The sequence below is a fragment of the Antechinus flavipes genome, chromosome 5, assembly GCF_016432865.1.
Source record: "Antechinus flavipes isolate AdamAnt ecotype Samford, QLD, Australia chromosome 5, AdamAnt_v2, whole genome shotgun sequence".
Lineage (NCBI taxonomy): Eukaryota > Metazoa > Chordata > Mammalia > Dasyuromorphia > Dasyuridae > Antechinus > Antechinus flavipes.
The window spans coordinates 186,127,102-186,199,190 of record NC_067402.1 but is presented as its reverse complement, the minus strand read 5'-3'; positions in this window follow the sequence as shown (position 1 = coordinate 186,199,190).

The following is a 72,089-nucleotide window of genomic DNA, read 5'->3' as shown; positions in this document are numbered from 1 at the left end:
GAATAGTTGGTAACAAAAATGGTATCTGAGAATAAGATTTAGATTCTAGACCATAGCTAAAAATACAGGAAGGATAGACTCTTAGCCAGGGATAGAGTATACCTAATATGGTAAGAAAGTATTTGCCTTGAGTCTTACAACTCAAATCAAAAAGGCTTTAAAAATGAAAGAGAAATAGCATGAAGAAATCTGGAAACAAAACCAAGAAAGGGACTTGAAAAGAATTTGTATCCTCAGATAGTTAAAGAAATGCAAAGTATGATTAGCAAGCAACATAAACTAAAAATCCTAATGTAGAGAAACAAATTTGGTCATGTAGATTGATTTCTGATTAAAGATAATACTTGAACAAGGGCATGTCCTATTGAAAACAAGAGGAGATCTTGCAACACAATATGCCAAATATATATATAACTTATTCTACAAAGCTAAACACAGTCAATCCTCTACTTTTGCTGGGTAATATTCCTGAAAAATGGTGTGAAAGTAAAAAAATGTGAATGTTAATACTTTGAACCTATTGGAGACAGGGGTCTCCAATCCAGGTGATTCTCACAATCACCCAAAACTGTAATCCTTCTGTAGTGGTTGCTGAAAATATACTGTTCCTGTAATCAGTTCTTACACTGAACATAAGATAACATGGTATGAACATAACACTGAACATAAGATAACCCATAAAATGCAGGGGAGAGGTGAGACAATGCAGGAATGGGACTGGGACAAACAGGAATGACAAAGTCAGACAAATCCTAGGTAAAAAGACAAACTTACCATTTCTTTTTTTTTTAAGCTTTTTATTTTCAAATATATTCACAGTTTTCAACATTCACCTTTGCAAAACCTTGTGTTCCAATTTTTTTCTCCCTCCCTTCTCCTTATCCCCTCCATTAGACAGCAAGTAATCTAATATATGTTAAATATGCAATTATACTATACATATTCCTGCAATTATCATGCTGCAAAAGAAAAATCAGGCCAAAAAGAAAAAAAAAATGAGAAAGAAAACAAAAAGTAATTCAACAACAAAAAAGTGAAAATACTATATTGTGATCCACCCTCAGTCCCTATAGTTTCTCTCTGGGTGCAGTGGGTTATCTCCATTACAAGTCCATTGGAACTGGCCTGAATTAGCTCACTAGTGAAAAGAGCCACATCTACCAGAATTAATCATTATGTAATCTTGTTGGTGTTGTGTACAATGTTTTCTTGGTTCTACTTACTTCACTTAGCATCAGTTAATGTAAGTCTCTCCAGGTCTTTCTGAAATCATCTTGCTGATTGTTTCTTTTATTTATTTATTTATTATAGCTTTTTATTTACAAGTTATATGCATGGGTGATTTTACAGCATTGACAATTGCCAAACCTTTTGTTCCAATTTTTCCCCTCCTTCCCCCTATCCTTTCCCTCAGATGGCAGGTTGACCAATACATGTTAAATATGTTAAAGTATAAGTTAAATACAATATTAGTATACATGTCCAAATAGTTATTTTGCTGTACAGAAGGAATCGGACTTTGAAATAGTGTACCATTACCCTGTGAAGGAAATCAAAAATGCAGGCAGACAAAGGTAGAGGGATTGGGAATTCTATATAGTGGTTCATAGTCATCTCCTAGAGTTCTTTCGCTGGGTGTAGCTGGTTCAATTCATTACTGCTCTATTGGAACTGATTTGATTCATCTCACTGTTGAAGAGGACCACTTTTATCAGAATTGATCATCATATAGTATTGCTGTTGAAGTATATAATGATCTCCTGGTCCTGTTCATTTCACTCAGCATCAGTTCATGCAAGTCTCTCCAGGCCTTTCTGAAATCATCCTGTTGGTCATTTCTTACAGAACAATAATATTCCATAATATTCATATATCACGATTTATTCAGCCATTCTCCAATTGATGGGCATCCACTCAGTTTCCAGTTTCTGGCCACTACAAAGGGGGCTGCCACAAACATTCTTGCACATACACATCCCTTTCCCTTCTTTAAGATCTCTTTGGGATATAAGCCCAGTAGTAACACTATTGGATCAAAGGGTATGCACAGTTTGATAACTTTTTTGAGCATAGTTCCAAATTGCTCTCCAGAATGGCTGGATATATTCACAATTCCACCAACAATGTACCATTGTTCCAGTTTTCCCACATCTCCTCCAACATTGCCCATTATCTTTCCCTGTCATTCTAGCCAATCTGACAGGTGTGTAGTGGTATCTCAGAGTTGTCTTAATTTGCAGTTCTCTGATTAATGACTTGGAGCATCTTTTCATATGGCTAGAAATAGTTTCAATTTCTTCATCTGAGAATTGTCTTTCATATCCTTTGACCATTTATTTGACCAATTGGAGAATGGCTTAATTTCTTATAAATTAGAGTTAATTCTTCATATATTTTGGAAATGAGGCCTTTATCAAACCTTTGATTGTAAAAAATGTTTTCCCAGTTTATTGCTTCCCTTCTAATTTTGTTTGCATTAATTTTGTGTGTACAAAAACTTTTCAATTTGATATAATCAAAATTTTCCATTTTGTGATCAATAATGATCTCTAGTTCTTCTTTAGTCATAAATTCCTTCCTCTTCCACAGGTCTGAGAGGTAAACTATCCTATGTTCCTCTAATTTGTTTATAATCTCATTCTTTATGCCTAGGTCATGAACCCATTTTGACCTTATCTTGTTATACAGTGTTAAGAGTGAGTCAATGCCTAGTTTCTGCCATACTAATTTCCAGTTTTCCCAGCGAATTTTGTCAAACAATGAGTCATTATCCCAAAAGCTGGGGTCTTTGGATTTGTCAAACACTAGATTATTAAAGTTGTTGATTGTTTTGTCCTTTGAACCTAATCTATTCCAATGATCAACTAGTCTATTTCTTAGCTAATACCAAATCATTTTGGTAACCGCTGCTTTATAATATAATTTTAGATCTGGTACAGTTAGGCCACCTTCATTTGATTTTTTAAAATAAATTCCCTTGAAATTCTTGACCTTTTGTTTTTCCATATGAACTTTATTGTTATTTTTTCTAGGTCATTAAAATAGTTTTTTGGGAGTCTGGTATAGTGCTAAATAAATAGATTAGTTTAGGTAATATCGCCATCTTTATTATATTTGCTCACCCTCTCCAAGAGCATTTAATATTTTTCCAATTGGTTAGATTATACTTAATTTGTGTGGAAAGTGTTTTGTAGTTTTGCTCATTATAGTTCCTGATTTTCCCTTGGCAGATAGATTCCTAAATATTTTATACTATTGGTAATTACTTTAAATGGAATTTCTCTTTGTAACTAACTGTTGGATTTTGTTAGTGAAATATTAGAATGCTGATGACTTATGTGGGTTTATTTTGTATCCTGCAACTTTGCTAAAGGTGTGGATTATTTCTAGTAGCTTTTTAGTAGAATCTCTAGGGTTCTCTAAGTATACCATCATATCATCTGCAAAGAGTGATAATTTGGTTTCTTCATTACCTACTTTAATTCCTTTAATCTCTTTCTCAACTCTTATTGTCAAAGCTCTGCTGATTATTTCTTAAAGAAAAACAATATTTCATAACATTCATATACCATAACTTATTCAGTCATTCTCCTACTCAGTTTCCAGTTCTTTGCCACTACAAAAAGAGCTGCTACAAACATTTTTGCACATATGGGTCCTTTTCCATTTTTTAAGTGATCTCTTTGGAATACAAGACCAGTAGAGATACTACTGGATTAAGAATATACAGAGTTTGATAGCCCTTTGGGCATAGTTCCATATTGTTCTCCAGAATGACCCTATTATTTCTTGTAAAGGGCTAAAACTTTGAATAGGTGCACTTGAATCAGACAACTGAGCACTTATGGCTAATTACCTATTTGACAATGACTCTACTAGCATATGTTTGGAATTGCTCTTCTCACAGTTAATCCTGGCTTAATGTTTGGGGTTAAGAGAATTGTAGGTGAGGATTAGTGTGTAGGATGAGAGAGGCCACAGAACTTCACTTTGCAGCAGGACCAAGAGAAGAGAGGTTGGTGGTAAGCTTGTGGCAGTTTGTCTGTCTCTTTCACTTCTCCGGCTAAAGACCAAGAACTTTTACTTATCTTGACTCCAGCTGTTCCTAAGGCCTCCAAGGAGCTAGTCTGGACTTTACAATTTCTAATGTCCCTTTAGATACTATTGTCCTATTGTCTGTTCCCTGATGAAAAGCACAGGTATTGGAGTGAGTCCTTGACTCCCATACATTGGAACTTTAGCTTAGAACTGTTTGGAACAAACTATGGTGCACAATTCTAATAATGATGTGGATACATAGGTACTTCCAGAAGAGAGAGGGCAAGATGTTATCTCTGAAGTGTTCTGAAGTGAGGGTAGGGGTAATCACCATCTCATTTACTCACAAAATTGACCACTTTTCTGTTTGTTTGTTTGTTTGTTTGTTTTTTCATTTCTTCAATAGGTTCTTTCCTTTTTATTTATTTATTTATTCTTAGGTTATATATGTACATTCATTTTTTACGTATTTCCATATGAGTCAGGTGGAGAGAGAAAAAAAAAGAACCAAAGGGAAAAACGATGAGAAAAAAAACGGTAAACATAGTATGCTTTCATCTGCAGTTTCCATAATTCTCTCTCTGGATATTGATGGAATTTTCTATTCAACGTTTATTGAAATTGCCTTGTATCATTGAATTGCTGAAAAGAGCCAAGTCTATCATAGTTGATCATTATACAATCTTGCTGGTGCTGTGTATGTTTTCCTAATTTTGCTTGCTTTACTCAGTTTCCCTTTATGCAAATCATTCTAAGCTTTTATAAAATCAACATGTTCATCATTTTTATAGAAAAAATAATATTCCATAACTTGCATTTACCATAACTTAACTATTCCCCAAATGATGGGTGTGTTATTTTTGTTCTTTAAAATATAATAGTTCTCTCTGGGAGAAAGCATGTTTCTCGGGAGGTTTTCTGGAGGCAGCTTTAGGTGCAGTTGAAAGTAATAATCACCCAAAATGCAGCCAGGTGATAAAATGCAAACGTTTATTTTCTCCTTCCAAAATAGCCCGGTTAGTTGAGAGGCTTATCTCTCTACTTGGTTCCAAGAGCTCCCTCCAAATGTCTCCAAATCCAAAGGTTTGTCCTTCAGTCCTCCAGCCAGCCAAGTGGAAAATGGAATAGATCTCTCTTGCCTCAGAGAGAGGGCTTCAGGCTCTCAATCTCCAATATATCCTGGTTAGCTTTTCTCTGAGGCCTCTCTCTCTCCTTGGTTCTAAGAGCTCTTGCAGCTTTGTCCTTTGCTTCTGCCTCTGCTTTCTTCAGCTTCCAGAGCCAGCCCCAAATTGAATCTATCTTGCCTCTGAGAGAGGGCTTCTGGCTCACAATCTCCCAGAGTGCTCCTCTCCGACCCCAGTCAATGTTCTGAAGTAAAACTCCTCACTCAGAGAGGGCTTCTGGCTGAACTCACTTGAAGCTCCCTTCTCAATCTAAATTCAGCTCCACTCTCCATGTAATTCAGCTGAATTCTGTCTGAGAGCCTCTGTCTGTTTCTTATACATGAGAGAGAGTTTCTTCATTGGTGGTAAACTCACCCTTTTCATTTTTAATGTTGGCACTTTGCTTTTCTTCTTTTCTTTTCCCAATCAAATTAACCAAAGGTTTATCTATTTTGGTTTTTTTTTCATAAAACCAACTCTTAGTTTTATTTATTAGTTCAATAATTTTCTTAGTTTAAATTTTATTAATCTCTCCTTTGATTTTCAGAATTTCTAATTTAGTATTTCATGGGGGTAATTTGTTTTTTTTTCCTAGCTTTTTTTTAGTTGCATGTCCAATTTATTGATCTCCTTTCCCTATTTAATTTATTCTTCAATACTTTCTAAGAAAAATTTGCAAACACTTTTATGAATATGTTCTTACTTTTTGTTGATAGAAACTCATGCATTTGCCTCTCACTTTTTCTTTTGTGCATAGTTGTGAATGTGTGAGGTTGCTAACATGAACATGAAAATGAGATCATTAATAAAATCATGTGAATGCTTGAAGTCACAAAAATTAGATATAATAATATAGAGTATTGGCTTGATCTTATAAGGGAAAAAAGATGGATCTTTAATATAATACTTTCATTTATTTTTGACAAAAGACTAGAACTAAATAGAAACTTTGAAATGCAAGAGTCAAGATTAATTTTAATTTTTAAATATTGTGAAATGGAACCTTTATCAGAAAGTTTTGCTGCAGATTTCCTCCTCATCCCCTCATCCTCTTATTTATGAGCTTCTCTTCTCATTTCAGCTGCATTGGTTTCATCTATGCAAAAATATGTAAATTTTATATGAGCAATTTATTTTCTCTTGCCCTTGTCTCTTTTCCTCACCCAGACCCCAATCACAAGTTTGGTTTTTTTTAAATTTTTAAATCATTTCTTTTTTTCTCCTCCAATATGGTATCTTTTATTAATTCAAGCAGAAAAGAAATTGGAACTTGTGTTATCTTGGGTGTCATAGAAACATTGACAATATATTTTCTTCCCATTTCAGAGTTCTCCATTAATAACTCACTATTCATTTGTTCACTGTCCCATAATTTTTGCATCTATAATATTATTTTATATTGGCAAGCTGACTAGAAAGAGGTAGCAGGAATGATCATTTACTATTCTCTGATGGGGAAACTGAGGACTAGAGAGGTAAATGACATTCCTAATGTTGCATAATTATGAACTAGAGAATTTTGATCTTTGAAGCACTGTGATTATATAAGATTTGAAATCAGGAAACCTGAGTTTAAATACAACTTGTCATTCACTATCCATACAATCTAGGCAAGTCAATAAACTTTCCTGGCCCTTATTTATTTTTATCTGTAAAATTAGGGAGTTGTACTTGAACCTAATAGAATCACAGAATTAGACTGTTGTGGGGGATCTTAGGGGCATTTGAGACTCATACTTGAAGGAGTCCTCACAATACTGACAAGTTATAGCTCAACCTGGTCAACTAATTGGCCTAATGGATAGAGTGCCAACTCTGAGTCCTACTTCTTGAGTTCAAATCGGGTGCTTATTCTTATTAGCCTGTGTGACCATGGGCAAATCGATTAACCTTGTTTGTCTCCATTTCTTCATCTATAAAATGAGCTGGAGAAGGAAATTGGCAAACCACTCCAGTATCTCTGCCAAGAAGATCCCAAAGTTGTAAAAAAGTGGACATAAGTGAGATGATTGAACAATGAGAACACAAAAAGTTGTCTAGTCTTACCTTGAAGGTGAGAGTGCTCTTTTCAAGTTGAGACAACACATTCTATTGAATTAGCTCCAATTGTTAGGGTTGTTTTTGTCATTATTGCTGTTGTTATCAAGCCAAAATTTGCCTTTTCCCAACTTAACCCAATGTTCCTGGTTCTGTCCTCAATGGCCAAACAAAATAAATTAAATCTTCCTCCATATGAAATACTTTATATTTCTAAATCTGTGATTCTGTGTCTGCATATCTCCTAAAGTTTCTTCCAAATCTTTATGATTTCATGATTGATCTAACCAAGCCAATCTCTCCACTTCCCCTACCACAATCCTAAATAAATTTTACTTTCTGAAAAGTGAAGTAGTAACAAATTTCTCTACCATTCATTATCCTCACATTTCTTATCCCTCCATTCCTTCTATCTCCCCCTTCCCTTATTTCAATCCTTACAAGAGACCAAGAGATGCCTGCTGTCATATGTCTGCATGTGACTGAATGAGCTTAAAAAACAACTGCAGAGCAGGACTTTAGTTACTGATTTTAAGAGAGCTAAGTGTGCACTCACAGGTGTTCCTAGCAGCTGGTAAAATGACTTTGTATGTTCTGCATTATTTAAGTCTCAGCTGGCTTTGTTCAGGGCTTCCCACCTCTTTAGGAGGGTAACTGAAGAGGAAGTTCTCTTGTGCCTGTAATTGAACCTTCCCCATTGTACTACATCTCTGCCTCCCATCCTTCTATCCTAGTATAGCCAAGGGCATGGCATAAAGCTTGGATAGACAGTTTGATTGGATGGAGCATGGAATGACCCAGGAATAAAGTGAAATGCTGTAACATGAATATAGTTTATGGGTTAGGGGAGTGATAAGGGAAGCATTTCAGAGGCCCTGCTGACTTAGAGCGAGGTGTTGAGCCAGCCTCTCCCCTAATAATTCCTTGGAATTGTTTCTCAACTGGGGACCATATGTCTGGCATGTGCTTGCTAGGAGGAGGATGAGTGCAAAGTTGTTAGTTGCAGTTAAATGAGAGTTAGATGAGAGAAAGAAAAGACTTAGCAGGAACATAATAGTTGTCTTCAGGTATTTGAAAGGCTGTCATATGAAAGAGGGATTAGCCTTGTTCTGCTTGATTCCAGAGGGCAAAACTAGGAACAGTTGGTGCAAGTTACAAAAAAATAGATTTAGGCTTTATGTAACAGGGTAAATGCTAAAAATCAGAACTACCAAAAAGTAGAAAAAATTATTTCAGGTGGCAGTGGTTCCCTCTTTTTGGAGAATTTCAAGGAAAGAATGGATGACTATTTGGGAAGCTTATGATCCAGGGGAGCACTATTCAAATATATGATAGAATGGAGGACCTTTAGGTACCCATCAATTGTGATATATGTGGTTTCTAAGTGCAAAGGAATTGCGACGTTCTTTTTTCATTAACTCAAGCAGCCATTTTGGATTTATTTCTTAGAATATGAGAGGAAGCACATTGTAGTGGAGAAAGAGACAACATAGGAGCCAGCAAGACCCAGATTCCTAAACTATTTTTGACACACAAAGGCTGTGTGATCCAGAACAAGTCATTTGAACCTTTCCATGCTTTAGGAATCTCTCAATCAATTAATTAGCAAGTATATTAAGTGCCAACTATCTGCCAAGCATTGGGTTAGGAACAGGGAATACAAACACAATGAATGAAACAATCCCTACTCTAACAGAATAAATTTCAGAGAAGATGTCACTTTGCATTGGAAAAGAGAAGTTCTTCATCTAAGAGTTTTTTATTTAAATAAAATCCCAGGTTCAGTTCCCTGAAGGGCTTCAAAAATCGTGCCATATGAGGATAGGATGAAGGATTTAAAAGTGTTTAACTTGGAGAAGAGCTCTCTTAGAGGACAAATGGTTGTTTTTCAAGTATTTGAAGGTCTGTCATGTGGTTGTGAAAATATATGGTTGCTTCTTCTGAGGACTGAGTTAAAAAAATAGGTGGAAGGTGCAAAGGGGTAAACTTAGGTTAGATATGAGAAAAATACTCTCCCCTCAATCATTAGATATTTCCCAAAGTGGATTGGGCTGCTTTGGGAAATTTTCAGTGAAGGCCTTCAAGCAAAAGCCAAAGGGACTACAGCAGAATCCTCCAACAGAATTTTTGTGCTTATATTCATTTGAAGGTTGGTGGGGGGACTCCCAAATAATGAACTGATTATCTTTCAAAAGTTCATTTTTGTCAGATTGTTTGGAATTTATACCATCTTTTCCTTCAGAAACAATATTATAAATTAATTATTAGATTCCCAGGGTAGCACCCCTCCTCCAAAACAAACAAACAACACACTTATTTTACATACATAGAATCATGGATTTAGGGTCAGAAGAAAACTTAGAAGTTTCTTTATTTAGCCTACTCTTTTTAAAAATGAGGAAATAGGGCCAGAAAGTTAAAGGTTCTTCCCTAAAGTCATACAGATTAGGGGCAGCTAGGTGATTCAGTCAAGAAAGTCCAGGCCCTGGAGTCAGGAGGTCCTATGTTCAAATATGACCTTGGATATTGATTAGCTGTGTGATCTTATTAGCCATGTGACCCAAGGCAAGTCACTTAACCCTGATTACCTTTAAAAGAAAGTTAACACAGGTTGTTCCTAGGATGGGATTTTTAAAGTTTGTAAGGAACTTGAGGTCATGTTTATTGGCTTCATTCTGCAGGGAAGAAACCAAAGCTTCTTGAGTGTAATAGCTGGTCCAAGATTGCAAGGTTGTAAACAGAACAGGAGTTTGTATCTGGAGTCAATAACACTCAAATCTAGTGCTTTTTACTTTACTAATTTCTCTAATGGCTCTTTATCGCCATTATCTTTTAACCATCATGGACTCAACTATCACATTTTCTGAGACTAAGGGAAGTGGTTTATCTGGGCTGGGTAGCTCAAACTAATTAAGAACCATTGCCTAGGGAACTGAATTACAACCAGACTACTTAGATTTGAATTCAAGGCCTGTAATGCTCTAGACTAAAATTCCCTTTTCTACCTTAACAATTGCTATACCCCTATAACCAAGGCCACATGCAATCCAGCACTTGTGTGTGGCCTGAACCAGATTAAAATAAATTGAGAAATGTTTAACACAATAAATAAAAATATAATAAGACATAAATAATATTATGTTTTAAAGCTAAGCCAACAGAAAGATTCTTGTGAACCAATACGTGGCCTGCAAGAATCCTTATGTACTATTTAACATATAGGACTGCTTGCCATCTAGGGGAGGAAGTGGAGGGGGTGGGAAATCGGAACAGAAGCGAGTGCAAGGGATAATGTTGTAAAAAAAATTACCCTGGCATGGGTTCTGTCAATAAAAAGTTATTATATATTAAAAAAAAAAAAGAATCCTTATACGATTTAGTGGCCCCATTTCTTTTTGTATGATTAGAACACACTTAGAGATCTACTACCTCCATGCCTTTGCTTGCATCAACCTTCTAGCCCAAAGTATTCTCCCTCTATTATCCTTTCAGTCTCTGTCAAAAATTCCAGTGATCCCTCAAAGTTTCTCTCAAAGGTAGCCTTTTTCACAACCTACCAATCTTCCTAAATGTCTAATTTAAGAAGAAAGAGGGCAAGAGGAATGGGAAGAAACTGTTTTTTTAGAAAACTGAGTTCCTTCTCTTTCAGTGAACTGAAGTGTAGCCTCAGAGCAGGACTTTTAGTGTATATAGTTTGATTAAAAAAAAAAGTAAAAAATACTTTATATTTATATATCACAGTTATAAAACATTTATATGACTTACAGTAACAACATAATTGTTTTGAGAAAGACTTTGAGGGAATAATTTATCTATAATAAATACCAGATCAACTATAAAAGACATGAAAGAAAGACACTATCTGCATCTAGAGAAAAAAACTAATAAATAGAACTATCTAAAGAATAATAATAACACACACACACACACACACACACACACACAATGTTAGTCATCTTCCCAGGGAAGGGAGGGCTAGGGAAGAGATTTTTTTTTTTTTAATTTACAAGATGATTTTGTTGTATATTTGAAAGGAATGGCAAATTATACATAATACATTTACAGTTTAATGTACAATCATCTTTTTATTGTACTGTTTTGAAAATGCTTGTTTTATCCCATAAATTAAAAATAAAATAAAATAAAAAACAAAGAAGGTTAATATTTAATATTTCAGTTACTCCTTCCAACATTTTTATGACTTAGTTCATAGGCAAATGTGCTCTTTTGACTCTTTTTTATCCTCCTAACACTACAGTAGACTGTAAACTCTCCATGGGTCCAAACCTTGTTTCTTCCTTCTTTGATACTTCTCCAGAACTCTGGAATTGTATGTAAGAATATTTGGGTTTAAATTTCAGATCTGTTGCAAGTACTTTTGTGAATATTGGTAAGTCACAGAACTTTTTTAGATCTCAATTTTTTTATCTTCAGTTTAATCTAATTTAAAATTTCAACACACGTTTATTAAGGACTTACTATGTGCAAACCACAGTGATTGGCTCTGGAAGTACCAAGCCAAATGTAACAGGCTCCACTCTTAGGGAGCTTATGATTTAACGCAGGGAGGTGGGGCAGTAGGAAGGGAAGGGAAAAGTAGTTCTATAAATAACCATGATGCTAAGGAAAGTGAGATAAGTGCAAAGTGGAAATATCCAGGCAAAGTGCTATGAGAAATTTCAATCATGTATTAAGGTAGCCTTAAATTACCTGCTGACAGAATGTTGCAAGGCAATGAATTCCCCCATATTCACTGCCTTGACCCCTGTGTCCTAGTGTAAATATGCCTTATGAGCCACACTCTGAGGTAAGTACCTCTATCAGCTCTTTCTGCTGCCCTATTGGGCTTGCTTATGAAGTTAGACATAGACTAGGCATTTATTGGCCCCTGGCTAATTCCCTGCCTGTGATTCTTCTAGCAAGGAGGAAATTAGAAATGGTTTTTCATCTAAGTATAAACCCATGACCTTCCCCTGTATCATTCGAACTGCACTAATATAGACATGACTAAGGGTACAAGTGATTCTACTAATCAACTGGGAGAAATAATGAGAACTTGACAAAATAGATATATCCAGCCTGAATACAGCTTCATGTCAGACCATTTTGATCCTCTTCCTCCTACTTTAGGAGTTATTTTCTTTTTATGTTTGTGTCAAGGATCCTTTTGGTAGTCTGGTGAAACTTGTAAATCTCTTATATGATTAATGGTTTTAAATGCACAAAACAAAATATCTAATTAATGGAACCAATCATATTGAAATATAGTTATCAAATTATTTTGAAAAAAAATTAACTGACCTCAAGTTAAGAATCCCTATCCTAAGCTATGATTTGAAAATTATAGGCCTATAGGCCTGGTGACCCCTTTCCAATGAATGGACTCTAGTTGTGTCCTTTGCCCCGAATTCTCCTATTCATCCAAGTCACATTCTTTAGTTAAGTTAAGCCTTAATGAATCTTCTCTCATGTGAGCTAAATGTGCCAATAATAAAGGATCTATGCTTTGTGCATTACTGGTGTTTGTGTGCATGCATTTATGTGTGTATGTGTGTAATCACCTTAATAACTGGGACTTTTGAAACTCATTGGGATAGAACCAAAGTGCAAAGTGTGAGGGTGGGTATCATTCAGGTTTTATATGATCTGAAAAATAAATAGGTTAGTTATAAAAGTGAGGAATTAAAAAAAAAAAAGATTTAGTAGCATTAGTCCATTTTGGAGGATCCACAGGAGAACATGGACAAGAATTACAGAAAACAAAAAGTATAGGTACCAGGGTATTTCTCAAAGGAGACATTGCCCACAAAGCTGAAATTATAGAACTAATGATGTGTAAAAGCTCTGGATGAATACAGAGCACTCTATGAAATCACAGAATTATAGAACTTTGTAACTATACAGTTATAGTGCAACTATTAAAAAGTTAACTATTTTTAATATTTTTACTGACAGAGAGTAAGAGGGTAGCTAAATCAGAATTTTGTTGAAGTAGAAGACTCAAAAATGGAAGACATTGTAATATCTAGTGGTACCAATGAAAATTTACCTATCTTGTGATTTTATTTAGAATCACTTGTGTTAATAGCCCTAGTGGTGCCAAACAGATTGAGTTTTGGGAGACAAGTTAAAACTTCTGTCTTGACATTTCTATTTTAGCATTGACTAATGCTAAAAAAAAATAAAATAAATTAAAAAAGCAATAAATAAAAAATAATACTAAAAAAGAAAGCTAAAGAAGTTGGATGTGGGGGAACATGACTGAAATGCCTGATATTTAGGGACCCAAAGGTGAAAGATTACTTTAACATGGAAGTTCTGAGCTACAACAGAGTAAAAGCTAATCAAGTGCCCCTATTAAGTCTGGCAATATGGTGAGCATCCAGGGCAGCTAGGTAGTACAGTGGATAGAGTGCTGAGCCTGGAGTCAGGAAGAGTCATCTTCCTGAGTTTAAATCTGGTCTCATATACTTACTAGATTTGTGACTCAGGACATATCACTTAATGTTGTTTGCTTTGATTTCCTCTTCTGTAAAATGAACTGGTGAAGAAATGGCAAATTATTCCAGTATTTTTGCCAAGAAAACCTCAAATGGGATCAGAAAGAGTCAGATACAACTGCAGAATGACTGAACAACAACAGAGCCTTCAAGTTATCAAGCTGCTTAAGTAGTGGTAAAGTGGTCCAAGTTGGAAGATAACAAGTATCAAGATCAGGACAATGAGTAGGAGACAGCTAGAAGCTTCAGTATTAGAAAAAAGAAAAGAAAAAAAAAGAAAAGAAAAGCTAAGAAAAGAAAAAAGCAAAGAAAAAAAACTTTAAAAGATACATTAAGGAGTTGATCGAGATAGAAATTCTCTGAGTAAGGTCCTTTCCTTCTCTGTTTTAAGATCCTCTGATTTCCTGCAGAATTATTGTTTTAATGATGATTTTGTCAACAGATGCAATTTTCCACATTCTCTTCAAATGTTGATCTTCTGGTCCCATTTCCTTCATTCAAACTATCTAGGAGTATTTATCTAGGAGTATCAGACAGCAAAAGTGAAGAGGTGTTTTCATGCTGATAATGAGCTGATAATATCTAGAGCTATTATATGGGAGATGGGTACACCTTCTCTTGCCTAAAATGCTAGGGAAGGAAAAACACATGCATCGTTCCTTTGTCTTTAGGATGGTACCTTGGTACAATGGAAAGAGAATGACTTTAGATTAAGTGAATATGGGCATTTTATGCTTGTTACCTGTGTAAACATATAGGTAGTGCACAAGTGTGCTCTCAGACACTTACTATCTGACGTTTAATCTCTGTGTACCTCAATTTCCTCATCTGTAAAATGAGTGTAATAATAGTATCAACTTCCCAGAGTATTAAGGATTGAAAGAAATCATATTTGTGAAATGCTTAGTGGCACAAAGTAAGTGTTTCATAAGTATTTCCTTCATGATTTTGGGCAAATTATTTAACTACTCAGGGTTGTTTCCTCATCTGTAAAAATTATGTGATTGGACTAGATAGGCTGAGAAGCTCCAACTCTGTTATCTTATATTCCTTCTTTTATTTTTCCTATTGACTCCTGGTGCAACCTCTGCCTCCTAACATCCCCTATCCCCATCCCATACCCCCCATAAAAATGTAGAAGAGAGCAAATTGTTGTCCATCCCCATGTGGATATTGCCACTTTATTGCAGGTTTCATCCTATTGGCTAGCTGGGGAGAAAACTGACCTTTCTTAGACTTTGTAGTCTTCAGAACTGGGAATTTATTGCTGTATTGTAAGAGATATTAGAGGATACACTTGTAACATGGTGTTTCCATTAACTTGGAACCCTTTGCCCTGGAAGTACTATCAATCAATCAACTATTAAATGCCAGACTCTGAGTTTCAAGCTGGGGATACAATTACAATTAATTCATAGGACTTTACATTGTATCAGGGAAACAACATATATATGTATATACATATATATATAATAAACAAAATAAATGTAAATCAGTTAAATTTAAGGCCATAAAAAGGGAAAACATTAGCAACTGGGGAGATCAAAAAATATATTATGTAGAAAGAGGTGTTCTCTATCTGAATCCTGAGTAAAGAGAGTCTAGGAGGTAGAGATGGGGGGTGGCTGGGACTAGCAGGTCACTGATGATGGGACTGAGAGGAAGAAAGAGTTTGCAAAGGAATAAAATACCTCAAACTTCTTTTGCTATCTTGGGAAGCTTCCTCTTCCCCTTCCTTCTTTCCACCCCTATCACCACTGGACAGAGAGAAATGGAGGCTTATCAGATATATGATAGAAGGGATTCCTTTTTGGACAGGTTGCCCTTGGGTCTCTCTAAAACCTGAGAGTCTGTGATTTTTTTCAAGGGTGTTCAAAAGGAAGAAATGTGGGTTATTCCAATAGGCTTTTACTTGGGTTCTTCATCTCTAGTCATCTATTTCTGTCCAACCTAACATATTGTCCCAAATCAAGTATAAGCTGAATAGGATCAAAGGGGTCAACTAACTTGTCTGAATATAATGTAAGATATTTTTGGTGTTGTTCAATTTTTACATCTGTGTCTGATTCTTCATGATCATATTTGGGATTTTCTTGGCAGAGATACTGGCATGGTTTGCCATTTCCTCCTTCAACTTATTTTACAGATGAGCAGATGGAGGCAAATGCAATTAAGTGACTTGCCCAGAATCACACAGCTAGTAAATGCTGAGACCAGATTTGCACCCAGGTCTTCCTGACTCCAAGCTTAATATTCTATACATTGTGCCACCTAGCTGTCCAATTGCAAGATATTATCAAACAAATAAAAGCATTCATTGTCTAATATATATATAAGATGGTTTGTGAGGAAGATACAAAGTGATAATCCTTGCTCTTAAGAAATCAACACACACACACATGCATACATACACACAGAACAAATCTGGGTGTGTATTGTATATAATTAATTCAAGAATGTTAAACACAAGGGAGGAAGGGAAGATATTAACAGATGGGGATCAGGAAAGGCTTCCTGAAATACATATGATAAATGAATAAGAAAGCAACAAAACAAGTCCTACTTCAGGGAATATTTGATCAATTAAAGGAGATTAATGAATCAAAAGCAATTACAAAGCTCTTACTATGTGCAAACCATCATGCTAAAGCAGTAGGAAAGTAAGACTGTTAAGTGACAGACCCAAGGTCACATTGATGACTGTTTGGGGACTAAATCCAATTTTTATATATTTCCACATCTGAAACTCATGATATTCTTAGATCAACCACACAGAAGAAATAAAAAATGGAGAAAATAAATGTAATTGACCAAAGGTGATGAACAGTCATTTTTGTAAGAGGCAGCAACAGGTGTAAGAGCACAGTACTTACATCACAGGCTGGGGACAATTTCTTATGGAATATCTGGATTTAATAACAATGGTGTGTTCCAGGATGATGGGGAAGGAAGTTAGGTTTCTTTTTCCTTGCTTAATGTTCTCCAGATGTTGTTTCAAAAAAAAGAAGAAGAAGAAGAAGAAGGAATGAGTTGTTTTAATCAAAGCAGTGATTAGCGTTCAGAGCTAGCCACTAGATACTGAATGTACTGAATATATTGTATGGGACTATAGAATCAGCAATTAGATTGTCCTGCAATTATGCAACTACGCAAATATCCTGTACCTATGTGACCCAGAGCAGGAGTTTGCTTAGTCATTTTTAGTCACATCTGATTATTTGTTACTCTTTTAGGAGTTTTCTTGGCAACGATACTAGAGTAGTTTGCTATTTCCTTCTCCAGTCATTTTACAGATAAGGAAACTGTGGCAGAGTTAAGTGACTTGCTCAGCTTCATCAGCTAGTAGACATCTGCATTCAGATTTGGACTCATGTATTCATGATTCTAGGCCTGGCACTCTATCAGTTGCACCACTTAGCTATCCCAGAGAGCAGGTGTACTCAGACCATAGATATCTCTGGGTACAGCAAAGACAGCAACTGAAGCAACCAACCATGTGACCCTAAACAAATAACTTTACCTCTGAGTGGCCTAGGCATTTCTACAGGAATAGCAATAGCAGAAATTGCACATCTGTATTGCCAAAGAGAAAGCACTATAATAATAAAGTCGAATGACCAAACTATAATAAAAATTTGTGCTTTCATTTTTCATAGCTTTATCATTTTTATTGTTTTCTCAGTGTTCAACTCTTTGGGACCCTATTTGAGATTTTCTTGGCAAAGATATTGAAATGATTTGCAATCTTTTTCCCAAACTCATTTTACAGATAAGGAAACTGAGGTAAATCAGATTAATTGACTTGCCCAAGGTCATACAATTTGTATGCCTCTGAGGCCAGATTTGATTTCAAGATCAGTCTTCTTGATTCCAAACCTAGTGCTCTGTTCATTATGTTAGATAGTTTTTCATCATTTGCTATTATGCAATTTCATGTCTAATGAGTATTGAACTCCTCCTTAAGCAAAACTGACAAAACAACCATATCTGGAAAGCTAGGCAACATGCTGCACAATTAGTTCTCCCTTTTTTGAGAGGATGACAGTGTGTTATACCATCTTTATTCTGGGACCAAAATTATCTAATTCAATTAATCTGAGTTATACTGCCTCATTTTTTAAAATTTACACTTTTCAGGTATTATATATACTGTTCTCCTATTTTTTCTTTGCTTCACATCAATTTATGAAAGTTTCCTTTTGTCTAAATAATTGTATCTTAAAATGCAATAATATTCCATTATGCTTATGTTTCACAGTTTTTTCCCTCCAATCCCCAGTAGATAGCAACTCAATTTGTTTTCTGTTTTTTTCTTCCTAACACGAATAAGAAAATACTTAGTCTGATGTATAAATTCTGGTATAATTATTTAATGGTGCTTCCTTTAATAGTACAAATTGGAATGCATCTGTTGCTGACATGTATATTAGCTTTTGTATCATGGAGTTTGAGATAGGGATCTTGCCCAATGTGCTTTTTTATTGGATATAATGGGGATACCAGTGGATTATATGTGTTATCCCTTGGTTAGCTCAGACTCGTGGCATGTGGCCAGTCTTTCCTTTGGTTGCTATCAATGTTCACTTATTTCTCTGATGATTCTTTGACAGAGCCTTTTTCATAATCCTTTTTTTTATTAAGGCTTTTTATTTATAAAACATATGCATGGATAATTTTTCAACATTGACCCTTGCAAAACCTTACAAATTTTATCCTCCTTTCCCTCACTCCTTCCCCTAGATGGCAGGTAATCCAATACATGTTAAATATGTTAAAATACATGTTAAATCCAATATATGGATACATATTTATACAGTTATCTTTCTGCACAAGAAAAATTGGATCAAGAAGGAAAAAAACTAAGAAAAAAAACAAAATGCAAGCAAACAACAACAGAAAGTGAAAATTTCATAATTCTTTAAAAAATTTCGGTATTGTATTTTAGTTTGCTTATATCCATCATATGCCTCTTGATTGCCTTTTGTGTGGTCCTTTACTTTAATTTTTTGGTGACTGGAGTCTTCCATGACTCACAGATCTATCTATCCATCCATCCATCTACCTATCTATCTATCTATCTATCTAATTGAGAGGGAACACAATAGGAGAAAATTTGATCTTGTAAATATAAGCCTTTGTATCAGGTAGAATCTTGAGGACAATAAATAAACATTGCAATTGCCTAAAGATAATTCAATCTATTTGCCTCTTCCTGTGAAATCCTGGACCCAATTCATTGTCCATTTACTGTATTTTACTAAATCCCCTACACTGATAAATGAGGTCTTTTAGTATGTCTATTCCACTGTATACCATAGCCTGAACAGTATTAATTCTTCATTCCCTTAGTTTTTTCTGTGTAACTAATCAAGTCAAACTCAAGAGTATTAATGACAAACTCAGAAAGAAATGAAGGCCACCAAAGGATCCTTATGGGCCACACATTGATTATCTTAAAAAAAAAAAACCATGCAAACATTATCTATATTTCACTGTATTTTCATTTATTTTGTTATTTTTTCCCAATTATATTTTGCTCCTCTACAGGCTACACTCTTGTGTATGTGGGCATCATGAAACCCACTCATAGGCCATATGTTTGGTACTTTTGCTCTAGAATAATTATAAATCTCATTTAGGAGGTTCTTCAATGTTCTAGGACTGATTATAATCAGCCCAGTGTCATCTGCAAACAGAAGCTACCTCCCACAGTTGTGAATTTTAAATGAGAGAATGTTTCTAAAAACCTCACCTAATTAATTGTTTGCCAAATGCATTAATGAATCCATGCAATTACAAGAATGATCTAGTTAAATTATCACATGTCTATGGTGGTGCTTTGATGCTAATTGTTCTACTGATAATTTTTATGAATTAAGCAAATGGACAGAAATGAAGTTTCTTGTTTACTCCTAAGAGTTGAAATCCATCCACATTCCTCAAATGAGAAAAATCTGATGTACTTCCAAGTGGACATAAGTGAAGAAGTGAGCAAAATTTTCCCCAATCCTCACTTAGCACTTTGTGCTGAACATTTTTAATGAACTTAAAAGGTTAGTTGGGTTTGTACATTATCCTTCCACATAGCTAATATGTATTTGAAGCAGGATTGAAACAGGTCTTCCTCACTCCAAGTATCGTGCTACATCACTAGCTGTTTATATCCTCCAATCTCTACCATGGTTTTCTTCGTATAATAGCCTTGTAAGATTTTTATTATGTAGGGTGGGTCACACTGAAAGCTATTATTCCAATTGGATCAGGCAGTTATGAGTACATATACCCTTTATAATGACAGCTGATGCTTATTTGATATTAAAGTTTATAAAGTGCTTCTCTACTAACCACTCTATAAGGTGAATACTCCAAGTGTTATTTCAATGCTATGTAATTTCTTTAGCATGGGGCCTCCTCTGCCCATGCAAACTACAAGCCAAATGGAAGGAAGAGGGAAGAAAATGCACATTTATCAAGTGTCTACTATATGCTAGATATGATCTTATTTGATTCTCATAACAACTCTGAAAAGTAGATACTGTTATTATCCCCATTATTACAGTTTAAAAAGTGAATCAAACAGAAGTTTTGTGACTCAGAGTTGTAGAGCTACTTTCTGAGTCCATATTTGAACTCACATCTATTCTGATTACATATCCAATGCCCTATCCACTGAGCAACCAACCATTCAGTAACCTGGTCTTTCAGAACTGCTGTGGTTAAAGAATTAATCACCTTTTGCCAAAATTGATGGGAAGTGTCTGAGCCTAGTTGACTGACCCTCAGAAGACAAAGAAACAATCACTAAACTCATGCTTAAAGTCTTTTCATGTGTCAGGACTTGCTAGAGCTTATGTTCCATTAATACATACTTTAAGAATGCAAGGTCACTGGCATGAGGCACTGGGAAGAACTTTAGGGGAGGAGGGCCAATAATACCACCTCATTTTTTTTAATAACTGAAGAAATGGACTCAGAGATTAAATGAATTCTCAGAGTAATACCATCTAGTAAGTATCACAGCCAGGAGTCCAATCTAGATCTCCTGATACTGAACCCACCACTCTTTCCATTGTTCTATACTGTCTTACAGGGCTTCTCTTCTTAGAAATCTTCATCTCCAAATAGTTCACCTATTAGACATACTGACCACAGAGTAAAAGCAATCACCAACAGTTCTGAATTTGGGATGTAAAATATAGATTTGATGGTTAGCCCTCTTGTTAATTGGACTGATTAGATTATCTCTCTGGGATTTATTCTCTTCAGACATAAGTAAAAAAAAATGACAAATAATCTTTAAGGTGCCTTTAAATTTTAAATCACATGATCTTTTTATTCCACTGGAGCCAGGAGAAGATCTGCTCTTTCACTTCCCACTTGCTATAGCTCAGAAATCATTACTGCCATTTCTCTACCAGGGAAGCATCTTCAATGGAACACTTTTCTTACATATGAGATAACCAGGACCTTTTCCACTTATAGGAAAAGTAAAAAGAGTAGAAATTGTCTTTTGTCCTTGGAATCTCTACTTTGGGATCTGAAAATTTGAGCATGACCTACTACAAAATAAAATAAGCTCTTATCATCTGGAAAGACTTACATAAACAGATGCTAAATCAAGTGAGCAGAATCAGGAGAATATTGTACACAGCAATAGCAAAATTATATGATGATCAGTTGTGATGGACTTGGCTCTTCAAGGCATTGCAATAGAGTTGGGATGGAAAATGCCATCTGCATCCACAGAGAGAACTATGAAGACTGAATGTGGATTGAACCACAGTATTTTCACCTTTGTTTGTTTGCTTGCTTTTTCTTTGTTGTGGTTCTTCCTTTTTGATCTTAATATTCTTGGATAACATGACAGATATGAAAATACATTTTATCAAAATAAGCTCTTTTTATTTTGACCTTATAGATCAAATCTAACTTGATCTTTCCTTACTTTTGTCCCACAATTTCCCTTTATTCTCCCTAATACTTTAACTATAATAGGTTACTTATCATTATTCATCCTATATTGACCAACCTAGATGTCTCAACTTTTATTGTCCTCAAAAACTAGAATGTACTCTCCAGATAACTTCATTGATTAAACACCCATCACTCTTCAAAACCTAGATCAAATGCCATATTCTCCATAAACTTTACATCAAGTTGTTCCAGATAAAAGTTATTTCTCATCTTTTGAATGGAGCTTTCAAGCACTTCTGCTGTTCAACTTTCAATTGTAGTTATTTATTTCCATGTCTTATCTTTCCCCCACTCCCCAATCCCGTCTCTGGACTATAAGCTCTCTATTCATTTTTGCATCCTCTTCAGGGCCTTGTATGTAGTCACTATTCAAAGCACATTTGCTGAGTGAATGAATGAGTGGTGGATATTATTCAACATCAGCCAAATCAGTCTTCTAATGTCAACACCATCCTTCTGTGGAAGATGAAGGCAGAGAAATGATTTTTGCTGGTATCCGCTATCCAATTCAGATGAATTGTGAGATCCTTAGTCATGCTTTTGCTGCAACTAAGAATAATGCCTGTCCCAGTTTTAGAACAGTGGATGCCACTAGGGAAGGCAGGCATGGCAATGACAGTCACAAGGGACTCCAGCCCAACATGTTGCAATGACCTTTGCTCTGTCCCAGAGAGATTTGAGCTGAGAAGATGAAGGTCATTTCTGGGAATAGAAAGTAGGAGGGTTGTGACCTTGGTGATACATGTTATGGAAGATGAGAATTGGGAATAACCCCATGACAAATCTAATTCCCTATGCCCAACTGAGGTGAAATATCTATAAGATACCCTGCCAACTTCATTTCAGAATGATAAGACCCAGTTTCAAATAATGTGGCTTTCCCTGACCTGCTATTCCCTTTATCACCTTTACTGTATTCCCTGCTTGTCCTATTCTTTCCTTTCCTTAGGATCTAGTTTTTTTTAATTCCTTAGCATTGATTTTGGTTTGTAGTCCTATGTCTTGGTTGATTGGAAGAGTAGGAAGCAAGGAATGGAAAAGATATGGAAAGATGGTGGGAGGAGAGTTTGGAGTAGGAGAATGAGCAATGGATTTGGAATTAAGAGTATGTAGATCCAGAGCCTGCCCTTGTAATTAGCTACCATACCTTAAACAAATCATTTCATCTTTCTCAACTTCTGTTTTCTTTTTTAAAGAAAACAGTTGGACCAAATGACTTTTAATGTTTTTTCTAACTCACTATTTCTCAAATTCCAAGGACTAGGAAGATCTCTCTTTGCTACTTTTTCCTCTGCCCCCAATTAATGTTATGATTCAGCATGAGTTCATTTGTATCTAATTTTCTAGAAGAAAAGGCCTCGACTTAATTATCCTTTAGCATAATCTTAGTTTAGCACCGTTTCCCTGGAAAATGTCAAATTTTTGAGGTGAATATAGGATGCTACAAAGGATAGGACTTGATACTTTTCTTCCATGTCATGAGCTGAGATCTTTACTCTCAAAGGTATCTCTAGTCATTGGGTGACCTATTAAGATGATCTTGCTTCCTGATATTTTCTATGGTCTTACATCATGTTGTCCCTAAAGCTCAAACAGCTTTCAGCATAGACTAAAAATGAATCAATAAATAATAAGCAAAATATGGCCCATTATGTCCATGGGTAGTAGATCCCAATGATAGGTAGAATAACTGTGGCTTGGAGGAAGGGATGGCAGCTGTGGTGTTGATAGTTGATGTGATTATTGATAGTTGGCAGAATGACATTCTTGCCTCATTACATGAGGAATATTTTCAAGGCATCAGGCCAAAACCTACAATAAACCTGTCAGGGGAAACTATATCCATGAAATACCTCAAGCTTATAAACAGATGGAAGCAGAGATGGAGAGGCTTACCTGATTCAATCATTGGGGGACAATTCTACTAGTTAAGAAAAGTTGGAGGTATATAGTCTTCCCAATATCTACATGACCAGAAATTTAGAGGAGGAGCAGGGGAATCATGAGAAGCAGCAGGCAAAGCATTTTGTTAAGGAGGACATAATGTGCTTGAGGCAGTAGATAAAAAGTTAGACCAGGAGCCCCAAATCCTGACTCCATGTCCAAATCTTGCTCTTATTTTTCTGGGAGACTTTGGGCAAGGAATCTAAACTCTTTTGGGCTTTCATTTTCCTTTTCTATTAAATGGGAATAATTATTTAAGGTTCCTCCCAATTTTGTCTATGATCTTATGGCCTCTGCCCATCTAATCTTATAAGGCTATTGTGAGAACTACAGAGAGGATAGGACGGAAAATATTTGAATTCTTAAGGAACAGAAAGGGAAAAAAAAACTGGAGTTTTTTAATCTGGAGAAGAGTCGACTTGGAGGGAAATGATAGCTGTCTCTACATATTTGAAGGGCTGTCATGTGGAAGAAAGATTAGCTTTGTTCTATGTAGTTCCAGAGGGAAAATGAGGATCAGTGGACGGAATTTACAGGAGGCAGATTTCTGGCTCAACATAAGAAAGAATTTTCTAGCCATTAGAGCTGTCAATTAAATGGGCTGACTCACGAAGTAGTGAATTTCCTGTCACTGGATGTGATCAAGTAGAGGGTAGATGACTGTTTATTGTGGATATTGTAGAAGGGGTTCATATAGCAGTCAAAGGATTGGGTTAGTTGACCTCTAATGTCCAAAGCTTTTAGTTTGGAGATTTTAGAATTCTGAGTAGTGTTGGTGTAGTTGATATACACTACAGCAATATAGTTAGAGGATTCATATTTCAGTCAATTTTTATGTCTTAAACCTCTTAATTTTTTAAAGCCTCTGCTTTTTCATCTGTAAAATGGGAATAATAATGTTTTTTCACTGATATCACTTTCCCTTCAGTGATACCTTAAATTAATAATGGATCCATTCCTTTCATGGTTACTATTCAAACATTTGGCCCGGAAAGTAGTAGTTCCCATAGCCTTCTGTAACTATAACTTTTGAAGACCATGAATCTTGAAGGAGGGAAAAAAATGTTTTTAGTTTCTGAAAGGTAATGGACACAATTCATAAAGTTTCCCTTGAAGATTTAATTCTCTTCCATTAGATAGGTATTTTCTGCACTGGACGTTGTAGACACTATTGGTTATAAGATGAGATCATCTATGTCAAGGAGCTCACAGTATAATTGGGAAGACAAAACTCAAAAATCTGAAATATTTGAGAAGCAATACCAAACATTGTATATTACACTGTTCAAACAATTCCTGATTCAGGTACATTTTTTCTAAATGAATTCTGATGGCTCTTTCAACTCTGATTTTAGGATTCCCTCCTTGCCACCATGGTAGTTTCCTTCTGTCAGACATTTACTTTACTGGATCTTGAGCTGTTCTCTACTCCCCCGGTTTTGATAACTGATTAGGCTTGTCTAGGAAAGAACTATAGAAGATCAGTGGGAGCCTCATTGACTCACTTCTTAGGTGAAGGTGAATAATGATCAAGCCAAGTAAGTATATGTAGTACAATAATGAATATGGGCTTACTTTGCTTTTCTCCTTACCTACTGGTTTGGGCAACTCCTGGTTGTGCCACACACAGTTTTGTGATCCTCCCATAATCCTATTATCCTATAAATCACTTAACTTCCCCATGCCTCCCTTTTTTTATCTTAGAGTAGGGGTGGGGACCTGGGTTAGAGAAGCATTGTGAACCCCCTTCAACAGTAATATTTCATGATTTTTAACTAAAAACAATTTGTGCCAATCTTTTAGCCCTCAGGACCTCTGGAGATAGGATCATAGATTTAGAGCTGAAAGGGTTTAGGGGAATTAACAAATGCAGTGACTCCTAGTAGTCACTTAATCATTAGTCAATTACAAAATACTACAAATAGCTTATTGAATTTACCTGGAAATTCCTAGCACATTAAATGGATTTTGAGAAATAATAATATAAAAACTTTTAGGAACTATTGATCTAGCCCAATCTCTTTATTTTACAATTGAGAAAAGCAAGGGCTAAAGAGGTTATTGGGCTTGCCCCAAAATCATACAAATAATAAATATTACAGCTGGGATTCAAACCCAGGAATTCCAGCTCCAAGTCCAGTACTCTTCCCATTATTCCATAGTAGAATTTTTTCTTTAGTCAAAATTCCTGTGCTAGAGTTTTTTCCTAGTCAAGATATATATTCTTTTTTGTGAGGCAGTTGGGGTTAAGTGACTTGCCTAAGATCATATTAGCTAGGAAGTACTAAGTGTTTGCCAGGGCCAGTGTTCTATCCATTGCACCATCTAGCTGCCCCTCAAGATATGTATTCTAAGGGAGGTTCAATGTTTATTGGAGAAAAATGTTCTTCCTCAGGACCATGTTTATTATCTCAGGAAGTGCATGAATACTCTAAGCATTTCTTCACTCTCATAGGGAAATATAGGAGTCAATTCTCTTCTAACCAATTTCTTTCCTGAATTGTTAGTATATTTGCTTATTGACTGATTTTTTTTTATACACATAATATGTTGTCCTGCAATAATGCAACAAACTTAGGAAGCCAATATTGCCCCCATTCAAGTACAGATCTCTATCACCTGCTTGGACTGTTGCACTAGCCTTCTGCCTGCCTCATCTACAATTCATCCTCCCTTTCGCTGTCTAAGTGATTTTTCAAAAGAGCAGATCAGACCATGTCACTCCCCTATTCAATAAACTCCAGAGGCTTCCTATTGTAGTCATGATCAAATAAAAATGCTTTCTTTGGCATTCAAAGCCCTTTATAACCTAGTATTCTCCTATCTTTCCAGTTTTCCCAAATGTACTCTAATCCAATGGCACTCAGTGTTCTGTGAAAAAAATACCCCATCTTTAGGCTCTGGGTATTTTCTCTGGCTATCTTCCTTCTCTGGAATACTTCCCCTCCTCAAATTCTCTTTACTGGTATCCTTTAAATCACAACTAAAACCCCATTTTCTACAGGAAGCCTTTTTCAACCTCTATCAATTCTAGTGCCTTGCTTCTTTTAATTATTTACATGGTAGTCCCCTGAGAATGGGTTTCTCCAACTTTATTTCTTATGTGATTCATCATCAAGCCAATACTCAAAACCAAAATCATCTTTAGGCTTGGTAGAGTATAAGCTCAGCTGACAGCTTTTAAGAGTCCTGGGTCTATTTATCCAATATATGTCTTTGGTCTATATTCTGTCATCTCTATTGACCTCAGTTTTTCTATTAGAAAATGAGAGAACTTTTTAAAAATTAAAATTGAAAAGATCCTTTCTAGCTTTGAATCTTATAATGTTATATAACAAATTTTCAGAGAGCACAGAATCATTGAGTAACAAAACTCAAAAATGATATCCTAAATTCTCCCTATTCTAACATAAAATAATCATTACAAACTAAATATAAGAAAACATAGAAAATTATAGAAAAGGATATTAAATCTGGAGAAAGGACTATGGAGACTGAATGTGGACCAGTGCATGACATTTTCATCTTTTTAGGTGGTTTGTTTATTTGCTTGTTTTTTTCCTCTCATTTTTTCCTTTTTGATCTGATTTTTTTTTTTTTTGGTGCAGCATGATAGATGTAGAAATATGTTTAGAGAGGGAAAGGAAAAGTAAAAGATATGGAACACAAGGTTCTGCAGGCCTGAATGTTGAAAACTATCTTTGCATGTATTTTGAAAAATAAAAAAACTATTATTAAAAAAAAAAAAAGAAAATGACATTAAGAGGACTGTATCCAACATGAAAAAAAAAAAAGAAAACTTAAGCTTTAACCAAATTCATTAACAATTGTCAAGGGAAAAAATTAAATTAAATTAAAAAAAATTTTTTTTTCAGTTCCTTTTTTCAGTTCAATCAGGCTTCTTCTACAGAGGATGTGAGTAACTGTTCTTTTTCCTCTTAGAATCTCACAAAAGGGAAATGGATTTAGTCTTTGCTTTAGTTTAAACATATGGAATATCCTTTTCAAGGACACTGTTTAAGGATGAGGAATGAAAAATTGTATCATTTCTTTAGGTAATAATTTTTTTAGGTAACTTCCAGCCTTAGGATTCAACAGATTTAGTTTTGTTCTATAGTACTAAGAAATTTAAGATTTTTTTTTGGGGGGGGGAATAAGAGGTAAGAGAATTTGTGAAAAACAATGAAAATAATCAATAACAAACATTATAGATCACTCAAGAAAACAAACACAAAAAAGCCCCATCCCCAAACTAAAGCATCTAATCCAAACCCATTCTTCAATTTTATTCTGTCCATGTGGGTGGTTACAGAAATTCTTCTTGGCCCTGTTTACTCAGCTTGTCCATATTAGTCATAGTGGAGGTGAAATTGTAATCTGATGAGTTGCCTTTGAGATGGGAGCCTAGGGCAGTTTTCATTCATTTGATTGTGGAAAACCAATAGAAACTGTTCATCCATTTGAAATGGAGTTGAAGTTGAAGTGAAGTAGGGATGGAAGACTGGAAGGAAGTGAACAGGGAGGGAAAGGAAGGCAATAGAAAATTGAGAAAAAATTAAAAATTCAGGAAATACTGTGCTTTTTAGGAGTAACTTCTATGGAGCAGGATTTTTAAAGGGATTTAAAGGGAACACTTAGCATAGTGTCTGGTACATAGTAGATACATACTATTATTTCATGCATACCAATGAAAAGATTGTCCTTCGATATTCAGGGGGTATGAGATTATTGAAGAAATAAATTGTATTTGTCTCTGTCTCTCTTTCTGTCTGTTTCTCTCGGTGTCTCTCTCTTTCTCTCTCTCTGTCTCCCTCCCCTTTATTGTTTGTATATGGGTCTGCCTCTCTCTATCTGCATCTGTCTGTCTGTCTGTCTCTGTCTCTGTCTTTCCATCTCTGTATTCACACAGAGTCTAGATTCATCCTGGAGTTGACTAGGTCCTACAGGGGTTTCTCACTCTTTCTTTCTGGTTATACCTCCACCCCAAAGGAGAACTCCTGATAAAATTAGTTTTAGCTTTACTGATTCTAGGATCACTGCAAAAAAAGACAAACAGTACCTTTAAAGAAAAGGTGTTCAATTCTGTTTTTTCTTCCCATTGTATAACTGAAATACTTAATTATTCATGCTTTTGTCTTATGTTGAATAAATTTAATAATCATTAAATTTGTCTTATTTAATAGGTATTTTCTATTTTAAAATGAAAAGAAAAAGGAAAGATATTTAATATGTAGGCAGTTAGGTGGCTCAGGGGATAGAGTGCTGGAACTAGAGTCAGAAAGAACTATCTTCCTGAGTTTAAATCTTATTTTAGGTTTTTACTAGTTGAGTGATTCTGAGCAAGTCACTTAATACTGTTTGTCTCAGTTTCCTCATCTAGAAAACAAACTGCAGTAGAAAATGGCAAACTACTCCAGTATTTTTGCAAGAAAATCTTAAATGGAGTCATGAAAAATCAAACACAATTGAATAACAACATTTAATATCTAAATAGAGGTAAGGACCAGCTTTTATATTCACCATGAAAGAAAAATTTAAAACCCCAAAGACTAGTGAGTACATTAAAATATTTTCTACAAAACTAAATTTTGTTTTTCAATTAACAAGAAGTCATTTCCCCTTCTCTTGTTACTAGGGGTTGGAGAGTAGGGGAGAAAGCAATATTTTTTTGGTGACAAATATGCATTGTGAAGCAAACTATTGATTATGTCTAAGAATGTTTCCTATCTTGCATATTGAATACAGTCCTTCTCTGTCAGTAGATGGGTAACATTTTCCATCTTCAATCATGTCTGATATGCCTTAATATGATACAAAAATCATATTCTATTATTTTGTGAATCAAAAATGTTAAGTCTTCTAAAGTTGTTCTTTTTTTTTTTACAATGTTTTGTTATTGTATAACTTGTTCACCTGGTTCTGCTCACTTTACTCTTAAAACATATTATCATAACATGTTGTACCTATTGAGCTCTCCTGGGAAGTAAAGACAACTTTCTGGGACTGCTGAACAGATATTTCACATTCACCTTGTATCTATATTATCTACCCAGAGATGTCAGCCTTATGGCCTATACAACTCCCAAGTGTGGCATGAACCAGATGAAAATGTAATTGGGAGTCTGTTTTTATCTGAGTTTGACAACAGTGGAATACACAATTCACAAAGTCCAAATAATTTGGACAATAAGGCCTAACTCAGTCTTTGCAGACTCACAATGATTCTGTTGGTGGTAATTTCCTCTGATAATCAGTGTCATTACATCATATTTCTCATTAGACAGGCAATACCAACAGCTTATATGACATTATCATGCCCACAAAATCCTTTTCTTTGGAAATTAATGGGAGGATCTAAGAGAAGCTTAGATTTTATGACAAAAAGACCTGGAAGTTGAATTCTGGATAGATTTAAAAACATATTTATATCTTTGTCTTTTGAGGCAATATCAACAGGAGGGGCTAGTTTCATATATTTAGTTTGTAATGATTATTTTATGTTAGAATAGGGAGAATTTAGGATATCATTTTTGAGTTTTGTTACTCAATGACTCTGTGCTCTCTGAAAATTTGTTATATAACATTATAAGATTCAAAGCTAGAAAGGATCTTTTCAATTTTAATTTTTAAAAAGTTCTCTCATTTTCTAATAGAAAAACTGAGGTCAATAGAGATGACAGAATATAGACCAAAGGCATATATTGGATAAATAACAAAAATCAGGATTTAAACCCAAGCCTTTTGATTTTAAATCCAGTGGTTCTTGTAATGCATTTTCCTAAAGAGTGATTCAAATAAGTTCACATTACAGATCTGATGAAAAATTTGGTGCATTATATCCCTTCTTTCTAGGTAAAGTAAGATATACCCGAATTTCAGTTTCTGCATTGGTAAAATTAAGGAGTTGGGCTAGAAGGAATAAAAGTTCCCATGAAGGATTAAGTTTGGTCAACTTTGTTCTTCTCTAAGAAACCCATTATCTAACCTGGAACTTAGATTAATGATACAAGAAAAACAATTCAGTGAAGTCATTCATTTGCCATGGCACACACCTTGGATTTCTGTCCCCAGAGTATGGGAATCTTTGACCCAGCCCTAGCCATGGGAAGGCTCTTCCAAAGGCATCCATGCACCTGGACATTGCCTAACAATTTGTGTGGGCAACCTGCATTTTTTCAAAGGGATGTGAAGGGTGTGGTAATCGTAGCTGGAGCCAGATCTTTTATCCCCATTTTGAGTCCTGCCTTTCTAGTGGCATCACATGGAATTGTCATTAATCCAAGAGATCCTGACTCCTGAACCTTTAAACCATGGCTTGCCATTATGGGAATGTACCAATACTGGCTATCATTTGTAATCACCATAGGCAGTGCATTGCCAAGGGTAAAGAGCTTTCTAGAATGTGGAACACAGCCTTCAGAGCCACCAGTATGACAGACCTAAGTTGTCTTTCATTGACTCTGAGGCCCTTTGCCCCTGGCTCAGCCTTCACAGTATAAAGCAATGATATAGTGATGTCCTTTCTCACAGTTTAAATTTTACTTCCACTTTTTTCTCAAAAAAATTATCATTCATCTTCTGCCTTTTCTTTTAAAATATCCTTTCCACAGTCAAGCCAGGGAGGGTGCTACTGTGTAAGATGATGATAAAAACTCAAACAGAATCATGAGTCTTGGATGCACACACATGCACACACACACACACACACACACACACACACACTTTCATTTGGTCATTTAATCATTTATTGAACATATTTTTATTGAGTGTTAATTATGTGAACAAAACTGTGCTATATGCCATGGAAAATACAAAGAACAATAGTTATAGTTCTTTAAGTAGCCATACTCTTGTTGGAGAAATGACATACATAGTATGAAAACTTAGATACCAGTGTAAGATTTAAATAACAACATGGGGGGAAAGCAAAGTGAAGTATTTATAATTGAAAGCCAAGTGGAGAGTATAGATAGCAATTCTTACGGGAATTTAAGGGAAGATGCTGAGAATTCTCTCATATGCATATTTTGTGTATTATTGTGTATTAAAGCTTTCTTTATATGGAACATATCTTCTTATTGTAAGATTTATGAAAATAAGGATTATGTTTTTGGTGAATTCTGTAATTCACAATCTACTATAAGGATATACCTAAGAAAAGAAAAATGGGTTTTTGTTGAAATCTATAGAACAGTTAGAGAAAGCTCTGGCATCTGGTTGATAACTAGATGGATCCTCCCCAGTAATGGATCCAATTTCTAGTATTAATTATGTATCCTTTTAGGTCTCATAGGAAATGTGATTCCAGAAGGGTGAACCAACCTATATTGAATGTGCTGAATAATCCTTATATTGACAACCTGTAAAGAAAATGTCCAAGGTCAAAAGACCAGTGCTGTGGTTTCTGTGCCTACTGGAAAAGAATAAAAAGTACAGATATTCTGAAATGATTTTGAAAGGATGAAAAGTAGATATTGTTCTCAATTTCATTTTGGAACAATTATACTTCAAGCATGAGGAAAAAACAACTAATACTAATGTCTATTCATTCCTTATTTTCCTTCAGATAGAAGGCAGCATCTTGTAGTCAAAATTCTTCAACTTGGTGAGATTTAAAAGTTCTTTCAAGAGTATTAAAGTCTAGAGTTGGCAAGAAAAATCAAAGATAGCTATGAACAAAATTAAAATGATAGGGTGGGAAGAGGTTTAGTTCAATATAGTAGAATAAAGAAGAGAGCCAAAGAAAGAGTTTACCCAGGGTGAATGAACTATTGCCACCCCAGAGAAATTACTCAATTCTAATTCTGCTTCTCTTTTATTGGCTAAGAAGAAAAACTGGAATGAATAGAGCCAAACTATTTTACAAGGAACTAATACTTAAGAGTAAATGGATAGTAAGAGAACATTCAGTTGCCTTTGATGAATTCAGATAACTTGGTCCAGATCAATTGTGTCCTGGCATACTGAAAGATTTGATTGCTGAGCTCTATCAGGGATATTTGAAAGATGACAGAAATATGAGAGGAACTACAAGAGTAGGAGAGAAAATGTCCCAATTTTCAAAAAAGAGAAAGAATGGAACCTGCAAACAATAGTAAGCTTCAGTTTGATACTTGGCCATATTATATTGTTGCTCTTGTTGTTAGGATGATTAATGAACATCTGGAAAAGGAAGTGATGATCACAAAGAACCAACACAGTTCATCAAGAATAGGACAAGCAGACCAATTTTTTTTTGACAGAAAGATCAGGGGAACGTTATAGATATATTTTATCTAGATTTTAACAACCATCTCATGCTATTATCTTCTATAAAAAGATGGAAAGATGAGAACTAAATAAAAGGATATTCAGATAAATTTGTAGCTGGTTCAATGGTCAGATAAAGAATAATCACAAATAGGCTCTAGTCAGCTGGTAAGGAAGTTTGCAATGGAATACACCAGGGATTTGTTTTTTTTCCTTTATGACATTACACACAACACACACACACACACACACACACACACACACACACATCCCTCAATGGCATATTTACAACATTTGAGAATATCACATTGAGAATAAAACTAACATAATGAATGACAGTTAGGATTCCAAAGGGATCTTGAAAGTACTGGTGTGGAACTCAAAAACAAATAAGGGCTACTAATTCATGCATAAGCTTTCTCATGGATCATATATTGTCTTAGTTTTAAAATGTAATATTATCTATGTTTTATTATATTTTTATTTATTTTTACTAAATATTTCCAATTCTCTTTTAATTTGGCTTGGGCAACACTTGGGTGGCTAAATGATACATGTTACCTCTGGTATAGAAGATTGAGTCGAAATTAATTAATTGAAATTCTGTTATTGGTGCCACCTGCTAGTAGCTGCTGGGGATCTAATTCTGACTAGCAGAATAGATACCTTCATGTGAGTGGATGATAACATTACAAGGAGACTGAGAGGCAGTTGCATTCTCTGACTTCTCTCCTCTTCCCTCTTGCTTCCAATTTATTTTATTCCAAATTCATAAGCAACATCTGCATCAATAAAGGCTGATTTGCAATTCATTTAAGTGTGTTATAATTCACAGCTGTGGGGACTTTCAGAGAACCAACTTACCCCTTAATTGTATAGTCCCCTTTAACATTTACAGGCTTTCTGGGTTTCACACTTATGCATGGAACTCAACAAAATTCAACAGGAGTAAATGGAAAATTTTACATTTGTGCTCAGGATGTTGACTTCATAAGTCCAAGATGATGGAAAAATGGTTTTAAAAATTTGTCCAAATAAGATTTTAGAATTTTAGTGTATTTCACTATCTGAATAAATTAATAATGCAATATGTCAGTCAAAACAAAAACAAATTCAATCCAACTAATTTGATCCTCAACAGCATTAAGTGAGATACAGTTTTTAATAGTAAGGACGTTATGACAATTCTGTACCCTACCCTGATTATATTATTAATTTTATGTACTGTTTTACTTTATTACAAGAGATCTCCCATGAAATTTATTGTTGGGTCATTTCATTTATGTCTAGCTCTTCGTCATTTCATTTTGGGGGTTTTCTTGCCAAAGAAACTGTAAGTGCTTTACCATTTCCTTTTCCAGCTCTTTCTCTTTTAAAAACATATGAAAAACTGAGTCAAACAAATTTAAGTATCTTTCTGAGAGGCAGCCAGTAAATTTCTGAAACTGGATTTGAACTCATGAAGGTGAGTCTTCTTCATTCTAAGAACAGTGCTCTATCCACTACATCACATAACTGCTCATAAAATGGGAGTAATCTGTAAATGCTTGTAATGTAAGAAAACAAAACAAAACAAAAAACCCATTCAGATAGTACAGTTGATAAATTAGAGAGTTTTTAGGGAAGGGCAACCAAAATGGTATCAAGAGCTTTGAATTCATATCTTATAAGTGGAAATGGTTAACCTAAAGCAAAGAAAACTTAAGGTGGGAAACATGATAGCTGGCTTAAGTATCTGAAGGATTGTCACACAGAAGAGGATAAAGTTTATTGTGTTAGAAACCTGAGGAAAGAGCTAAGAGAAATAAATGTAAGTTGTAAAGTGACAAATTGAGACAGGAAAAATATTCTAATAATTAAAAGTATCCAAATGTGCAAAGAACTGCCTTATGAAGTACAAGGTACAAGACTCATTGGAAATCTTCAAGCACTGACTGGATGATTACTTGGTGCATGTATTGTATTGGGAGAATGGTATGATCCAGATAGCTGAAGAATCTTCAAAATCTAAAATTGTTATTCTCTCTTCCTTTGACCTGCTTTGAATTACAAATGATAGATTGTCTTAAAGACAAACAACAAAAAAGTGAAAATACTATGTTGTGATCCACGTCTCCTCTTGAGGTGCAGATAACTGTCTTCATCACAAGATCATTGGAACAGGCCTGTATCACTTCTTGAAAAGAGCCATGTCCATCAGAAATGATCATCATAATAATCTTGCTGTTGCTATTTAGTGTTCTCCTGGTTCTATTCATTTCACTTAGCATCAGTTCATGTTAGTCTCTCTAGGTCTCTTTGAAATCACCCTGATGATTATTTCTCATAGAACATTAGTATTTCATAGCATTCATATATTATAACTTATTGAGTCATTCTCTAATAGACAGGCATCCACTCAGATTCTAGTTTCTTATCACCACAAAAAGGGTTGCTACAAACATTTTTGCACATGTGGGTCCTTTTCCCTTTTTTATAATCTCCTTGGTACATAACCATCAGAGACATTACTAGATCAAAAAATATGTACAGTTTGATTACCCCTTTGAGCATAGTTCCATATTGCTCTCCAGTATGGTTGAATCAGTTCACAACTCCACCAATAATATATTAATGTCCCAGTTTTCCCACATCGCCGCCAACATTCATCATGATCTTTTCCTGTCATCTTAGCCAATCTGAAAGGTGTCTAGTGGTATCTCAGAGTTGTTATAATTTGTATTTCTCTGATCAATAGCAATTTAGAGCATTTTTTCATATGACTATAACTGGTTTTAATTACTTCATATGAAAATTGTCTGTTTATATCCTTTGACCATTTATCCATTGGAGAATGGCTTAAAGTCTTATGAATGTGAATCCTTTCTCTATATATTTTAGAAATGAGGCCTTTATGAGAACCTTTGGATGTAAAATTTTCCCCAAGGTTATTGTTTCCTTTCTAATCTTATCTGCATTTGTTTTGTTTGCATAAAAACTTTTAAACTAAATATAATCAAAATGATCCATTTTGCATTCTATAATGTATTCTAATTCTTCTTTGACCACAAGTTTCTTCATTTTCCAAAGATCTGAGAAGCAAATTATTTTTTGTTCTTCTAATTTGCTTATAGTAGCACTCTATGTCTAAATCATGAAGCCATTTCTACCATATCTTGATATGGAGTGTTAGGTGTGGAGCCATGTCTCGTTTCTGCCATACTGATTTCCAATTTTCTCAGCAATTTTTGTCAAATAGTGAGATTTTATCCCAGAAGCTGGGGTTTGAGGGTTTATCAAACACTAAATTACTGTAGTTATTGACTATTATGTCTTGTGAACCCAATCTAATCCACCGGTCAAGTCACTTAACCCCAATCACCTTGTAAAAAGCTCACATAGTACATTTCCTGAAAATATTTATTATACTATCACCTTTCACTGCTGCACCTTACTGATTATTGAAATTAGGAAAAACTCTGGGCTTTAGCTTTAGTGATTTTTATATTGGTATTGTCCATTTAATTTTACCTAAGACTTTTAATGTCTTAATTTATATTTTTGTACTCATTGCTTATGTTATTCTTTTGGCTCTGCAGTACTACATATGAGTCTTACCATATTTTTTTTCCTTTCTTCAAATTTATCATTACTTATCGTGCATAGATATTTCAACACATTCACAATAACACTTTTTTTTCCTGATTACTCTTTTTTAGGGATAGGCCTGTTGTCAGTACTCTCTTAATTCAAGTTCAATTTAAGATGAAATGAAGCAAACAAAAAAAGAAATTGTTTTGCCCCAAGAGAACAAACATACGTAACAAATATATAGTGGCACTTTTCTTCAGCTCTAGTATCCATAGTTTCATTTACCTCCTTAGGGAAATGAGTCTAGTTAGCAGGTCATCAAGGCAATTATGGTGTCTCAGGAATCCACCAAATCTGAGAAGCCTAGACTTCATGTGACTTATTTAAGGTTTTAGGTAATGAAGAAACTGGGGCCAATCAGATCCTGCATTCTTTAGTGTTTTCTAAGTAAACTATCTGATTGTCTTAAAACACAGAACGTTTTTTCTCTCTTAACCTAAACATATTCCCTTAATTTTGACTCTTTGCTATAGAAAGCATTTATAGTACTCAATCAGATAATAATGGGGACAAAAAGGATCTTTGTTTTATCTCCCATCATATTGTGAAAGCTTTCACTTTTTTTTTCCATTATAACCTTTGGTTTTAGATTTTAAAAAGTTATATTATTAAGAAAAAGTCCTTTCATTTCAGTACTTTATAGTGTATATGTGTATGTGTTTTAACATAAATTTTGTCAAGGACTTTCTACATCTGTTAGTATTATTGTATTTTCCTCTTTGGTACAGAAATCTTAATTATACAAATCACTCTTAATAATATTGAGCTATAATTGCATTCCTGATAGATATACACCTTAAGGACTTTTTTTTCCTGAGGCAATTGGGGTTAAGTGACTTGCCCATGGCCACAAAGGTAGGACCAGATTTGAACTCAAGTGTTCCTGACTCCAGGACTGGTGCTTGAAAACAAAACAAAACAAAACAAAAAAACAACAAAACAAATAAACAAACCAAAAAAAATGTACCTTAATGACTTCCCAAACAGATGGAACTGATATTATTTCCATTGCTGCATATCACAAACCATCTCTGTTTTCTTATCTTGGATAACTGTTGCCAATGTTTTTCTATAATTTCCATATGACATACTAAATGCTCTCTTTTATATCTCTTGACATTTTGTGGATAGTAGTGGAGCACACAGAATGTCTATCAGCTACCCCTCACTCTCATATTGAGTAAACTGCTTCCTTTCTAAATAATCTGATACTGAATAAGAAATAAGAATCATTGATCAATGGGATAGAATAAGTACATAATAAATAGAAATAAATGATCAAAGTAATCTAATGTTTGATAAACCCAAAGGTCTGGGGAAAATGTCTGGGAAAACTGGAAAATAGTTTGTCAAAAAATAGCATAGACAAATATTTCATACTGTATATCAATACAAGCTCATAATGGGTATATGATTTAGATATAATGGATGATATCATAAACAAATTATGGGAGTATGGAGAAAATTACCTCTCGCCTCTATGTATAAGGGAAGAATGAGAGATTGAGAGGATCATGGGAGATAAAATAAATAATTTTGATTCCATGAAGTTAAAAAGAATTACACTGATAATGCCAAATGGAACTGACATTGGAAGGAAAGGAGAAAAGTTAAAAAATTTTACAGCAAGTTTCTTTGTTAAAGGTCTCATTTCTCAAATATATAGGGAACTGAGACACATTTATAAGAATAAGAGCCATTCCCCAATTAATAAATCATCAAAAGATATGAAAAAAAATCAATTTTCAAGAAAAGAAATTAAAGCTATCAAGTCATGTGGAAAAGATGATCTAAATTACTAATACATAATTAGGGAAATACACATGAAAACAATTCTGAGATATTACTTTCCATTTACCAATTAACTAATATGATTGAAGAGAAAAATGACAAAGAGTGGAAGGGATGTGGAAAATTAGGTATACTGATGCATATGTACAAAAATATTTATAACTCTTTTTGTGTAGGCAAAGAATTAAGAATTGAGGGGATGCCCACCAATTTGGGAACATGAAGAAGTTGTGTTATATGATTGTCATGGGATATTATTGTGCCTTAAAAATGACTTAAAGGGATAGCTTCTGAAAAGTCTTGGAAAATTTATATAAGCTTAGGCAAAATTAAGTATGCAGAACCAGGAAAACATTTTACAAAGTAAAAACTTTATTATAATGTTAATGAACTATGAAAGACTTAAATTTTCTGTTCAATAAAATGAATCGTGACATTCCAAAGGACTTTAGATGAAAAATGCTATCAATTTGAGGACATATTGAAGCATATTTTTTTCACTTTTTTTGGCAACATGGCTAAAATGAAATTATTTTTTTGCACAACTTTATGTGTGCTCATTCGGTGGGAGAGCAATATAGGAAAAGAGAATTTGTAACTGAAAAAAAATTAACAAAATTTATTTTACATTTATCTGATAATATCTTTCCCCCACTTCTCCTGCAGGCATTCATTGATACTATACCACATATAAACTCAGCCAGGTCCTCATTACTATTTGTACTCTTATTTTTTGAATCTATATACCATTTTCTGTGGTTCTGCTTTAATATTTTTTAACCTTCCTTCAGGATTCTGATGCATGTCATCCCTACATTTATAGGAATTGATCATCTCTTCATTCATGAAGGAATCCAGAGGAAACTCCCTCAATTCTTTTTCTCTAATACTCAAAATTTCTCATCACCCACTTATATCTTCATTCATTTTATCTATAGGAAAATAGATGCATTTCCATTCCTTTCTAAAGTTAACTCTATTTGCATCCTTAACCAACCCCCTTTTGCTTTATCCCATACATTACTCTTCAGTTATTCATCTTTAACCACTTCCTTCTTTATCAATTCCTTGAGAAAAAAAGGGGGGGAAATCTAGTGATGACTGGCACAATGAGTTATACTTTACTCATATCCAGATTTTCATAAGAGGAGGCAAATACCTCCAGATAATTCTAAACATGCTCTAGTCTTCTAGATCTGAAAACAAAACAAAACAATACCTTGACCCTGTCATTCCATCTTGGTAACATCTCATCCATGTTCTGTTTCTTTCTTAAGAACTTTACATGCAGTGTCTTTCCTTTCTCATAGTTTCCCTACTGAAACTCTCATAGGCTGTCTTCCTTCTACAGCATTCTATTCAAATCTGTCTCTCACACAAATTTAGTTATTTTTTATTTGTAAATAGTCCTTATGTTAACTGACCCCTTTGTAGAATTTGACATAACAAACATATTTCTAGATATTCTCTGGGTTTTTAATTTCTGGGACATCACATCCTCCTGCTCTTCCCTCTACTACTCAAAGAACCAAAAGAAATGGTGGAGGTCCTATTTGGGTATGCAGGGTCTTGTGATAAGGTATGTCAAGCCTAACTAAATCCTAGGTGAATTTTGTTATATTGATCCATTCTGGGCTGGATTTAGGGACAAGTGACCTTCTTTCTCCTCTTTCCATTTCATTTCTCTAGAAAGTGTCAAATGTAAGTGAGTAATTACTTAGTTAAATCCCACTGTCTCCCTGGGACTTGGGAGGTAGTTAGCTTTTGTTACAAATATTAACTTTGTTTCTGAAACTGGAAAATGTGATAAATTGTGACTTACAGAAATTCTGAGTTATGTGTTATATGTTTTAATGAACATTTACAGATAATTTAACTCAAATCTCCCTCTCTACTTTTGTGTCTTGCCTAAGTATTCCTCACCTCTAGAAGTCAGGCTGACAGTCTGCTACTACTCCAACTAGTTACCTTTCAATTTATCTTTGATAAATGATAATTAGACATCAGCAACAGCACAGAATTATTATTGATAAATCCAATAAGTTTATCTAGGGATTGATACAACTTACCCATGTTGCTTATAAGGAAATCTAAAAAGTAAAGACTCATGGAAGGAAAAAAAAACCAGTCTAGAGCAAAATTCACTTTACATCAAATGAATACTAAAAAGACAATTTGATCATGCTATCAAAACAATATATATATGTAGAGATAAATAAGAAAATTATGAGATAATGCAGATAGTGATACAATAAAAGTAAGAGATTCCAATGGTTCCTCTCTTAGATAAATGTAATAAAAAGTTCAACAAAAAGAAAAATGAACAAATTGTTGGAAAAGCCAAAATTGAAAGAATGAATTGAATTTTCTAGTGAGACTGCTAAAAACATACATATTTCTCAGCACTATGTAAAACTTTTTATAAAAACTGGCCATGTATTAAAGCACAGAGATATTTTAAATAAGGCAGAAATAGAGAACATATCTCTTTTAGATAATAAATAAAAGAAAATATTAGCCAGTTCAGAAAATATAAATAAATCAAAGACAAAGACTTAAGTGGACACAATAATAAAAATTTTAGTTATCAAGTGAGAAAAAGAATGAATTATAGAATGAAATAGCATACCAAAATTTCTGGGATACTGCTAAAGCAGTTCTCAGAACTGGAATTACAAAAAAAAATTACCTAACTTTTAAAGAAAAAATGAATACTAATACCATTCAAATTGTTCTCCAAAGTTGAAAAAGAAAGGATACTATCTATCATTCTTTTATAAAACAAATATAGTCTTAATACCTAAACCAGCAAGGATAAGGAAAAGAATGAAAACTATAAACCAATAACAGTAAAGAATACCAAATAATTTTTAGATAAAATTCTGTCATATTAAAGCAATTTATCCAATAAATCATTAGCTATTACTGAGTTGAATTTGTTCCAGAGATGCTAGGATGATCCAGCATTAAAAAATCAATCAATGTAATTAATCAAATTGAAAACAGAAGCATCCAATGCCACATAATTATCTCAACACATATAAAAGGTCACTGATAATATATAATATAGTTTTATGCAAAAAAATGCAAAATAAAACAACAAAAATCCCAACAACTAAAATAAAAGCCAAGAAGGATAATTTTTTAAATATAAAAAAGTTTCTATCTAAAAATCATACTCATATACTATATGCAATGGATCATTTTAGAAGTTTCCCCAATAAATATAGAAATAAAGCAAGAATGTCTCTTGTCCTTTTAATATTATTGTAAACCTGTTGACAATAGCAATAAAATAAAAGATTAAAAGTATGTAAAGAGGAGATAAAACTACCACTATTTGTTGATCATGTGATGGCTTACTTGTAATATCCAAAGAAATCAGTAAAGATGTTAATTGAAAATAAAAAGATATCAATTAATAACCTTATTAAGTTGTAGGTTACAAATTAAATGCACAAAAATGAGCTACATTTTTTATTATTATAGCTTTTTATTTACAAGATATATGCATGGGTAATTTTTCAGCATTGACAGTTGCAAAACCTTTTGTTCCAATTTTTCCCCTCCTTCTCCCTATCCCCTCCCCTAGATGGCAGATTGACCAATACATGTTAAATATATTAAAATATAAGTTAAATACAATATATGCCCATACAGTTATTTGCTGTACAAAAAGAAGTGGACTTTGAAATAGTGTATAATTAACCTGTGAAGGAAATCAAAAATGCAGTAGGACAAAAATAGAGGGATTGGGAATTCTATGTAGTGGTTCATAGTCATCTCCCAGAGTTCTTTCACTGGGTCTAGCTGGTTCAGTTCATTACTACTCTATTGGAACTGATTTGGTTCATCTCATTGTTGAAGAGGTCCATGTCCATCAGAATTGATCATCATATAGTATTGTTGTTGAAGTATATAATGATCTCCTGGTCTTGATGAGCTACATTTTTAATATAATAAGAGTAAAATCTAAGAAATAATAAAAGAAAATCTTATTGAAGATAATTTCAAAATGCATAAAATAGAGGATCCAAGCTGTCAAATGATAATACTTGCTTAGATTTAGTTGGAAAATGTTCCTTAAAGAAATAAAAACAATTTAAGTAATTGAAGAATATTTATTGCTCATGGTTGGACCATTCCATAATTTTTTTAAAAATGACAATATTACCAAAGTAACTTTATAGTTTTAATGCCATATCAATTCACACTAAAAAAAAGGATACTTTAAAGAACTTAATAAAATAACAAAATTCAGTTGAAGAAAAAAAGTTAAGAATATGAAGAGAAATAATGAAAAACAAAGGGGAAATAAAAGGCAATAGCCCTTGGATCTTATACTACACTGTAAAATAGCAATTATCAAAAACACTTATTATTAGTTATAAATAAATGCCTCATGAAATACACTAGACAAAGAGATTTTAAAAATATATATAATGCAATTGAATGGTTTAGCCTTTGACAAATTACAATACATAAATTACTTAGAACTCCTTATTTGATTAGAACTTCTGGGAAAACTGGAAATCTGTCTGACAGAAACTTGGATTAGGCTAAAAGTTATACCATATTTCATAACATATTTTAATTGGATATATGACCTGTCTATTGAAGATCATATCATAAAAAAATTAGAAATAGCTCATATGCCTTTCATAGATATATGTAGGAATTGTGTTCTTAACCAATAGAGGGATAAAAGCAATTATAAAAGACAAAATAGATAACACAAAAGTGAACTTTTATAAAAACAAAATTGGTGCATCTAATTTAAGAAGGAAAAATGGGAGAAAATATGCCCATAATTTCTCAGATAAAGGTTTGATATCTAAGATACATAGACAACTGGTAAGCACATAATATATAATCAAAAGCAATTCCCTAAAAGATACATAATCAAGAGACTTCAGTAATTCTGAAAAGAAATAAAAACTCTTAAAAATATGAAAAAAGTGCTTCAGTAAAAATTAATATGACCTTGAAGTTAGTTAAAATAACAGTAATTTCATTGCTGGGCATATACCCTAATGAAGTCATTTGTTTAAAAAAAAAACAGATACACTAAAACATTTACAGCAACATTTTTTGTATTGGCAAAGAAATGGAAACAAAGTGGATGTCCATTGACAGAGGAATAGCTAAGCAAATTGTGTTGTCTATATAATAATATTGTACCTAAGAAACAATAAATACAATAATTGCAAAGATGTGTGGGAAGATTTAATGAACTATTTCAAAGGGAAGCAAGCAAAGTTAAGAAAAATTATATTACAATTATTACAATACTGTAAATAGAAAGAACAACCATTATAAAACTATTGAAAGGGAATGTACTAGAACTTAAAAATAAAACTTGATCCCAAATAAGAATTGTGAGAAGAAATGAGAATTGGACTATCAGGAAAGCTGATTGCTGCAGAATCAAGACTTTCTAATTGTAATGCTAGAAAAGATTTTTGAGAATTCTTTCAACAAGAAGAAGCTTTTGGTCAAATCAGTCATTACTTAAGTGAATTGATTCAGGCTATCAAATCCTAAAACTGAAAATTAAATACTTTGGCCACATAATGAGAAGATGGGACTTACTGGAAAAGACCCTGATGTTGGAAAAGATTGAAGATAAAAGGAAAAGGGGATGACAGAGGATGAGAAAGGTAATGTAATGGAAACAATGAACATGAAGTTGGACAGACTTTGAAAGGCAGTGGAAGATAGAAGTATCTAGCTTGCTTTGGTCCATGGGATCGCAAAGAATCAGACATTTCTGAACAAGTGAATAACAACAACAACAACAACAAAAAAAAAAAAAAAACCTCCTTTGAAGAAGTGGACCAGAGTAGGAAGGTTCTGTGGATTTATACATATTTTCCAGTTTTTTCCAATGTATTCACAATTTTTTGGTGATATATTTTTTTCTTTTTTTGCAGGGGCAGGTAGGAGAAACATTTCTTTGCTGCAAAGGATGAGTATCTTGTAAGGAACAGGGAGAAGGTTAAGGAGAATCATACATTAGACCAAGGTAGGTAGGTGGTACAGTAGATGGAGTACTGGGGCTAGACTCAGGAAAATTAAATTCAACCTCAGACACTTAATAGCTGTGTGACCTTAGGGAAAGCACTTGCCTCAAATTCCTTATCTGTAAAATGAGTTGCAAAAGGAAATAGCAAACCACTCCCATATGTTTGAAAGACAATTTTAAAAGTCATCACAAAAATGTTAGACACAACTGAACAACAACAACAAAAAAAAACAGGCAATATAAAATTTTATCAATAATTATTTTTAAAAGAATAAAACCACAACAGAGCAGTGTGTTCCTTCAAAAAATGGAGAAAACATTCAAGTTATCTAAGAAGAGATATTGGAGCTAATAAAAAAAGTCAAATTGAAAGAATATGCATGGTAGCTACAATAAAAAACAATTGACCTGAAATGGAGCTCAGCAAAATAATCTAAAATTTATTGATTTCTCAGAAAAATTTGATGAAGCAAAAATTCTTTCTTTTAAATAATAGTGTTTTATTTTTGAAAATACATGCAAAGATAATTTTCAACATTCACCCTTGTAAAACCTTGTGTGCCAAATTTTTCTACTCCCTCTCTCCCTCCCCTCCCCTTACATAGCAATTAATCCAATATAGGTCAAACATATGCAATTCTTCTAAACATGTTTCCACATTTATCATGCTGCACAAGAAAAATCAGATCAAAAGGGGAAAAAGTGGGAGAAAAAACAAGTAAACGACAACAACAAGGTGAAAATACTATGTTGTAATCCACATTCAGTCCCCACAGATGGCTCTCTCTATCTCAAATTTGTTGGAATTGGCCTGAATACCTTCATTGTTGAAAAGAACTAAGTCCATCATGTTTGAACATCACATAATCTTGTTGTTACTATGTACAATGTTCTTTTGGTTCTACTCACCTCACTTAGCATCAGTTCATGTAACTCTCTCCAGGCCTTTCTGAAATTATCCTGTTAATCACTTCTCATAGAACAATACTATTCTCTTACATTCATATACCATAACTTATTCAGCATTCCCCAACTGATGGGTATCCCCTCAATTTCCAGTTCCTTACCACTACAAAAAGAGCTACTATAAACATTTTTGCATATGTGGGCATAGTTTCAAATGAAGCAAAAATTCTGAATACTTTATTTCAAGAAATTGTGAATAATAATTGTCCTTCAGTGTATGGTTTCACTTTGGAAATCAAAGTGAAAGTCCCAAAGTGATTTTTCTGAAGCCTAAATTTACTGAGTCATAGCATTATACAATAAACTGCTTTGATCCTCTATTAAATCTATAATTATATATAAATTCTTCTCTTTGACATTTAAAACTCTCTACAACTGTGCTTCTTCCTATTTTTACTATCTTCTTAACGCATTATTTTCCTCCATAGAATTTATAGTCTAACCATTCTGTCCTACTTGCTGCTTCTCATATATGACACTTTATTTCCCATTTCTGGACCTTTGCATTGAGATTCACTATTTCCAGCTCTATTTTTTCATGTCTGCCTCTTGGAACACAGTAGAGTTTTTACAAAGAAGAATTTTACTTGAAAAGATAATCACAACTATATCAACATATTCCTCCTATTTGGAAGACATAATACCCTTTGCTCCCTGCACTACCTCAATTTCTGGGATGAGGATCAGATTCATAATTTAGATTGATTCCCAAACATCATAGTCCTAGGTCCAAGTCTAAAAGCCCCATGGGGCTCAAGATCTATGTATTCTGGCTCCTCAGGGCTAGAGTGGCTGTACTAGCCTCACTTGCAATTCCAGGGTGAGTGAAGATTATTTCTGACATCTGAAACTTAAGACAAATAGTACAAAGTAGAAACAAACATCCCTAGAACCATTTTTTAGAGCAGTGTAAAAGAGGGAAAGCAGGAGAAGTTTCACTGATTTTGTTCAAGATATCTTCTTGGGGCAGCAACTTGAGCACAGAAAGAGCATGGTGGAAAGAAAAACTAGAAAATCTTTACCAGTTTTAAAGATGTAAGTAACCAATCAAAGGAAGGCACCTTATTCACAAGATTGGGGAGGCTCCATTTTAGGCAAACTGAGCCTGTTCAAAGTGATATTATACTTTAATACTTATCTTTAATGGCAAATATTCTTCAGAAGGCCTTTCCTAGTCCCACCCTTTCCTCCAGAAGAACGCCTTCTTCTGTAATACGTTATATCAACTTTCTGTGTATCTTGTATATACCTAAATATGTACCTGTTGCTTCCCGCAGTAGAATGTAGTCTTCTTGAGGATAAGGACTGATTTTTCTTTTTTCTTTGCACCCAATGCTTAAAACAGTGCTTGACAATAGTAATAAATAAATGATTAACTGATTCATTGAGTACTAAAATCAGACTAATTACAGATCAATAGAATCTATAAGGTATCCCTAAAGAAGAAATAGAATTTTAATTCAGACACATTATATTCAAGCTCCAGACTTCTGTGCTCTAAGAAAGATTATAATAAGTAACCAGAAAGATTTATGTAACTTACAAAAAATACATGTATAGTCATGCAGGATGCCATCAATCACAAAGGAAAGATTAAAATATAATTTCTTGAAAATCAAATGAAATTGACTTTGCTTTTAAGAATAATGTCTTATTATGCTGAGCATTATTGTAGAGGGAAAAGAAAAACATTTTAAGGAATAGCTTCCAATTCCAGAATTTTTAATTTTCAAGTGTTCTTACTGAGAAAAAGACCTAGGTAAGGTCTTTGAAAGGCAAATGCAAGAGACAAAAAACTTTTTAAAAATAAACAATAGAGCTAGAAAAAAATAATAAAATTTATCTGAAAGAACAAAAAGTTAAGAATTTCAAGGTAATTAATGGAGAAAAATCCGAAGGAAAGTGACCTATCTATACTAGATCTCAAGCTATGTTATAAAGCAGTGGTCATCAAAAGCCTTTGATACTGACCAAGAAATAGAGTAAAAGATCAGTGAAATAGGTTGGATTCACAAGTCACACAATAATCAATGACTATGTTCTAGTCATTCTAGTGTTTGATAAACCCAAAGACTCCAGCTTCTGAGATAAGAATTCACTATTTGACAAAAATTGCTAGGGAAACTGGAAAAGAGTATGGCAGAGACTAGGCATTGACCAACATCTCACACTCTATACCAAGAAAAGGTCTATGTGAATAATCTGTGGTAAGTCATTTCCTCTCTCTTAGTATTAATGCTTAATCTATAAAGTACAAGCTTGTTCTAGATATCTTCTAAAGTCCCTTCCAGAACTAGTATTCTAGGACCCTATGATATTATGAATAGTTCCTAATTCCTTAATGATGTTCAATTTTTTTAGACCTTTGAGGTTATTTAATCCAGATGCCTCATTTTGCTTTTGAATAAACTGGGGTAATTTACCCAGTGTTATACAGACAGCAAGTAGCAGAGTCAAGATGGACCCAGCATCCTCCCACTCCAAATTCAATGTACTTCCCATTCCATCATGCTATTTCTCCACCTTTTCAAGGATAAGAAAAAGAAAACTATACTTTATATGTCATTCCTTCAAAAGTATAAATTTTCATTTTCCCACCTATGATACTTAGTCATTTACTAACATTCATTGAGCCCATGCTGTATGTGGTAGGAATATATGGAGAAAAGAAAGGCTCAGAACTATGACCCAATTGTAGTATTTGGGGGAATTATTGCTTATATGGATTACCTACATGGGGGATTACGCCTTATGTTTTAATCTTCAACTGGAAATCACTCTTCTCCCTTCGGTTACTTAAGTGTTCTTCTGAGGTCTTATTAGCAGAAAAATTCCTGAAAATGGCCCAGAAGAGTATATAATTCCTTCCATTGGGGCCATTATACTCTATTGAGAATTGTTTCTCACTAAATTTGTTGAAATCTTATTAAATACTTCTCCCCAAGAACTGTAACACTCTTGACTTTTATGCATCTCTGAGTAAGTACAAGTCCTGCCCATCCTACTTTATATTGGGAGAAACCCAAGATAAAGGAAAAACATTTTGATAATAGCCACACAAATAAGGGATAGAGTATGAAAAAAGATCTTAGATAGGATGTCAGGATTCTCTACATAAGTCACTGCAAAATAAGATCTATGATATCAATCACATTCCTGTTTCAAAAGGCTGATTAGCCTCAGATAAATTCCCCAATTGTGCCATAGAGGAATAGAAGATAAATTCAAATGTAAAGTAGCACACGGTCAGTTTGTAATGTAAAGCCAGTTTAGACTCAAAAGTTGACAAAATATCTTAAAATAAAAATTTTAAATCATGTTAGAAGATCTCTGAAAGTAAAAACATTGCGATCCACAATTGTAAAGGGTGAAAGATTGAAATAAATTGTTTTTGCTTTGTTTATATTTATGCATTTAATGATCATGAAGGCTTGGTTTCACAACATATGGAAGACATTTTTCATCAAAAGGAGAAATTTTCCTTGCGTCTCAAATTTCTAGATATTACCTGTCACTTAATATAAAATATCTGATTTTCAAGATTATTATAAGCCAACCAGAAAAGTTACCCTGATTTCCCTTCTCTAACAGACTGGAGGAAAGCTTCTTACAGCATAGCAGCGACATACTTTCAAGAGTGTTCACTCAAATATCTTAGCCTATATCATTTAGGTGGAGAGGTTACTAGACAGTTGGACAAGACAGATTTTCTAAGAACCCGAGATAAATATCTTTATTTTTTAAATTAGTTATTTCTTATATTTAAAACCTTCAGTAAGCATCATATGCAATGGAGAAAAACTGGAACCTTTCCCAGTAAGATCTGGAGTGAAGCAAGGTTGCCCACTATCACCATTATTATTCAATATTGTATTAGAAACACTAGCCTCTGCAATAAGAGTAGAGAGAGAGATTAAAGGAATTAGAGTAGGCAATGAGGAAACCAAACTATCACTCTTTGCAGATGATATGATGGTATACCTAGAAAACCCCAGAGATTCTACTAAAAAGCTATTAGAAATAATTCATAATTTTAGCAAAGTAGCAGGATACAAAATAAATCCCCACAAATCCTAAGCATTCTTATACACCACCAACAAAATCCAAGAGCAAGAGATACAAAGAGAAATTCCATTCAAAATAACTGTTGATAGCATAAAATATTTGGGAATCTACCTACCAAAGGAAAGTCAGGAATTATTTGAGCAAAATTACAAAAAAGTTTTCACACAAATAAAGTCAGACTTAAATAATTGGAAAAATATTAAGTGCTCTTGGATAGGCCGAGCGAATATAATAAAGATGACAATACTCCCTAAACTAATCTATTTATTTAGTGCTATACCAATCAGACTTCCAAGAAAATATTTTAATGATTTAGAAAAATAACAACAAAATTCATATGGAACAATAAAAAGTCGAGAATCTCAAGGGAATTAATGAAAAAAAAATCAAATGAAGGTGGTCTAGCTGTACCTGATCTAAAATTATATTATAAAGCAGCGGTCACCAAAACCATTTGGTATTGGCTAAGAAATAGATTAGTTGATCAGTGGAAAAGGTTAGGTTCACAAGACAGAATAGTCAAATATAGCAATCTAGTGTTTGACAAACCCAAAGATTCTAAATTTTGGGATAAGATTTCATTATTTGATAAAAACTGCTGGGATAACTGGAAATTAGTATGGCAGAAATTAGGCAAGGACTCACACTTAACACCACATACCAAGATAAGATCAAAATGGGTCCATGATCTAGGCATAAAGAACGAGATTATAAATAAATTAGAGGAACATAGAATAGTTTATCTCTCAGACTTGTGGAGGAGAAAGAAATTTGTGACCAAAGATGAACTAGAGACCATTACCGATCACAAAATAGAAAATTTTGATTATATCAAATTAAAAAGCCTTTGTACAAACAGAACGAATGCAAACAAGATTAGTAGGGAAGCAACAAACTGGGAAAACATCTTTACAATTAAAGGTTCTGATAAAGGCCTCATTTCCAAAATATATAGAGAACTGACTCAAATTTATAAGAAATCAAGCCATTCTCCAATTGATAAATGGTCAAAGGATATGAACAGACAATTTTCAGATGAAGAAATTGAAACTATTACCACTCACATGAAAGAGTGTTCCAAATCACTATTGATCAGAGAAATGCAAATTAAGACAACTCTGAGATATCACTACACACCTGTCAGATTGGCTAAGATGACAGGAAAAAATAATGATGAATGTTGGAGGGGATGAGGGAAAACGGGGACACTGATGCATTGTTGGTGGAGTTGTGAACGAATCCAGCCATTCTGGAGAGCAATCTGGAATTATGCCCAAAAAGTTATCAAACTGTGCATACCCTTTGATCCAGCAGTGTTTCTATTGGGCTTATACTCCAAAGAGATACTAAAAAAGGGAAAGGGACCTGTATGTGCCAAAATGTTTGTAGCAGCCCTGTTTGTAGTGTCTAGAAACTGGAAAATGAATGGATGCCCATCAATTGGAGAATGGCTGGGTAAATTGTGGTATATGAATGTTATGGAATATTATTGCTCTGTAAGGAATGACCAGTAGGATGAATACAGAGAGGCTTGGAGAGACCTACATGGACTGATGCTAAGTGAGATGAGCAGAACCAGGAGATCATTATACACTTCGACAATGATATTATATGAGGATGTATTCTGATGGAAGTGGATTTCTATGACAAAGAGACTTAACTGAGTTTCAATGGATAAATGATGGACAGAAACAGCTACACCCAAAGAAGGAATACTGGGAAATGAATGTGAACTATTTGCATTTTTGATTTTCTTCCCGAGTTATTTTTATCTTCTGAATCCAATTCTCCCTGTGCAGCGGGAGAACTGTTCGGTTCTGCAAATATGTATTGTATCTAGGATATACTGCAACATATTTAACATATATAGGACTGCTTGCCATCTTGGGGGGGGTGGAGGGAGGGAGGGGAAAAAAACGAAGCATAAGCGAGTGCAAGGGATAATGTTGTAAAAAAATTATCCTGGCATGGATTCTGTCAATACAAAGTTATTATTAAATAAAATAAAATTTAAATTAAAAAAATTAGTTATTTCTTTTTTTCTGGTTATAAATGTACATTGACTTTTAAATACACATTGTTTTATGAATCATATTGGGAGAAAAAAATCAGAACAAAAGGAAAAACCATGAGAGGAAAAAAACAGAAAAAAAAGGATAAATATCTTTACAGAAAAGAAACTATGTTCTGAAGGCACAGGAAAAGGTCTCAGAGAAATCATAGCATGAGTTAAGAACAAGAAGTTGCCCATATTTTAGACAGGATTGATTCAACTTGGTCCAGGGATTTGGACTTAGAACTGGAATCAAATGCAACTTTTATTTAACAATAGTATGGGAATGATATTCAGCAAGAATAAAACATTTATTGAGTTGGATGCAATTGCCTTGCCTCCTACTTTGCCGTGGGGCCATAACTGATTGACATCTTTGGTTTTGAGCTTTTATATTTGTTACTAGGAAACCACATCAATGTTTGGAATCTTAGTCCTCTTTACTAATAAAGTCTTACAAATTGTTTCTTTGCTTTTGGGGGGAAACTAATCTAGTTAACACAATAGGGATATTAATAGATATTGTTCTTACCATAGCCAACTTAGAGCTATTTTTTGATCCTTGTAACTATATTAGGTAGACAGAGGGTTTTCCATTAGAAAATGGAGAAGTCACATAACTTGCCTTCACAGACACATTCAGTTAATAGGATAATTAGAATTAGGATATTTTTATTTTCCTCCTAGCATGAGTACTCTTTCCATTGTCCTGCCCTGTGTTTAATAGAATCATAAAATCTCAGAGAGATAAGGTGCCTTAGAGATCATTTAGTGCCATCTGGATCCAAGTAATAGCAAATTTCATTAATTCTTTCTATAACATCCCTGGTAAATCGTCATCCAGTCTGCTTATAGATTTCTAGTGAATGGCAGTTCATTGTTCCCCTGAGACCAGACATTTCACTTAAAGATCTCTCTGATATCATAGGTTTCCTGATTTTACTTTGAAATTGGACTTTCTCACTTTTCCTTAATTTTTACATCTGTGATCATAAAGAAGACTACTCTCTTATGACAAACCTGGGTCTAGAATTTGTTATTGTTAGATTTGCATAATTATAACTACTACTAAAACATTATACTTAAACATGAAAGTTAGGCAGGACCCTCAAAGTACAGGGATACAATTGTTTTGTGTTTCTCATCTAGATTAAAATATCCCTATTCTTTTGATACATACCCATAATGTTATGATTCTATGAGGAAATTGGTCTCCCTTTAATTGTGTTTGTTTACTAATGTCCTTCCCACAATGCAGTGACTCTAAGTGGCTTTAATGCCCAAATATAACTTAAACTTGGCAGCTATGGCTCCAAAATTTCCTTCTTCACTGGGTTCCACAAGTCTATTAATATAGCTTATATTACATTAACTCTTTTGGTTATCACTGGAATAAATAGGTAATGAATGAATGAAACATTTATTAACTGCTTACTTATCACATATTATGTTAAACACTGGGGATTACAATACAAAAAAAACAAAACAAAACAGAAACAGTCTCTGCCCTTGAGGAGCTTATATACTAATACCTGTCCTAAAATTTTGAAGAGAACCAATAATGTTATGATATTGGAGTTAAGGTGAGATATATGTGACTGTGACTGATTAGTCCAATACAACTTCATTAGTTTTTATCACAGGTTGAGCACAAATAGTCTATCAAAACATTTGAAATGGAAATGTCTCTGGATCTGTGCATCTCATGTTTTCTTTGTGTTACTGTGAGTCTGCTTTGGTTATAGAGCACAATTCCTTCTTTGATGAAGGCACATCATTTTGGTCAGTTCTGCACTCCCTTTTACAATGTGTTTCCTACTCAACATTAAAGTTTTTCAGAGAAGCCATGACAATGCTGTTGTAGAATTTTTTTCTGACCATCTTTTGAGCTCTCTTTGTGTGAGCTCTCTGTAAAATCATCTTTTAGATAGCACTTTTGACATTCAGACTATGTGACCAAACCCATCAGTTATGCTCTCTACCATAGAGTTCAAATGCTTGGCTGTTCAGCTCAAAGGAGACCTTCATGTCTGGTGCCAGGTGATGTTCAGAATTTTCCTAAGACAATTTAAGTGGAAACAGTCATTTCAGCATGGCACTACTAGACTGTTCAGGTTTCAACAGTATATACCAGTGAAGCTAGTAGAACAACTCTATAAACCTTCAGTTTGTTATGCAACCTGCTACCTTTTCTCTTCCACACTTTCTTTTGCAGTTGCCAAAAGCTGAGTTAGTTCTAGCAATATGGCATCAAGCTTGTACTTTTCCTGAAATAGTTGTCCAGGAGAAAACTTCACCAGTCAAGAAAGCAGGATCCTAGGGTAGAACTTTTTCTAGGCAGGTTGAGCAGAGAAATGTCATTGTATTTCCCTTTATAACAAATGATTCAATTATAATCCAATTATTCCTTTATTCATATATACTCTACACAATCATAAGGTGTTTGGTTTGCAAGTTAATTTAAGCTTTTTAATTTATTATAAGAATAAAATACATTGCCATATATTATATATTAAAATCTGTTTGATAAGCATCTTAAAAAATAAATAGGAAGCAATCAATAGAGGGAAGATATTAGAATTAGTTTCTTTAGCAACCTCTGAGAAAGCCTCTTTCCTTCTAGTCTCTCTCTTTTACTATTACTTGACCAAGCTTCAAGAAGTGAAGATCACTTCATTCTATTATTCTCTTTGCTCAAGAATAAACAATGTCACCCATATCAATCACATCTAAGCATAATACTCAAAACTCAATTAAATTAAATTCAACAAACATTTATTAAATGCCTCCTGTGTTCAGAACTCTGTTCTAGGCACTGTAGGGGGGGGGAGAGGGAGAGAGATAGAAAATTTATTTAAGACATAGTCTTTACCCTCATTAATCTTATAGTCTAATAATAGGAATATAAAATACATGTATATACATAATCCAAAATAATACATAATAAGCACATGGGTTGGGAGTGGGTATGGATAATTCAGAATCAAAAATTAGGAAAGGATTAAAGGAGTTTCCTTCTTTTATCATATTATATTTAATCATATTAGACTTAAATTAGGTTTTAAAGGCTCAGTATGAGATCTAGAGGTATAGATAAAGAGGGAGGGTAGCACAGAATTAGGAAACAATATGAAAAAAAAATGAATAAAGGCAAGAAATTGTGAAGTGTGAATATGGAGTGAGGTGTGAGTAGCCTTGTTTGGTATGAGATAAATCTGGAAGGATAAGTTAGAAGCAAATTTCCAAGGGCCTTGAATATCAGAAAAAGGAATTTGATTGATTAATTAAACCAAACAGAAAAGAGAAACAAGAGGAAAAAAGAATTGTGTGTGTATGTGTGTGTGTATGTGTGTATGTGTAGAGTATGTTCCATGTACCCTAGTCAGATTCTTTTTCATCTGAATATTTCTATCTTCAACAACCCTGAAGAGCTGAGGGAGAAGGGGTCAAGGACACTGCTAATATCTCCACCTCTCTTGCACTGACAGGAGAGCAGTTGTAAAATGGGAGATATGCAATTAGTTAAATGGCTGCAGAAAGATCATAAAAATGACTCATTGTCATAGAAAAGATTTATTCTGACTTGTGAAAATTGCCCAGTTCAGAACCAAGCTCTTAGCATGGGCAGGTTTGCAATGATTTGCAATAATTCTCTGAAGCTTCTAGGCCAACTGCTTCCTCCAACCTATTTCCCCTGCAGGCACCTTTCAGAGAAAAGCTTGGAAGGCTGCTTTGAGGAAGGAAATTCCATATGATTTTACATCTTTTATTTCCTGGCTCCTAATATGTATCTTTTTGGTTTGTAAAGCCTCCTTTATGGGGATAGTGATTCCCCTAAAAGTGACTTAGCTAAGGAGACACATTCTTCTTGCTATTGTCTAGAGTCATTTCAATCTGTATTGTCCTCAGTAGGGCAAGAGAAATAAATTTTTAAATTAGAGTTCAAAGAAAAGTGGCTAAGAAAAAGAAGGCAAATTCCAATAAACTTGTGATGGAGAGAGCCAAGTGCATCCAGAGAGAGAAATGGGGACTGAAAGTGGATCATAACATGGTACTTTACTTTTTGTTATTTGTTTGCTTATTGTTTTCTTTCTCATTTTTCCCCTTTTGATCTGATTTTTCTTGTGCAACATGATTAATATGGAAATATGTTTAGTACAATTGCACATGTTTAACCTATAATGGATTACTTGTCTAGGAGAAGGGAATGGGGAGAGGGAGGGCAAAACATTCGAACACAAGGTTTTGCAAGGATGAATATTGAAAACTACATTTGCTTGTATTTGGGAAAATAAAAAGCTATTAAAACTAAAAGAAAAAAAGAAAAAGATAGCAAGAGCATAGAGTAAGAATTGACTCTTATTAACTTCTTGCTTGTTAAATTTGAATGAATCTTTTCAGTTTTCTGGGTTACATTTCTCTCATCTAGAAAATTAAGGCATGAGCTCTTCCAGCTCTAAACATCACCTACTATTAAAGTATATGTTGAGCACTCCAAATTTAGTACTAGACTTTTTAAACCTTACATTCTACTAAAAGTAAACCACATCTACATGGATTAAGTAAATACAAGAAAATTTAGATTTACATTTGTATATTATATATTATAGAGATATACATATATTTATATATACTTTTTGTGTGTGTATATGGAGAGAGACAGACACTGAGGGGGGAAAGGTGGAATGCTAACAACTGGGAGAATTGGGAAAGATTGCAATCTGCATGAAAATGGTGGCTAGGAGCAAAAATTTTCAGACCACAATTTCTTGGAGAGAGAAAGGCATGAGATATATATGATCAGGTCCTTGTCACAGATTTTCTCTATCACTGAAGTCTTCCACCCCGCGATTAATCTTGTGCTACATTCCAGTCTCAAAGAGAGGTGGTCAGCATGCCTTCCCTGGCCAAGCACATATCCTAAGCTACTAGGGAAGAAGCAGAATTGGCAATAGAAGCACACCAAACCCTTTCTTTTGAATGAATGGAGATGAATATAGTTGACATTGTTTTCTGTTGTATTAATATTAATTTTTGTTCCAGATTTTTTTTTTTTGCTTTCTTTGCTGAGGCTATTGCAGTTAAGTTACTTCCCCAGTTTCACACAGTTATAGGGAATATTAAGTGTCTGAGGCTGGATTTGAACTCTTGTCCTCCTGACTTCAGGGCTGATGCTTTACCCATTGTGCCATCTAGCTAAGCCTCCATTTAGTTTTTTTTTTCTTTTAATGCTGTTTTTCGCCTGGGTCTCTTAGTACTGTGAACAACTAAACACTACAACCTGAATTAATTTCAGAAATTCTGCATTTTTTTTCAAGTGGGAAAGCAAATCAGGAAGATAAAATACCACTAAAAATTCTCATTATTTGAATCATGTCTATGAGGGTCTGGAGTAGGTGGAACCTCATAGGTTACAGTAAAAAAAAGTTTTATCTTTATTATACTTCCTCCGCCCACAAAATAAATAATGAAATTGGAACCAAGCAGTAAATTTTGATTTAGCAGCATATACCTTTCTTACCTGCCAATAGGAGATAATCATTATTTTTCTGAAGGAACTTTTCCCCCATAATTTTATAAATGAATTCTGTCTGTTCACACATCTCCATGGAAAGGGGGAGAATATGTTCAAATCTTTCTCCTATGCTAAAGGAAGACAAATCTTTAGGAATGACCAATGACTTGACCAAGGCCACCCAGCCAGTTAGAATTAAGGCTAAGAAAAGGATTCCCTATGGATCCCAGACCCACTTCCCCCCTGAGTCTGAGGTTTCAGTTCAATTTCTAATGGATTAAGTGAGCATAAATGGGACAATTGGAAACGTCTGACTTCCCAGAGGCCTCAGAGGGCCTAGTGAACAGACATTTTCCTGGCAGATTCTCATCTCTCTAGGTCAGGGACTTGGGTCTTGGCTGGGGAACTGCCAAAACTTGCTCTGCTCCTGACATCGCATCTGTTCTAGGAAGAGATAAGGCCAGTATAAGCCCCAGGCCTCTTCCTTCTGCACTTCTTTCTGGAAGCCAATTTCTGCTTCCCAAACAAATGTATGGATTGCATTAGACTAAATGTTCCAAATACAGGTCCACAAAATGTAACAAAAAGAAAACAAACAAACAAAAAACCACATCATGTTCTTCCCTCTAAAGAACCCAAAAGTTTTCTCTGTGGAGCATTTTAATATTCAATCTAAAAACGATGTGTACACTCAGAAAAAGGAATAGAAGCCAATGGGTGCAAATAACGTTATGGCAGATGACAGGCCCTGAATTTTTTGTTCCTTTTCATACCAAGGGAGAGAAACAGTAATGGTCTGAGCCCTGGAAAATCTAATCAGTGTACTCCATAATCCTGATGGAGATTATTATAGCTGAAAAATCAACCTAACACCCTAAGGTAAAAGGCTTTCTTCTGTCTTCTAGGCTTTCTTTGTCACACAATCATGCAGCAAGAAACCAACTGCGGAAGTACCGAAAAGACATGGCTAAAAACAATTCATCTAAAAAAGAACCTGCTATTTTTAATGAATTGCAAATTTCATCTCAACCAAAAAGTTATAGAAAAACAGCTTCAATTATAACAAATCTTTAAACTTCTGATGGAATCAAGGTTGTCACAGGGTCCAGAATGAGGAAGGTGGCCATCACTTTGTATTCTGTCCGAGTCAGATTACACTGGGGATGGCATTCAGTTCAAAGTACCAGCTAGGTAGCATAATGGATAGAATACTGGACCTAGATTCAGGATACATCATCTTTCTGAGTTCAAATTTGATCCTAGATATTTACTAGCTAGATGACCCTGGGAAGTCACTTCACTTTGTTCTCCTTAGTTTCCTCATCTGTAAAATGAGCTGGAGAGAGAAATGGCAAACCACTCCAGTATCTTTGAAAACCCTAAATGGACTCACAAAAAATCAGATTTGACAGAAAGGACTAAACAAGAATAACACTTTTTAGGAAGTTCATTATAAACTGATAAACACACATGCCAAAGTTCTCTGAACCTTCTGAAATATGCTTGCCACAAATTTAGGGTGAACCTCAGGTTATATCTGGCTTTCCTATGTCATTATTACTGATTCTTATATGATGTGATCACTTCTTCTCTAGATTGTCATTAATTTTTTTCAACCAGTTTATTTGTATAAATAAGAATTAGGTCTTAACAATAAAAATCCCCTTTGTTCCTTTCAACTTCTGGAGAATAAAATTCTTCTTAAGACAATCTGACATTTTTAGCTTCTCTGCTTTTGGGAGAGGGAAAGAGAGACAGAAAGATAGAGTCATTCTCTGTCAGATAACCCTTCTAGTACTTGAAGAGCTTATTGTATTCCTTATCTTCTTCAGGCTAAAAATGTTCAGTTGCCCCTACTGAAAAATGGCATGGCATTCTACTTGAATGGCACAATCTCAAGGTCCTTCAACATACTTATAATATTTCTTTTGATGTTCTCTAGTTCATCAGTATTCTTCCTAAAATGTGACATTTCTAATCAAATAAAATACTCTAGATAGAGGCTAACTAAAGAAAAATACAGGAAGATTCCTTCATTATATCAGCTCATTTTGGATTTGCTATTTCTTATAAATTCAAAAACCTTTTTTTTTGTAAATAGTGCTGTATATTGATACTTTTCTTATTTTATACTCATGAAGGGTTTTTTTAAAATACAAAACAAGACTTTGCATTTATTCATATTGCATTTCATCTCATTAAATCTGAGCTGGTGTTCTAGAATTTTTTGGATCTTAGCTTTGACATTGTTATTTTTTCAGATTTTTTTTAATCTACAAATTTAACAATATTTATCTTTCTGTTTATCTAAGCCATTGGCAAAACTGTTTCACTGAGAAGCCTCTCTCTAAGTTTTTATTACTCCATTAATGATAGAGATTGGAACTATACTCTTAGAACACAAATTTTCATAGGGTCTGCCAGAATACAAAATGTTTAAGCACATCCCTGGACTATATGTCTGCTAATGATGAACCCAGAAAAATGCAGAGGGGATCATTAGACTAGATCCAACATTTTTACTTGTATTAACTCTTGAGATGATTTAGTAAGGCATATGAAGATGATCTGCTATATTAGTAGAAGGAATACTCCCACTCATTAAATTATGTATCCTTTTAAGGGATGGAACACACAATTCTTTAATAGGAAATGTGTGATCTGGCCCTATCAAGGAACTCAATACGTACCATTTATCTCTTTCTTCAAATGAAATAATATACACAGCTTATTTTCTAACTTTATATATTGAATTGGTAGGAAAACTATGCTACTTCTTTTTTTCTATGCAAAAATGGTAGGAGCAATGATAATGTTTAGCCAGAAGAAACAGATTAAGCTGTAAGTTCCCCATCTTCAACAATTCCAAGGGCTGCCATGTTGAAGAAAGATTAGAGTGGTTCTGCTTGACCTCAGAAATCAAAGCTAAGACTCAAAATTGGAAGTTACAATGAGGCAAATGTAAGCTCATCATGAGTCAAAAGCTTCTTTACTATTAGAGCTGTCCCAGAGAGGATTGCAATACCTTGTAAAGTAGTGAATTTCTAAGCATCAGAAGTATTTAAGTCAATGAAGGACAACCACTTATCAGGTGGGTTACAGAGAAGACTTCCCCTTAGAAATGGTTTAGATTGGATGGATTCTGAGATCCCTTTGATTACACTTTGATTCCACTCATTTCAAGTTCTGTAAAATTTAGCTGAATATTTCTGATTCACACAGGTCTCAATCATAGCTTTTGCAAAATCAGAACTTTATTGTATCCTCTCTTTTTTCTTTAAATCTATTAATAGTGTGAAGAGATGCTATTCCTCCTTTGCCATAAGGGCAAGAAACTGATAGCTTAAGGTGGTCCATTGTTACTGAAAAAACGTCTTGAATATTTAATGCTTTTATTCTAAGTTCAAGTCACAGAATAGTAAAGATGTTCAGGACTCATATGCCAGGGCTTCTGATGAGTGTAGCTGTGAATGGCATGGCAAAATCTGCTGTTCTCCAAAGGAAGCCATGGTGAGAATTGTGCTTTTGCACTATTCTTTCTCTTCTTTCTCAAAACATTCAGAGCCCATTTACTTTTTCCTGACCTTTTGGTCATCAGAACTTTCAATTTGGTTCTTCTATTTTTATCTGTCTGCAACCACGTGTCCTCCTCGTCTCATTAGGATCTAGCTTTTATCTTGACTACTAGTTCTTTCTGTTCTCTATTTGGCTTCCTTGGTTCCTATCTTCATTACTGTATTGTGTGGCCATCTTAGATGTAATGTATTGGTTATTTCTTTTCCATAGATTCTCCTAGGCTGTGGTAGTTGGCTATTAACCTTTTAATTCTATAAAATAATAATAGGATTTTAAAAAAAACACCTGACCCATTTCATCTCGTGGGTCAGCATTTTGTTATACAAAGAGATTAAAATGATTTGTTTATGGTCATAGTAATTGAGTGGCAAACAATAAAAATCTTTAGTGTGATATCCTCCCTACAACTATATTGTTCGAATCATACTCCTTTTTATTGGTTGAGGGAAGAAAGAGCATGAAAAGATTAAGTAGTTTATTTAAGATCACATACTTTCTAAGATAGAATTTAAACTCATAGCCCCTTCCAATCCTTCCTCTGCTCCCTGCTCTTCTCAGCTAATGGCTATTGTGAACAAAGAAGAGGGGAAAAGGGTAGGGAAGGTATGAAACCAGGGTCTCTTTTAAAATTGCTTTTTCTGTGACATTTAGTCCTATGGAATCACAGGTATTTACAAACAGAAGAAAAAAGGAAAGTAAATTCTTGACTTGTGTCTGGGCTTGTGGAGTGGGGTTGAATTTCCTTCTTTTTGTCAAGTCATAGAGTCCCAAACCACTAATGCCCTTAAATCAATAGCAAAGATTTGTACCAGGTGTTTCAAAGATGCCAGAATTAGCTTGAGTGGATAATGCAGTTTAATCCTCCTGGAAGGAGCCTACTATAAGACATTCCTATGTAGATCTAACTTAGTGAATGGCTCTGGAATGAGAGGAAAGTTGTAGGAGGCTTTGGGTGGCCTGTTACTTCTCTGACTATAATATTAACAAATAATAACAAAATAATAATATCTTGTCTTCTTTTACTTCTCAGTGCTGTGACTGTGAATATGTGGTCTACTGTAGAAAATCATTTGCTAAAAACTATTTTTTTTCTTTTCCTATATTTTCATCTTATTTTTTTATGCTCTCACACTTACTGACCCCAACAGAGGGTCAATCATCATATCTAGCCAATAATCCCCAGATTTATATAATCCAGCCCTAGTCAATTTTTGAGTTTCAGTCTTGATGTCCATTTTAAGATATTTTGAATTGTACACATCTTAATTTTGATATGCCTAAAACAGAATTTATAGATTACCCCAAGCCTATCCCTCTTCTGAACTTTCCTCTTACTGCTGAGAGGACCACCTCTCTCAGAATTCCATCAAATTTTACAATCACCCCACATATCTAATTAGTTACCAAATCCTGTCATTTCTATCTTTACAACATCTCTAATATACATCTTTTTCTTTCAGACTAATCATCTCTCATGTGGACTCTTGCTACTTTACATGTTTTCCCACTCAAATTTATCTTCTAAAAAATCAATATTAATTTTTAATGCATAGGGCTTATTATGTTATCTCCCTACTCAATTACTCCAGTTGTTCCCTCTAATTGCTAGAATCAAATATAAACTCTTTTATTTATCAATTATATTTCTTCACATTCTGGTCCCTCCCTATCTTTGTAGTCTTTTTATACATTCCTCTCTCTATGCATTTTACAGATCACTTTTAAAGTGTTCTTTTTGTAGGACATCTTTGTTTTTAACTCTTGATATGGACAGAATTTAGTATTTACCATAACGACTTTGAAATTCTATTGAGTTCTTAGAGCTATTATGGCTTTTTTGCATACAGAATTATATTACAATTTTTTTCAAAGTACAGTAATAATTTTTACAAGGAAATGATATAAGTGATTTGTGCAGTGATATTATATAAAACAAGATACCAGGAAGTAACCTCTAAGATATAAGCAAAGAAAAAGTTCTCAGTAAGCTGGACAGATTCCAAAATAGATTGGAAAAAATAATAATGATAATAAGTTGATCTGCTGAATCTTCAGAGCCAGGACAATTCCTAATTCTATAGACATCACTCTTGTTACTTATTACTTACTTTTGGTTATCATTGACATGTGTACAAGTGGTGTTGTCCCAATTAGACCATGAATTCCTTCAAGGAAGTGACTTTTATTTCTCTTTGTGTTCTGAGAATCCAGGAAAGGAGACTCAAAAGAAGAATCAATGGGAAAAACAAAACAAAAGAACCCCCTCCCCCCAAAAAAACAAAACAAACAACCAAACACAAGTCAACTTCTTGAAGGCGAGGCTGTCATCTTCTACATCTTTGTATGAAAACTGGAGATATGTCCCACATAAAGTAAATATTCAATAACACTCGGCATTGTAATATTATTGTAATCAGAGATCAGATGTGATTGTAGAATGATACGGTATTGGAGCTTTAAGAAATCTTAGAGATTTCCTAGTATAATTCCTGAATTTTAGTAGATAGGGAAACAGAACCCCCAAAGAACTTAAGGATATGTCAGGGATGTAGAAGACCCTTACCCAAAATGATTACTCAGAGATCACTCAGTAGAAGGCAGAAAAGTTGTTTATTGAAAGACTCTGGATGATGAGCCATCCCATTGTGAAATAAGAAAGAGAGGTAGGAGTGCTAAAGAAGTAGTAAAGATACATAGCTTTTATACAAGAAATTATATCACAAATAAGAGAGCATTGAGAAGGGGAGGGGGAGGTATCTAATTGGTTGTTGCTATTTGGGGATATTGGAATGGAAGGTTTCTGTTTCCCTGAAATCTCCTGATTTCTAGGAAACAGAAAGTCAGGCCTTCAGGCTTAATCAAGCAGACAGTAGTCCAACTGATAGACTAAATATCGATAAATGTCAAATACCAATAAATGTCATCAGCTCAGGTTAAATAAATATGTTTCTAGCTGACCAAGGCTCAAGTAGATATGAGCCTACACATATTATACAGGACATAGCAGGGACACAGAAATAATAAAATACAGAAAAAAGAATTCATACATTCCTGTAAGTTCTTCACCTTATCTATTCCCCACAGATATAAGCCTTCATTAAGTCGATATACTTTTTGACATCTCTATTATAACCCTCCTCTTCCTCTTCCTCTTCTTTATTCTAATTTTGGGCCTCGTGTTTCTTCTCTTTCTTTAAAGTTCACCTCAAATATTCCCATGGAACTTTTGTTATGAATTTAGGATAAAGTTGTTTCTCCTTTTCTATATTGCACATAACATTTTGTTTTGGATTTCTCTGATTATGAATTTCTTAAATTATTAATATGATTTTTGATCAATAAAATTCATATGCTAGTTTGATATAATTATTTTTATTTATCTATTAATGAATTTCTCTAATAATCTATTATATTTTTTACTTATCTATCTTTATATTCCATTCTATTTTGAGATTTGTGAAATCAGAAATTCTATTTTATCTATACTTTTATCTCCTCTTTCATTAGCAATTGAACTGGATTATTCTATAATATGGATTATTTTCTACCTTTCCCCACACAAAAACTATGTATCCTCTTTGTATAAGCTTGCCTGAGCTTGCAACTGACTTGAACTTGGCTTCCTTTCATTTGTCTAATATTTTGATTGAAGGCAAAATCACAAAGAAAGAAGTTTCCAAGTAAAGTTCATGTCAGTATTTCAATGCCTAGACCAACTGATTTCAGTCAAGGAAGTGACTTTTATTTCTCTTTGTGTTCTGAGAATCCAGGAAAGGAGACTCAAAAGAAGAATCAATGGGAAAAACAAAACAAAAGAACCCCCTCCCCCCAAAAAAACAAAACAAACAACCAAACACAAGTCAACTTCTTGAAGGCGAGGCTGTCATCTTCTACATCTTTGTATGAAAACTGGAGATATGTCCCACATAAAGTAAATATTCAATAACACTCGGCATTGTAATATTATTGTAATCAGAGATCAGATGTGATTGTAGAATGATACGGTATTGGAGCTTTAAGAAATCTTAGAGATTTCCTAGTATAATTCCTGAATTTTAGTAGATAGGGAAACAGAACCCCCAAAGAACTTAAGGATATGTCAGGGATGTAGAAGACCCTTACCCAAAATGATTACTCAGAGATCACTCAGTAGAAGGCAGAAAAGTTGTTTATTGAAAGACTCTGGATGATGAGCCATCCCATTGTGAAATAAGAAAGAGAGGTAGGAGTGCTAAAGAAGTAGTAAAGATACATAGCTTTTATACAAGAAATTATATCACAAATAAGAGAGCATTGAGAAGGGGAGGGGGAGGTATCTAATTGGTTGTTGCTATTTGGGGATATTGGAATGGAAGGTTTCTGTTTCCCTGAAATCTCCTGATTTCTAGGAAACAGAAAGTCAGGCCTTCAGGCTTAATCAAGCAGACAGTAGTCCAACTGATAGACTAAATATCGATAAATGTCAAATACCAATAAATGTCATCAGCTCAAGTTAAATAAATATATTTCTAGCTGACCAAGGCTCAAGTAGATATGAGCCTACACATATTATACAGGACATAGCAGGGACACAGAAATAATAAAATACAGAAAAAAGAATTCATACATTCCTGTAAGTTCTTCACCTTATCTATTCCCCACAGATATAAGCCTTCATTAAGTCGATATACTTTTTGACATCTCTATTATAACCCTCCTCTTCCTCTTCCTCTTCTTTATTCTAATTTTGGGCCTCTTGTTTCTTCTCTTTCTTTAAAGTTCACCTCAAATATTCCCATGGAACTTTTGTTATGAATTTAGGATAAAGTTGTTTCTCCTTTTCTATATTGCACATAACATTTTGTTTTGGATTTCTCTGATTATGAATTTATTAAATTATTAATATGATTTTTGATCAATAAAATTCATATGCTAGTTTGATATAATTATTTTTATTTATCTATTAATGAATTTCTCTAATATTCTATTTTTTACTTATCTATGTTTATATTCCATTCTATTTTGAGATTTGTGAAATCAGAAATTCTATTTTATCTATACTTTTATCTCCTCTTTCATTAGCAATTGAACTGGATTATTCTATAATATGGTTTATTTTCTACCTTTCCCCACACAAAAACTATGTATCCTCTTTGTATAAGCTTGCCTGAGCTTGCAACTGACTTGAACTTGGCTTCCTTTCATTTGTCTAATATTTTGATTGAAGGCAAAATCACAAAGAAAGAAGTTTCCAAGTAAAGTTCATGTCAGTATTTCAATGCCTAGACCAACTGATTTCAGTCGATCAGTAAGTTAGTCAATAAACTTTTATTAAGCACTTGCTTAAATGCCAGGCACTATGCTAAGTGCTGGGGATGCAAAGAAAGACAAAAGATCATTCCTGTTTTTAATGAGTTTGACATCTAACAGGAGAAAGAAAGAAAAGAAATGACTGGGGAGGGGTACTGAGATCTGATTAGAAAGCATCACCATTTCACAGATTTCTTTTCTCATCTATAGGTGGCCTGGTCAACCTCACTTCAATATCCCATAGCTTAAAACACAAGATGTTGGATTAGGTGACCTTCCTAAGAGAAGCCAGGTCCATTCTGAGTGTCCTAGATTAAGCTATTGACAACCCCAACAATTCTTCCCATGACAATATTTTCTAGGATGGTCCAAATCCTTTCCTTAGAGCGAAATTTTATGTTAGTCATTTCTGTTTGACCTCAATAAGAATTGGGTTTCAGACTTTTGCCAAAGCTGGACCAATAAAAGTTTCTATTTTTTACAATAGTTTCCATACTTTATTTAGTAACAGCCTCCTCTCCTTTTGTAAGCAAACAACAACAAAAAGATGTTACTTCCCTTCCATACACACACACACACACACGCGCACGCGCACACACACACACACACACACACACAACATGCAAACAGGTACATCTTATAAAAGATTTATGAGAATCATTTTCTTGGCTCATTTTTTATTCAAATAAAATTAAGAATTTATTGTAATTTTTGAAACAACCTATGAATGAATTTAAATACAGAAAATTAATTTATTTAAAATAGTCTAGGTTTTCAAAAAAAGTCATCAAGTATAGGAGTTACAGGAGAAATTTTTTGTTAAAAAGTCAATTTGTTCATTTTCATTATGAACACTGAGAAAAAATAGCAAATTCTTCTTTAGGTTTAAATAGTCCTCAAAGTATTTTGGCACGAGAAGGCTAGGGAGCTTCATAGCAACACAGGAGGGTCAAATGTTCTGCTTTAATGTTTTATAAAGTTTTGCTATAGTTCTTTCTTGTAATGAATTTAAAAAAATAAAGCTGTTGACTATTTCATGTACTGCCTCAAAAAGAAATGATTGGGTACTATGCTTGGTATCCAAATTGTACAAAAGATTACATTTTAAAATAGTGCTTGTAGACTTTCACTTCAATATAACAGTGACTGAACTCAATACAGAGTTCAATGCAAGTCCCCCATGTTATATGATTTCATTGTTTCCAAAGGACTTCAGATATATGTGCAGTCTTCTGTTGCTCTGTTAATACCTGCAATTTTAACATGTTTAAGTTACATTGTACATGACTCATCTAATATCTTTATTTTATAGTAATATTAATAGTTGTAGATGACAATATTTTCCCTATCAAATGAAGTTTTTTACACTTTGCAATTATGTAAGTAATGTTTTTAATGCAATTTTTTTGATATCATAGATATGATTTTTAAAAACATGTTTTCGTTTATAAAAAGCATATAAATTTCCCTGGAAAAATTGTCTTGACTACATGTTTTGCATGCACACTTTTAAGATGTCATTTATATTTATTAGGTTTCATACTATCTATAGTTAAAGCATTTCTACATACAGTGAGTTATCTTTCTTCTTGATCAATAATAGTTCTTTGTGAATCCCAATGATAAATATAATGGTTCTCCAATCCCTCTTTCACACAGCTACCAAAATAATCTTCCTAATGAATGACTATGTTATTTAATTCCTTCTTGAAAAATCTCATTGCTTCCAGGGTAAAATATAAATTTTACCTGGCATTTAAGGCCTCCATAATCTTGCTCCAGCATATGGTTCCATATATTTCACATTGTTTTCCTTATGCTTTATAATTCAGCTAAAGAAATCATAAACATTCAATTAAAATAATATGTAAAAATTTAACAAACTCCTTTATAATTTTCATATTTATGGCTTATAAACATTATCACCATTATAATACCAAATCTAAGTCAGTGGCAAGGGAGACCTCATATTTTTCTCTCTAGGACACAGAGATAAAATGGCATAGTAAATGGAACATAGGGTTTGAAGTCAGAAGAACCTGAATTCAAATCTGAACTCAGACTAGCTGTGTAACCCTTGACAAATCACTTAATTCTGTTTCCCTCAGTTTCCTCATTTGTAAAATGAGCTGGCAAAGGCAAATCACTCAACCATCTTTGCCAAGGAAAAACCCGAATGGAGTTCACAGAAAGTTGAACGTGACTGAAAATGATTCAACAACAACATTGTTAACTTAGATATTTCAATTTGGACTGTGGGAGTAGAAAGGGACCTGGATGTGTGATTCGCCAGTCACTTTCTCCCTCTCCAACCAAAGGAACAACAGAAAGCTTCCAAATTTCAGGAAGGAAAAGCCATGGGTAAGGGAGTTACCTATCAGAATACTGGAGAAGCAAGGCCAATAAGTCATTATGAGCTAGCTTTACTGGCCGCTTGAGTCAAGTGTTCAGTGACTGAGAGTTCAATATGATGGAATGCAGTCCTCACACCAGATCCAACACAGAAGGACTGGAGCAGCTCCAGAAATTACGGATCCAAGAGAGCTCTGAAAGAAATGACAGAGGGGAGGACTTTTGCCAGCCATTCTGAACAGACTTAAACACTAGCAAATGGGAGAAATCTTCTAATAGTAAGAAATACTATGAATTATGAAGAAAAAAGGAAGAAAATCATTCTAAGGTGATAACAAATGCTATAGAACTCCAGAAAAAAAGAATAGATTGGTCCCAAGAACTGTAAGAGAAGATGGAAGAAATGAAGGATGAATTGAAACAAGAGATAAAACATACAATTAGAATCCAACAAAAAATTTGGAAGAATAAATAATTTAGAGCAGAAATTAGAAAACCTTATTTACTTATAGTCAATACCTTGAAAAGGGGTGCAGAACACAGAATTTTAAAATGATACAACAAAATGTAACAAAAATTATATAACAAGTTTCATAATATAATAAGAAATATTAGAACAAAGTCAAAAAACCAACAACAAGAAGCAAATATACAATATGCCCTGTGAAAAATTACTGAATTGAATAATGTAGAAGATCAGCAAGGATGGTTAGGTTCTCCCACAACTATTTTGGAAAAGACCTAGAAAACTGCTTAGCTCCTGCCTGAAGCTATGTATGCCACAAGGGGTAGCAACTGAAAAACAAACAAACAAAAACTCAGAAACTCAGCTACTATGTAGCTTCTCTAGAGAAGGGTCTCAGATTCAGCCCCCAGCCTGGCAAAAAGCAATCTACTAGAGCTTGAACTAGCTGAAGCCTATAATAGTATTCCCAGATTTCAACAGGGATCAGGTGTTTGCAAAGCTTAACCTAAAAAAGTTTCAATTTTTGCCTAGGTCAAACAAATTTAAATGTACTAAAACTTGGCAACTCCCCAGCCTGAGTTGCCCTTGAGATCTTTGAAATATAAATCATTCAGTACCCCAAGATAACAGCAGGAGGACCCCCAAAATACAAAGCAAACCCAAATAAAGCCCAAGTATTTCCTCCAGAAAAGTAAAGAGCCTGGCCCTGACATAAAGTTCAGATTTAGGGATTAAGTGTAGAAGAACTAACAACAATAATAAATTCCCATAATAAAGGGCTATATGGTGCCAGCCATAAAGCCAGAAGAAAAAATTGCTCCCAAATATCTACAAATCAAACTTAAAATAAAAGTTTGCCACAAAGTCAATTAGAATTTTTGGAAGAAATGAAATAAAAATTTGAAATAATATTAAAAATGAAAGTTCTAAAGGAAAGAATTAAAAAAGAAATGAGTTTTGGAAGAAAGACTTGGAATGAGAAACAGCTTATCATAAAAGATTAAAAAAAAAACACCTTACTTAACTTTAGACTACCTGAAAATTTTAATGGAGTAAAATATAAGGTAATGATTACACGAGAGAATTAGAAATATTAAAACTAGTATTCAAAAGTAATAGAGAAAAATGTAAGGAAAATCATAAGTTAATAAGAGACCTGGAAAAAATATCAGGGAGAGACAATTTAACAAACATTAAATTATCTGAAATATGTGACTTTTTAAAAAGATCTGGACTACTATATTGCAATAAATCCTAAAAAAAAAAATCCCTTTCCCAGTTTAATATTTGCCAGAAGCAAAAGTGAAAATAAAAAAGATATAACTCTCACCTTCTGAGATACTCAAAAATAAGAGATAATTTAAGAATCATTGGGCTCACCATGATAAAACAACAATAACAACTGTATACTATATTTCAAGAGATAATAAAAGAAATAACTTCAGAATAAGGGGAACCAAATGGTACAGTAAAAACAAGTATGACAAATTCAACACACCTAAGTGGGTTTTGTTTTGCCTATAGGTCATCATCATCTAGCTCAACATGGCCTGAAGTCACAACAAAACTTCAATGGTGATGAGGCTTGAACTTTAACTTTGTATCAAATTTTAGGGAGATCTACCTTGCTTTTTAAAGAAATAAATAACTTAAACTATATGCAGAGGTTGGTTGGGGAAGACCCCTGGGAGATATTGATTCTTTTATAGTTAACAGGAATTTCTTAATTGTCATTTCTAATGGACTTTTCTCAATTATCTTATTTTAGCTTAGCAGCCTTAGACAATATTGATCATCTCCTCATCTTTCCTATCTCTCCTATCTCTCCATGACACTGCTCTTTGATGAGTTTCTTGTTTGACCTGTTTGATCTACTCCTTTTAAGCCTCGCTTTCTGGAACATCATCTATCTCCTGTCCATTAAACCTGGGTATTCCCCAACTTTCCATTCTGGGGCCTCTTTTTTCTCTATACACATTCTCTAAGTGTTGAAATTCCCATGGGTTAAATTATGATTTCTATAAATGCTTGATAAATTGAACACAAAATGATTTCCAGAAATACATATTAGCCCCACTATTTCTTTTAAACTATAGCTCTACATTGACAGCTTTTTCCTGAACATTTCTGAAACTGGTGTGGTTTGTCATTTCCTTTTCCAGCTCATTTTACAGATGAGGAAACTGAGGCAAACAGGGTTAAGTGATTTTCCTAGGTTCACACAGCTAATAATAATCTGAGACCACATTTGAAGTCAGGTAGATGAATTTTCCTGACTTCTTCCTCTTCCCTATAACTTTTTATTTCTAGATTCTTTCAAAATTAAGTTAAGTTGCCACTTCCTAACTCAAAAACTTTCCTGACCTTCCTTCTCTACATTCATGTTGTCCATGAAATAACATTTAGCATAAGAGATGTAAAACCTTACCAAATTAACAGAGTTTTTAAAAATGAGAATGGAATAAATAGTAGTTAATGATTCCATGAGGCAACAAGAAATATTAGAACAGGGTCAAAAGATGAAAATAAAATAAAATGAATAAACATTTAAAAATATTGACAAAACATGTTTATGTACTTAGATTTGAAAACTTATAGTCCTTTTCTTTTTCCAACAGGATGAACTGTGTAGTTATAGAATTGAATGGAAACTGGAGCATTGAAGCCACATAAGACTAGTCTTAGAGGAGGGCATTTCATACACAATTTTAAAACTCTTACTATAGAGAAGATTGAAATGTATAGGTCTTGTTTCAACAAGACCACCCCTCCCTCACTTTTTAAAGGATGAAATGCCCTCAACTCTTTGTGTGTGTTAAATCCTTACTTAAATCTGGCTGTTAAATAATGCTATAACATTATCAGACAATTTTCCATTCTTCTGAATCCACAGGTGAGATTGTTGAGAGACTTAGTGATTGATGATCGAATCCTATATCTAGAGTTGGAAATGGTCTTAAAACTTATTTAGTCCAATTCCTTCATTTTACACCTGAACTACAACTGAAGCCCATGGACCAACTTAACAAAATCAACTAGACAGGAAGTAGTAAAACTGGAATACAAACCTAGAGCTTGACTCCAAATTTTTTTTGGTTCTACTTAACCTTATATTAAAGGCATTATTTCTCAAACATTTCTAGTAGTTACCACTCTTGAAATTTTTTTTAGTATAGCCAGATGATAAGTTTCTGCTTTTTTTTTCAGGCCAGTTTTCATAAGCAGCTGCCAACCAATTTAGTAGTCTTTTCTCATAGGTTTTAATGTGTCTCTAAAAACAATCATACTCATATATCAACCTACCCAAGAAAGTCCTATCAATCAACTCAATCTCTCTCCCTCTCCCTCCCTCTCTCGTTCTACCTCTCTTCCTCTCCCTCCCTCTCTCTTTCTTCCTCTCCCTCTTTCCTTCTTTCTTTACCTTTCCCTCTCTCTCTCCTTTTTCCTCTTCCTTTT